This window comes from Pteronotus mesoamericanus, unplaced genomic scaffold, assembly GCF_021234165.1.
Source record: "Pteronotus mesoamericanus isolate MK-2021 breed Mesoamerican mustached bat unplaced genomic scaffold, CSHL_Meso_final scaffold_85, whole genome shotgun sequence".
In the NCBI taxonomy this organism is placed as follows: Eukaryota; Metazoa; Chordata; class Mammalia; order Chiroptera; family Mormoopidae; genus Pteronotus; species Pteronotus mesoamericanus.
Genome location: NW_026555329.1, coordinates 47,411,064 through 47,483,152, shown reverse-complemented (window position 1 = coordinate 47,483,152; position 72,089 = coordinate 47,411,064). Strand labels below are relative to the sequence as shown.

General features: G+C 40.5%; 3 protein-coding genes and 1 pseudogene across 3 annotated transcripts; 2 read left to right on the top strand and 2 right to left on the bottom strand.

Annotated features, from left to right (window-relative positions):
- Positions 1–658: 658 nt before the first annotated feature.
- LOC129063180 (syntaxin-17-like) lies at positions 659–1,370 on the bottom strand (annotated as a pseudogene).
- A 24,431-nt stretch (positions 1,371–25,801) lies between these two features.
- Positions 25,802–46,738, bottom strand: MRPL32 (mitochondrial ribosomal protein L32; the record flags this gene model as incomplete). The annotated part of the gene is made up of 3 exons (XM_054564201.1): positions 25,802–26,341; positions 42,125–42,306; positions 46,549–46,738. Coding segments are annotated over 3 exons (627 nt in total), but the record flags the coding sequence as incomplete, so codon positions are not given.
- Positions 46,739–46,898: 160 nt separating this feature from the next.
- PSMA2 (proteasome 20S subunit alpha 2) lies at positions 46,899–58,555 on the top strand. Its single transcript, XM_054563962.1, has 8 exons — positions 46,899–46,954; positions 51,249–51,325; positions 51,997–52,129; positions 53,972–54,094; positions 54,837–54,918; positions 56,462–56,535; positions 57,607–57,664; positions 57,751–58,555. The coding sequence occupies exons 1-8, from the start codon at positions 46,914–46,916 to the stop codon at positions 57,865–57,867; spliced, it is 705 nt and encodes a 234-aa protein (XP_054419937.1). The 5' UTR covers positions 46,899–46,913; the 3' UTR covers positions 57,868–58,555.
- A 4,552-nt stretch (positions 58,556–63,107) lies between these two features.
- CUNH7orf25 (chromosome unknown C7orf25 homolog) lies at positions 63,108–66,899 on the top strand. Its single transcript, XM_054564062.1, has 2 exons — positions 63,108–63,246; positions 64,144–66,899. Exon 2 carries the CDS (start codon positions 64,165–64,167, stop codon positions 65,428–65,430), a length of 1,266 nt encoding a protein of 421 aa, XP_054420037.1. The 5' UTR covers positions 63,108–63,246; positions 64,144–64,164; the 3' UTR covers positions 65,431–66,899.
- The last annotated feature ends 5,190 nt before the right edge of the window (positions 66,900–72,089 follow it).

The following is a 72,089-nucleotide window of genomic DNA, read 5'->3' as shown; positions in this document are numbered from 1 at the left end:
AACTACGTGGGCTCCTGCAAAGTAAAGTCCAAATTCTTTGGAATGGCCTTGCATGCCATCTCAGCCCCACCTGAACCCTCCCTGCTTCACTTGCTCTGATGCTTTGGTACCTTTTGCTTTGACTACACTGCAGTACCTGTCATTCCTGAAATGCACTGTGCTTCGTGGCTTTATTCAGCTGTTTTCAAATGCACCCCCTCACTCCACCTGTGGACACTTTACTCCATTTTCAAGACTCAAGCAGATGCTACTTATCTTGTGAAACTATCCTAATGCTTCTACCTCTCAACCCCTACCTCCTCCTTTGCAATTAAGTGTTGCTTCTTGGAGCTTATAATACTTCTCATCATATCTTATTTTTGCATTTAACAATCATGCTTGAAATTTAGTTTTGGGGTCCAAGCTTATCTCTACTCACTGTAAATCCTTGAAGACAGAGAACAGGCTTCATTTCTTTCTATATCCAACCTTGTCAGACCCCCAATGCCAAGGATCTAACACAGAAGTTTCTATATAACAAGTGCTTAATAAATGTTTATTGAACTGATCTGGAGCAGTCTTAAAAATTGTTGTAACTTCTATTAAAATTTTAATCAAAAGCCTAGTGATTGATATAAGCCTTTTAGCTATTAATCTAACATCTATGGGCCAAAAACAGTTATATACTTACATTCACTAGGAGTGAGAATTCTGTGACCAGTTGGCTAAATTGAATTAAGTCCACTTCTAAGATTTCCCATGATTCTGCAGCGTTTTGGTCTCGAGGAATTTCAGGCAATGCATATATCTGAGTCATACTCTGAGGATCAGCTTCAGCTTCGACTTCAGTAGTATGAAATCCTCCACCAACAGTCATAGATCTGGTAAAAGAAAGCTGTGATAAAGTTTCTTCATCATTAAATTGTTTCTTAAGTTCTTCTACAGATTCCAGGTGGAGTTGGAGAAATTCTGTTGTTGCTGCTGAGGCTTCTTCTTTAACAGGATCTATCATTCTCTTCAGGAGTCCTAGGTCATCTTTTCAGACTTTCAAACAAAGCTTCTCCATTTCTCGGTTATTGGAGTGGAGTTGCTGAACCATACGTCCTGCATTGATATGCTCTTCATGCAGCTTGTCCCAGATTCTGTATCTCTGATACTTCTCAATATTTAGCTGGTGCTTTCTTAACCTCTCCAGATCTGTTGGGATTACTACTTTAATAAATTTCTGGATAGTTGGTTCAAGATGGCGTAATTTCACTTTTTCTTCATCTTCAGACATCCTAATAAATGTTGTGTCACTTCTACTTGCAACAATGTCTTCTCTACCCATACAGGAAAGCCTCCTGCTGGGGCGCTGTGGGGGCAGTCGGTGCCTGTATGTCATATATTTTATTCACACTAAAACTAGTGTTGTTAAGTCTGATGGGGCAATGTTCAGTAACATCCCTGTCTTCTCTACCCACTAATAGCTAGTAGCACTCCCCGACGCCATGTGTAACAACCAAAAATGTCTTGAGACATTTTCCATTCCCTGGGGATGCAGCAAGAATTGACACTCTTCAAGAACCACAGATTAGAAGAATGTCAATGAGAAAATAAGTACTTGTTTTTATCCATTGAAATGTTAATATTTGAGAAACAGCTACAAAGCAGTAGCATTCTGAAATTTTATCTTGCAAAAAGCTCTCAGAAAGGATTTAATAACTACATAAGCTTCATGCACCCCAAAGGTGCAAGGTAGGGAAATACGAGGGTGATGAGAACTCGCAGAGGGAGAGCGTTTGAAGCACAGGCAGAAGAGGGAAGCCAGCTTAGCACTTTCACTCAACATTGCACAGTGTCTTTTCTCCCCTGAAGTAATTCTTTCTGCTCTCTACATACAGATAGCTTTGGTAGAAACAGATGAAATGTTCCCAGCATGGCTGGGCACTTTCTTCCCCTAAGTGAGGCAGCTCAGAATGGATGCCTAATAAAGAGTAGCACTTCTTGGGTTTGGTTTCAAGGCTGAAGCTGTCAAGCCAGTTCTGAGTTTGAATGACAGGGTCCAGAACATGTTGACCTTCTAGCTTTGCCCCTGTCCTTGCTCCACTAACTGGTAACTTTACAAATATGGTAAAGGGGAGAACACAAGAGGTCACTAGAACAGGGATGTGGTGACATAGACACAGGACTATTGCAGGAAGTTTCCAGTGAGGTAAAAAGGCCAATGAAGAGTAGGCTGAGACAGCTCTCTGTTGTACAAACAAGTGAAGTTCACAGCTGGACTTCTGCCACTGATACATGAATTAAAATATTATGTACCAGTGTAGTCGGTTAGAGTGTCATCCTGAAAGTTATACACAAATATAGGCTATGGGATAGCACTGCTCTTCATGAATTTCCACTAAAGGCAGAGCATCTATTTTTATGTGTATGCCAGAAAAAGAAATGCTAAACAAAACCAGAATTCTTTAGTACAGATTTAGAAGTATTGGGGGATTAATTCTGCTCCTGAAATATAATAACTGCATATGGGAGGATGGCAATTGGGATCAGAACTAGTTCTCTGAGGTGAGGGTTAAAGTGATCCCCATATAAAGAATGTTTGAAATGTTCCTCTACCCTGTGTACTTTTTTAAAGACTAAATCTTGAATTTAGAAGTCACATCACACAAGTTATTTTAAAAATGTTCTTATTCATAAAAGATTTCATCACAATTTCTTTTTTTTCTTTTTCTTTTTTTTTGGGGGGGTAGGGAAAGAATGGGTGAAGAGGTGAGGGGATTAATAAGTACAAGTAGGTAGTTACATAATAGCCATGGGGATGTAAAGTGCAGTATAGGAAATGGAGTAGCCAAAGAATTATACACATTACCCAAAGACATGAACAATGGTTGGGGAATTGACTGAGGGAGTAGGGGGCACTGGGTGGATAGGGCAAAGGGGGACATGTCAGGATGACTATAATAGCATAATTAATAAAATGTAACTGAAAAAATAAAGTTATAGTAATTAAAAGACAAGAAATAAACTGGTTATTGATAGGTACACATTTATTGTCATTTCATTTCTTATAATTCAGTTCTTTTTATTTTCCATATTCTAAAAGAAGTCCCTTTAACATTTCTTGTAATAATGGTTTGGCGGTAATGAAATTGTTTAGCTTTTTCTAGTCTGGGAATCTCTTTATTTCTCCTTTAATTTTAAATGCTAGCTTTGCTGGGTAAAGTAGTCTTGGTTGTATGTTCTTGCTTTTTTTTTTTTTTTCCTTGAATGATCACCTGAGGATATGTTTATTGATTTTATAGAGAGAGGAAGGGAGGGAGGGAGAGAGAGAGACAGAAACACCAATGTGGGGAGGAGGGGGTGGGTTGGAATGTCAGTCAATTACCTCCCATATGTGCCCTGATCAGGGATTGAACCCACAACCTACATATATGCCCTGAACTGGAATCAAACCCTTACCTTACTGTGCACGGAACAAAGCTCCAACCACCTGAGCCACCTAACCAGGGCTGTAGGCCCTTGATTTTTATCACTTTAAATATTTCATGCCAATCTCATCTGACCTGAACAGTTTATATTGAGAAATCAGTTGACAGTCTTAGGAAAGCTCCCTTGTAGGTACTAGAAGGGACACAAACATAACCAGAATTTATTTATAAAACATTGTGTATTTATTCTTACATATTTAAACTTCAATCACCTTCAAAGTACTCTCCATTTGATGTAATACACCTATTGAGACTTTTTTCCACTGTGCAAAACAGTTTTTGAACTTGCTGATTTTGATGTCATTTAGTGCTTCTGCTGTTTTTTGTTTTGCCTCTTCCACTTAGGCAAAATATTCCCTTTCAGGAATTTTTTCATCCAGGGGGAAAAAAAAAGTCTCTCAGGATGAGATCAGGTAAATAGGGAGGGTGGGGCACAGGAGTCATATATTTTTGGTCAAAAACTGCTGAACACTAAACTCAGTGTGGGCAGGTGAGCTCATAAATAACCCATCGCAAAATTAGAAAACATGTGTGTTGAAGGAGTCTTCAAAAAAATTCACTGAAGCCAAGTGCAGCCTCTCACAACAGCTCCAGCTAGTCCACTGATACAGATGGGTTCCTAGAACACACGTAGCAAGTGAAACCTGTGCTACAAGGGGCCCGCCCTCCAGAAGATAATTCCATTTTTGAGGGGGTGGTCCCCTCTCATAACTCACTCTCTCTTGCTACTTCTAAAAAAAGATTGTATTCATCACAATTTCTTTAAGTGGTCGTCACCCATAGTATACCTAAAATATATTCGGTTTACCAAAACTTGGGCAAAAGGAATATATATTGTACAAAGCGAAATCCTCACATATGTACCTACATGTTTCATCTTAGGGCTTTAAATAAAGGAATTTGGACTTTCGGTAAAGATGGAAGCATAGGTAAACACACCTCACCTCCATGCAGAACTACAGCAAAAAATACAAGTAGACTAAAAAATAGATATCACCCACAATTGTCAGAAAATTGAGCTGTGTGGAAGTCTACCAATCAATGATTTAAAGAAGATACATTCATCCAAATGGTTAGGAGGGGTGGAGATGCAGAGAGGTACAGAGGTGCAGAGAGGCATAGAGACATGGAGTGGTGTGGAGAGGTACAGAGATGGGAATGGGCAGTCACATATCCATGTGTGGTAGATAAAAAAAGAGAGGTGTACTTTGGGAGCAAGAGACCCAGCTCCAGTCCAGACCACCCAGCCCAGGGTCCCAGCACCAGGGAGACAAGCCCGCATAACTTCTGGCTGTAAGCAGCAATGAAGGTTGGCACAGTGGAAGAAACTGTGGGATTCTCTAGAGACTCCTCTTAAAGGGTCTGTAACTGAGACTTAGGACTCATGCAAACCCATCCCCTCTGGGATTCAGCAACAGAACAATAGCCAGAAGGACATCAGTGATGTGGGAAGAAAGTAAAGTGCAAGTGCTAGGAAGCAGCTTCCTCCTGGGAAAAACTCCACAGACCAGGCAGTGGCATTCTCCCCTCTGCAAGCTGTCCCCTACATAGAGCAACAGAGCAGTGACACGTGTTGCCCTACCCTGGAGGTTACCTAAGGCTCCACCCCATACAATTTAACAGGTGGGTTTTTCTACAATAGGTCATGCTACTAAGGGGGTCAAAGCAGCTCTACATAATATGTAGAAACAAATGAGGCAAGGAAATATGCCCCAAATGAAAGAACAGAACAAAACTCCAGAAAAAAAAACAAAGCACTAAATGAAATGGAGATATGTAACCTATCAGATACACAGTTCAAAACACTGGTTATCAGGATGCTCCAGGAACTCACTGGGCACTTCACACAGAAATGAAAGCTGCATTAAGTGAAATAAAGAAAAATATACAGGGAACCAACAGTGGAAGGAATATAGCAGAGAACCAAATAAAAAATTTGAAGCTCAAGAAAGGAAAAAGCATTCAATCAGAACAGTAGGAAGAAAAAAGAGGATAGGCTTAGGACCCCCTGGGACATGTTTAAATGCAGCAACAACCAAATCATAGGGGTGCCAGAAAGAGAAGAGGAAAAGCAGGAAATTGAAAAGTAATTTGACAAAAATAATGAAAGGAAACTTTCCTAATTTGGTGAAGGAAATGGACATACAAGTGCAGGAAGTGCAGAGAGTCCCAAAAAAGTTGGACCCAAAGAGGACCACACCAAGATACATCAAAGGTTAAATATAAAGAAAGAATAATAAAAGCAACAAAAATAAAGCAGAGGGTTAACTACAAAGGAGGTCTCATACGACTATCAGCTGACTTCTTAAGAGAAACTTTGCAGGCTAGAAGGGACTGGGAAGGAGTATTCAAAGTGATGAAAAACAAGGACCTACAGGGGGAGAAGATGGAGGCAAAGTAGGGGAGAACTGAACCCACTTGCTTGTGCACCCAACTGAGGCACCTAGACAATCTTCTAAAGAACTGAGTGAACAGCCAATGAAATCCCAGCTTATTTGAAGTTTGGGTGACAAAGATTGCAGAGCACATTTGAAAATGGATGATAAAGAGGTTTTGTAGGCTGACAGGAAGGTCCCCAGGTCCTGTGCCTCAGACTGTGGCTGCAGTGGTCCCTGGGCCCTACTCCAGGGACTGCCACTACCACAGGAGCTTTGGAAGAAAGCTGCTCAATGATTGTAACTTATCAGCTCCTTCCCCTCCCAGAGCAGGGAAGCCACAAATCTGCCCTAGTACAGACCTGGTTGTTGGAAATCACTGGAGGGGATAAAGATGCAGTGGGAGACACACAGTAGGTGGCATTCCATGGCTGGGACTATGGTTGCTGTCTGGGACAGTACCAGAGAGATTGGGGAGCCGGGTGACAGCAGAAGATGGGAGAAGAGAGAATGGCAGTGATTGACCATAACCCAGATAGTCCCAGGACTGGTTAGAGAGTTGTGCTGAGTGAAAATCCAGTGACTTTTAGGAAAGGTCATGAGGGAGACTCTGTCCCACAGATAGTCGCACAGAGTGTCCCCTGTGGCTGCGGATGAAGAAATAAACTACCAGACACAATGTGCCTGCCAGGAGAGGGGGTGTCAATTCCCTCTAGTGGAGAATGCCCCAAGCCCTTCTCTTGAAGTGGCTTTAGTTGAGAACAATATGCGCAGGGGTATACAGCATGCATGCAAAGTCTATCAATCTACATCAAAAAGGCTATAGATAATAAACTGAAGAAATACAGAGGTTTGTCTTAAATCAAAGTCTGTCAGACAAGTTGGCGCCGGATGCTCATTATAGCACAGTTTTCGGGGCTCAGGAATTATCTCCTCGCATTGAAGACAGCTGGTTTTTCCTTATCACGGCAGTGTGAAGCAGAGCAAGCTTCAGTAATTTTGTTGTATTTTTTAGGCCATATTTCCAGGGGACCTTTGGTGTTAGTATTGGTCCATGCACCTCCCAGCATTCCAGGTTTTCCAGGCGAGGCTTACAGACAGGGGCCTAGCTAGTGCGGGGCAACAAGTCCTGATACCACACAGAGTGGTCAAAACAGACCGCCCACAACCAAGGGGAATTCACTCACAAAAAAAGAAAACCCTTTCAGCCACCGTGCACGGACCTCTCACACGCAGCAGCCAGGCCAGAGAAGAAGGAGGAGGGGTGAGATTTGCTCCAGATCAGGGCGCTCCATAGATTGATCAAAGTGGAGCAGCACGAACCAGGGAGGGGTAGCATTCTCCAGAGAGACTTAATTTAATAGGGGAACTAAACAGCCCTGACGAGACTTTGCAAGTGCACAGCATCCAGGCCAGCAAAGAGTGAGGACGAGGGGTGCAAAGTTGCTCCCATTTGGTGCAAGTCATGAACCAATCAAAGGGCTGCACACCAAGGTGCTGGCCTGGTGCATACAGACAGCATGGGCTGCAGTGCTGTGAGGGCTCAGCTGGAGGCTGGGCTCCTATGCATACCGCAGCCCAGACTCAGCTCCTATCCTTGCAGATCCCAAGGAAAGGAAAAAAAAAAAAAAGGAGAGCAGCTCCCCTCTTCCAGCAGCATGCAGGAAGACCAGTTTAGCCAGCAGGAGGCTTTTCTTTCCCTTTTTTGTTTCTTGCAAGTGTAAGACAGACAATATGACCTGGAGCTGTACAAGGACCAAAGACAGATCCTGAGAGAGATCAGAAGGCTAATGCCAACAAGTGGGAAAATTTTCACTTTTTTATCCTTTGGAATTTGCAATTTTTTAGTTACTTTTATTTTTTATATCTTATTTTTTAAAATTTACCTTCCATTTAGTTTTCTTTGTTCTGTTTGTTTGGTTTTCTTGTTCTCCCTTTCATATCGCATTTTCATTTTTCTTCTGTCGCTGCACTGGTATTCCAATAATACACTACTGCTGGTCTTTTAGTTCTTAATTCTTTTTATTGAGATTACATATTGCTTGTCATGTGACTGTTGTTCCAAATCCCACACAGCACCCTTCCCCGGTCTTGGTCTATTTCGCTATCTTCCTGAGCTTTGTTACTGTCGTGATTAACTTTATTCTCTCCCACGCTACCCCTCCCACACTACCCCAGAGAGTAGTATCTATCCCCTACTCTCACTATATCTCACCATCTAACCTCACACAGGCGCTCTGCTTTAAGGAGTCAGATCACATTCTTTGCCCCTCAACCAGTAAGAATCTTACCTCTTTATCACCTTTTATAAAAAGTGGTCAACCTGCTGGAGGAGAGAACCCACCAATGAAAGAGAGACCAAAAGATAAAGCCCAAGTACAATGAAACACCTCCACAAATGGAAGAAAGGCAACCCTAGAACATCCAGACAAGGAGATCAGAGACCACGCACTGATCCCACAGCACTCCTACCACAGAAGTGCACCCTACAAAGATAGGTGGCAAAGCAGAGCATTGGGAATCACAGCAACAAACAAAAACTCTCACCTAAAATGGGGATATGAAGAAAGAACCTGCAATCAAAAGGAATAGAAGACTTCCCAAGAAAAGAGCTAAATGAAATGGAGGCAAGCAAACTATCAGATCTTGGATTCAAAAGAATGGTTACAAGGATGCTCTAGGAACTCACAGACAAGTACAAGGAACTGAATGAGAACTACAACAGCATGAAAAAGGAAACAGCAACTTTAAACAAGAACCAGGAAGAAATGGAAGAACACAATTTCTTTAATAAAAAAGTATACTAGAAGGAATTACAAGCAGGACGAAGGATGAAGCAGAGTGCCGAATTAATGAGCTGGGAGACAAGGTAGTAAGAAATAACCAGGTAGAGCCAGCTGCACAAATAAAGACTCAGAAGATATGAAGATGCCTTTTAGGGAAATGCATGACAACGTGAAATGCAACAACACCTGAATCATAGGAATACCAGTAGGAGAAGAAAAGGAGCAAGGGATAGAAACCTTGTTTCAAAAAATAATGAAAGAAAAATTCCTGAACATGGAGAGGGAAAATACCACCCAAACTGAGGAAGCACAAAGGGTCCCAATCAAGATGGACCCAAAGAGACCTACTCTAAGACACATCATAATTAAAATGCCAAGTTTTAAAGACAAAGAAAGAATCTTAAAAGCAGCAAGGAAGAAACAAGAACTAACATACAAGGGAGCTCTGATAAGGCTATCAGCTGGTTTCTCAACAGAAACACTATTAGCCAGAAGAGAATGCAAGAAATATTTCAAGTGATGAAAAAGCAAAGACCAGCAACCAAGGCTAATCTACCCAACCAGGCCCTCAATAGAAATGGAAGGCAAAATTAGGAGTGTCCCAGACAAAAGAAGCCTGAAAGAATACACCTCTGCCAAACCAGCACTGCAAAATATGACAAAGGGACTGCTATAAGAAGAGGAACAAAAAGAGTGCGAGAGAGAGGAACACAGGTATAAAAGGGGAGGGGGGGGAGAATAAGTACTTATCAATAATAATCTTAAATGTCAATGGATTAAATTCTCCAATCAAAAGACACAGGGTAGCTGAATGGGTAAGAAAACATGGCCCACACATATGCTGCCTACAAGAGACTCACCTCAGAAGAAAGACCTACACAGGCTGAAAGTGAATTGCTGGAAAAAAAATATTCCAAGCAAATGGACAGGAAAAAAGAGCCAGCATAGCAATACTTGTATCAGACAAAACAGACCTCAAAACAAAAGCTATAAAAAGAAATACTGAAGGACACTACATAATACTCAAGGGAAGAATCCATCAAGAAGACATGAACATGGTAAATATACATGCACTCAACATAGGAGTACCCAAATATATAAGGAAAATCTTGGAGGACTTCAAGAAAGATATAGACAGCACCACATGTACACCATGGGATTTTAACATCCCACTGTCAAAAATGGATAGATCTTCTCAACAAAATATCAACAAGGATATTGCAGCACTGAGCAATGTCCTAGACCAAATGGACTTAACTGATATATATCTATATCTATATCTATATCTATATCTAATCTATATCTACCTATATCTAGATATATCTAGAACCTTTTATCCCAAAGAAGCAAAATACACAATCTTTTCAAATGCACATGGAACATTTTCAAAGATAGGTCACACGACAGGACACAAAACAAGCCTCAACAAATTCACAAATATTGAAATCATATCAAGCATTTTCTCGGACCACAAGGGCTTGAAACTAGAAACCAGCCTCAAGGAAAAAACTCAAAAACATGGACACTCAGAGACTAAACAGCATGCTATTAACCAATGAACGGGTTAATAATGAGATCAAGGAAGAAATCAAAAGTTTCTGGAAACAAATGAAAATGAACACACAACTCTCCAAAACTTATGGGACACAGCAAAGGCAATTCTCAGAGAGAAATTCATAACAACACAGGCCTACCTAAAACACATAGAAACATTTCAGATAAACAACCTAACAGTACATCTACAAGAACTGGAGGAACAACAACAAACAAAGCCCAGAGAGAGTAGAAAGAAGGAAATAACCAAGAACAGAGCAGAATTAAATGACACAGAGACTAAAAGAACAATTCAAAAGGATGAATAAATCCAGGGGCTGTCTCTTTGAAAAGATAAACAAAAATAGACAAGCATTTAATCAGATTCATCAAGAAAAAAAAGAGAAGACCAAAGTAAATAAAATGAGAAATGAAGGAGGAGAGATTACAACTGATACCGCAGAAGTACAAAGGATTGTAAGAAATAACTACGAACAACTACATGCCAAGAGATTTGAAAGCAAGGGTGAAATGGACAAATTCCTAGGAAAATGTAATCTCCCAAGACTGAAAGAAAAAGCAGCAGAAAGCCTAAACAGAGCAGTAACAGCTGGTGATATCAAAGAAGTAATCAAAAACATACTGGCACACAAAAGCCCCAGACTGGATGGTTTCACAGGAGAATTCTTCAAAATATTTAAGGAAGCGCTAACCCTTTTTCTTCTCAGGCTATTCCAGAAAATCCAAAAAAGAGGGGAGACCTCCAAACTCTTTTTATGAAGCCAGCATCATCCTGATCCCAAAAATAGAAAAAGACAAAACAAAGAAAGAAAACTAGAGGCCAGTATCGCTGATGAACAGAGACGCGAAAGCCCTGAACAAAATACTGGGAAACCACATCCAACAACACATTAAAAAGATCATCCACCATGATCAAGTGAGATTCATCCCAGGGATGCAAGGATGGTTCAATATTCACAACTTAATAAATGTAGCACATCACATAAACAAAAGAAAAGACAAAATTCACATTATGATATTAATGGATGCGGAAAAAGCATTTGATAAGGTACTACATCCATTTATGATAAAACCGATCAGCATTGTGAGAACAGAGGGAGCATACCACATCATAATAAAGGCCATATATGAGAAACCTGAGGCCAACATCATCCTCAACAGGCAAAACTAAAAGCTTCCTACTAAGATCAGGAACAAGACAAGATGAGAGGGGAGAGAGAACAGGGGGGAAAAGGAGAAGGTTAATCCAGGAACATGTTTAAAGGACACAGAGACAAAGCCAAAAGCAGGTAAGATCAAGGGCGGGAGGTGGGGAAGGGAGGCGTTGAGGGGAGTGGTGGGGGTAAAATGGACAAAGCTGTACTTGAACAAAAATACAAAATAAGTAAAAAAAATAATAATAATTTAAAAACACAAACAAACAAGGGTCTGCAATCTAGATTATTTTGTCCATTCAGAATGGAAGGGCAGAGAAAGTGCTTCCCAGAAAAGGTAAAACTAAAAGAATTCATCATCACCAAATCATTATTATATGAAATGCTAAAGGGAATTTTATAAGAAAAAGACGATCAAATTGATGAACATTAAAATAGTAATATATTCACAACTATTATTAATAGAAACCAAATAACATACTAAGCAAACAAGCAGAACAGAAACAGAATCATAGATATGAAGATCACTTGGAGAGTTGAGTTGGGAGGGGGAAGAGGAAAAATGGGAGAAAAGGTGCAGGAATTAAGGAGCACAAATTATTATGTACAAAATAGACAAGATTGTTAAGAACTGTATAGGAAATTGAGTAGCCAAAGAAGATATGCAGGACCCATGGGCATGAACTAAGGAAGGGACAGGTAAAGGGAATAGGGGTACCGGGTGGAGGGGGAGAAATGGGAAAAATCAGGACAACTGTAATAGCATAATCATTAAAATATATTTAAAAGGAAAAAATAGTATTTGAAGAGAGATACGATGACCTCCTTGAAAAGAATTATGGCTACTGTGCTGGAAATAGGATATAGGAGACTAAGCTATCCTCAGGGAGACCAGTTAGTGAAGTATTTTGGTATTCTAGACAAGACTATGGGGTCTCTGTTGGTGTGGATTTGTTCAAGGTAGGTTTGTTGCTACCCTTCTAGGCCAGACAGGTTCATGGGATTTGTGCAGATGGAAGGAAAATCATAGAGCCATGGGGATGCTTGACATGCCTTTATTGAAAGGTGGGTCATCCACATGTACTGCAAGCTGCATGTGTCTGCATGTCATACTGCATGTCACCTATCATCTCTCTCATGTGTCCCACTGGGGAGCCCCTATCCCCTTAATATTGAAGACAGATAAAACCAGCAGGGAGACAAAACAGGTTGAGATTCTGCATATGTGAGCTCACTCAAAGCTATGGGAGTACTTATCAGGCTAGTCTCAAGGCTATGGGAATACTTATCAGGCCCACTTTCAAGGCTATGAGAACACTACTCATCTTAGTTCCCCAGATATCTGGGTGAAGAAGCCAGATTGCCTCCATTTACCCTATAATCCACCCCTTCTGGATTCCTCACCGTACAATCTATGCAAGGATATCTTCCACAAAAGTCCCTTGGCGAGGAGGGCAGAGCCCTGCACTCATAAACCACAACAGTAGTATAGACTACAGCAACAAGCAACCAATAAGGGCACCCCTAGGTACAACAGCCAGTCCAATTCTCATGCAAGTAAGGACACCCATGTGATCTACACACCCAGAGGGCTCCAGTGGGAACAGCAGTCTATGCACCCTTCCATGCCTCCCAGCAATGTCCAAGAGCCTGTCTTTGACACAGACCCACAGGAATTCAGTTGACTTGGGCTTGTCCTTGAGGCTTTCAATACAGATGGGGTGCTGGCCCAGCCAACCCCATGGTCTCAGCCATAAGCCAAGCCCGAGCCACCCCACACAGAGCACTCTACCAAGAACTGGGGCGGTCACACCACTGCTCAGCCCCAGTGCAGATGTTTGTCCATGTCACATTCCACAAGGAATGTGCACTGTTCTATCTGTAGACAGAAGCTTGAGAGCTGTACCATGGGAGGCCAGCAGACATGCTCAGGGGGATACAGTGTAGACCCAACACATTGATCAGTTAGCCACTGAGGCATAAGCATGTATGCAATCCACTACACTAGGGGCTAACGGACAGTTATAGGCTCCAGTAAGGGCAAGTCACTACCCTGAGGCAATATACAGGCCCATTTCAGGTCCATTGACAAGATGGTAGCTGGAAGGAGGGGCCTTCCTGGGTGTGAATACCATACTTTTTGTGCCTCAACTGGAGGTTCAGCATCTACTTGTAACAATAGTGGAAAACTTATAATGGGCCATAGGGGAATCACAAAGGTGCCATGAAGAAGCATTTCATGGTCTGCTGGCCCTGGATATGTCACCTTTAAGATTGAGGGCCATCTCCCAATCACTCAGGGCACTATTTGCAAGTTTCTCTCTACTTCTTGTCCCCAAGTAGCAACAAGAGTAACCCAGCACATGTAGGGGGCTTTTATTTCCCAAGGCCACGTCCAGCTGGCTGTTTGCCCTCACTCCAAACCCTCAGGAGCAGGCTAGAGAATATTTCCCTGTTTTCCCATGCCTGGTTTCAGCAAAGCATCCTTTCTTTGTACATGCAGCTGAGTTGGAGCTACAGTCCAGTGGAGCTTGGACCAAGGCTTCCACTGGGGCTGGGCACCCCTTTCAACTCCTTTCATTTAGAGTCCAGAAGATGGTCCATAAGGTTTTATCCACCCACCCTCCCAGTGTAGGGGTGGCAGCCGCAGCTCGCAGGGTCTTGCCACAAGTCCTGTCATGGAGGGCACCATGTGGGGCTCTCCTGGATCTGAGGGTTACTGTCTAGAGCCAGTTGAGGAGGGAGCAGGGCTCTGAATCCCGTAGACCCTGTCCTGGGGTTGTCATGGATGCGGGGAATAAACACGAGTCATTGCAACTACTTTTCTGTTTGCCAGAAGACGAGACATGGCTCTTCCCTCTAGTGGAGAAGGCCTCGAGCCCCCATGTCCAAAGGATTTTATTGAAAACCAAATGCACAGAGGTATGGTTGCAAAGCTCATCAATCAATGTCAAAAGGCTATATTTACAGAAAACAGAGATCATAGGTAACAGTTGGAGGAACACAAGAGATTTGTCTCAGGTCAGGGTCTGTAAATCTCCTTCTGGTATGAGCCGGTTATCATAGCTTTTGAGGGAAGAACAAAGCATGCCTCCAGAGACTTACTTCTAGGCCTGACTTCCCCCTGGGAACCGCCCGATCCAGTTTAGGGCTGTACCTGCCTTTAGTATTGTTTCAAGCCAGGCAGGCGGGGCAGAGACACCAAGAGATAAGGAGACTTCTTTCAGATAGAATGAGGATCTCGGCCATGTCCAAGCCAAGCCAAGGAGTATGGGCCTTTTAGCCCTTTCTCCATGTCCCCCAAGTCCGTCTGCTGCCCATACTGTCTGTGTCTGTCTTAGGTCTTCCCTCCTCATGAGAGATCTTGCCCATCTTTGACTAACTGACCATCGCAGGGCCAAGCAAGGTGATGCGAGGGAGGCAGGGGCTTTGTCCTTGCCAGGGGGACGGGTTTTGTTTCCTCAATGGCCTGTTTTCCCAAGGCCTCCTTAATTATTTCCAGCCTTGGGGCCCTCTTGCCTGTCGAAGAGGCTACAGTCCCTGAAACTAGGTGGAACGGTTCCCAAAATCTCTCTCTTTTTTGTTTGTTAGAGCGGACATTGAAGTGAGTTGGACAAAACCAGCTACTTGTTTTTCCCTCACTTTATCCCTATGGAATAGCTTGCAAATGCATCACAAAGCACAGAAGACAATAAGGATCAATAAACATCCTGTAGTGCCCATGACTCATACATGGAGGTTTAGACCCTGAAACCAAATCTTAAGATTGAACCATTGCAAATTATTATGAAGAGTTTGTAAAACTTCCTGATCAGTAAGTCTCTTAATGTTCTGGAGTTTGGCTTTTCAAATTGGATGAGAAGGCCCCTCTAAAGCGGTGTTGCACTTCCGCCCAAGAGTGTTGCCTGGAATTCCATTGCAGTGAGGTGATGCACAGCTTGGAGAAGGTGGGATCACAGGTGAGCTGCTGCCAGGTGACAATGGTGTCCCAGCATTCTCCCTGCCATATCACAGCTGATTAGATGTGGTGTTTCCATCTGGTTCACTCAGACTGGTGGCACACAATGGTCCTGTTGGGGTTTAAATACAAACATACTCTCTTCTCCCAGTTCAGCAATTGTACTGGTTCCTTCCAGTTTCCATTTCCTAGGAGGTCCTGATACAATATGACAGGATGAGGTCCTTCATTGGGCTTCCTCTGGTGGAAATGTTTCTCTATTGGAATATTAAGTGAATTGTCACAATTAAAAAAATTATAGGTATACATGGCTATCATTATCAAATTTTTAGTAAGTTTTTAGTAAATTTTTAGTGGAGGACTTCTGACTCTCCCTTTTTTGTTTGTTAGGGAGAGATTTAAAGGTATGATGAATGTGCTCCACAATGGCTTGACTGGTAAGATTATAAAGAATATCTCTTTCCTGCAGAATTTCCATCTGTTTAAAAACTCTTGAGTTGACCTTGCTGTGCAATCAGGGCCATTATCAGTCTTGGAAGTAGGCTGAAGTTACTAGCCCAGGCCCAGGCCTCCGGGACAAAGGAAAAACTGCCTGAGTTTAAAAGTGCCACATTTTTTCCTACAGTTTAGGAGAAGCAGGCACCCTGTTGTTAGGATTAGCAAGTTAATTACCCTGTTGTTCTCATTACCTAATAGCTTCCTAGGTCTAAAATTTTAGGATGTTTCAAAGATTTCTACACTTATTTTTCATTCATTTTTTACTTCTAATGTCCTTCCTTCCCATGCCACACATGGATATGGCATATATATATTTTTTCTTTTATTCCTTTACACAGTTCTTCACAATCCTTCACCTTTACAATCCTTCATTTCCTTAATTCCTTCCTTAGTGGCCAGAGCAAGTAAGTGGTTTTCAGTGCCTACATTCTGGCAGGCCTTAATCTGTTGATTTGATGTTAAATGGTCATTAGCTTGACAGAATTGAGAACAGCTTTAAAATTATTATTTGCATTCTCATAGGCTAACTGTAATATAAGTTTCAGTTGCTTTATTTATAGGGTTATTTAGATATTTAGATTCACAAAATCTAAATAATTAAATTCTATTTATTATTATAAAGTTTATTATTATTTACTTATTTAGATTTACAAAATCCAAATAATTAAATTGTATTTATTTATTATAAATTGTATTATTTATATTGTTGCCTATATATTATTTATTATTTTTACATTTATATATTTATATATTTCAGACATATCATGTATAAAATATATGCACATATAAATACACATATACATATGTAAATATATATTCATATATATTTATATATGTATTATTATTTATTATTACTACTTTATTATTATCATTATTTAACCTTTGACTAAGGAGTATATTATGAAATAAAGAATGGGAAACTTTAAAATGAAATTTATAAATCTGAGTAAAGAAATGGCATAGTTAGGAGAAAAAACCTGGAAAATCCAATACTTCCCGCTCAGGGCTAGAAGCAGTTTATTTCTGGCGAGTTCCCTGCTGTGGTTGCTTTAATATGCAAAGGAGCGAATGCAGTTCTTATTAAGCTCCAAGTAAGAAGATTCTGATGGCCAAAATTAATCCTATTTTTTCTGAAAGCACTTTAATTTCTGTCTGATTTTTTTTCCTTTCCTTAATATCTAGTGATTCCTTGACAGCGTACCATGAACAGTATTTTTTTTTTTTTTTTTTTTTTTTTACTGTCTGAAAACAACCCACAGCTTTAAGAGGGTGTTGGAGCTGTCTGAGATAGATTTGCTGCTCTTTAGAGAGACCCGAGCCCATTTTTGCAGCTTTGAAGTCCTTTGTTCTAGTTTTCCAGCTCAAGCCTTTTCTCAACTCCACTCTGCTTTAATTCTATAAACCTGATCTGACTAATTGCTGGGATTGAGAAAATGTGCTGCTTGTGCAAAAAGGTATCCAAGGGTGTCACTCGTTGGGTACCACCAACTTTATCGTGACTGGAAATACCTGTGAGGCCCCTGCACATTTTGGGAAATAATCCCAGACACTCTCATGAAAGCTTCCACTCACGGCGAGACACCCAAGCCAGGAGGCGGACACGCCCCTTTTCTTCGGAGTTCAGCCGAGACTGAAGCTCTCATCCACTTTCCTGACTTTTTAACTACTTAATTGCTGGAGATTTCATTTACATTTGAAAAGCAGAGGGAGAGGAAAAAACTGCACTTTTTACTCCAAGCTAGATTCTTGCTTTCTCGTCTTGAGAACTTAAACCTAGATGGAAATGTGCCACAAGGATGGTACTGTGAATGCTTTTACACTGTTCCTCTCGTTGCGTGGACTTTTGCTTCCGGGTGGTGGGAGACCTAGTGTTCTGTCCTGGTCCATGAGCAGCTTATCCTTTCACTGGAGACTTAGCAGCGAGTTCCTTATTGGCGTTTATGTGCTTGACCCGTGCCCGCAAACGGCAGAGACTCTCAAGGGAGAGAAAGCACGACTGCAAGGAGTTTTTGGATTTAAATTGAACTGTCAGATGTTATCTGAGGCAGGGAAAAAATAGGACAGAAAATCAAATTGGACCCCAATGACCCTAATGAATGGGTGTGAGAGATGGCCCTAACAGAAACACCGCCCCCCCTTGAAACTACACACACCTGCAGCCTGTTCACCAAGCGATCCTGCTGCTGAGTCCCTTACTGGGGATGAATGGCACGCCCAAACTCCCGTCCAGTAGGTGTGTGGTTCATGACAGTGGCTTGTAGCTGCTAGCTGATCCAGGTATCTGAGGATCCCTGTTTGGGTGCCAAGTCCTGTCCCTATAATGGCCTATGCATAACTACCTTATTTATTTACATGCCATGTAGAGATCTACAATGTTAGCTATTGGTACATCACCCAACTATCTGCAAATAGTGAGGGGCAGTGCTTCATTGGCAGCCATGAGCCACACAACTTGTAGTTTGGCCCACTGGCTATTCTGACCTAGTATTAAACCAGATAGTGTCTGCTTAACTGCCATCACCCTTCATGGGGACAGCAACTGGAATGGGGGGGATGACCAGCATATCCCCACAGAGCCTTAACAGGCGCCCAAATTGGGCCCAGGACATGCTCAGAAATGGGCGACACCTAAACAGTATACTCATGGGGGGACAGTCGCCCAATACCCAGGGAAAGCCACACGTCCTTTACCTTTTCTGGTCCCTGCCTGTCCGCTGTAGATGGGTTTGTCGGGTCACACTCCCCAGGGTTTTTGACAGATGATTCAGGTCTGCACCAGATACCAGTGTGCAGGCACCAGTAGCTCACTCTTGCAAGCACTGGTGCGTGGAGACCCATGCTTGCCGCAGGCTCTGGTTCCATCTCTTGGCTGCTTCATCCCTTTGGGTTGCCCTGTCTCCCATTGCTGCCTTTTTCGTCTGGAGCCATACTGACAGGCACTGTGCTTCCCTGTGACTGTGGTGGCCCCAAGGTGGCCTCGGTTGCTCCATGGGCCGGAAGCCTGAAGCTGCCACAGCTGCTGTCTGGCCCCCTCCTCTCCAGACCAGGAGTCTACCTGCAGAGGGATGTAGAATGAACCAGGCACAGGCTCCACTCCAGGAAGCAGCAAGGGAATAATGCACATAATACCATCCACCTCTAAATGCCAAAGGCAGAGGAGCCACATAGCCAAAGGCTTCCCAGCCTGCTGCCACTGCCTTTGGGGCTCCAGCTGCTTCCACCTCTGTAGCTGCCTCTGCTTCGCCATCACCATTTGCTTCACCACTGCTGTTTGGTTTGCCATCACTGACCCTCCCTATCAATGTGCTTTAAGGAAGCAGGCACTTGCTTCCATGTCTAGTGCCAGCTCCAGCATGCTTTCTCACAGTTGCCTGGCACCACACTGCCAGCTCCAACATGGGCAAAATGAGCAGCATGGCCAGGCAGCTGGGCACCAGAGCACGCAGGGTCAGAGCCAGTGCCGTGTCCCCCGGTCACCAGGAACACGAGCCCCGTGCTGCCTAATAGGGCAGAGGCAGCAGCACAGCCAGTTACTGCCTGCCCAGCTGCGCCACAGCTCCTAGGCCAAGAACTCCTAGGGAGCACCACCTTTTAGAATGCTGTTGTCATGCTGGGCTCCAAGTGCACAGTCTATACCAGTACACTACTCAGGGCACTAGCTTCTCATCAGCACTCTTGAGCAGAGCTTTTCAGGTCTGGGCTGCAGTCCTCTGACCCACTCTACTTTGGGCAACTGTGTTCCACATCTGTGTGAGGCAGGGGAGGGGAAGGGGGGAACAGAAGCGGCAATTCCCCTCCTCTTCTTCCAAATCGTTCGCTATGATTGGGGAGGGGTATTGTCGCTGCTTGGAGAGTTTCCTCTAGGGCACTGATTCTTGCTTTCTGGGCTTATTCTCATCGTTGGAGTTCGGGTAGTTTTGTTGCCTCGGGAAGTGCTATCTTCTCTTCTTTAGATTTCAGGTCTTCCGCTCCGTCTCCGGGCTCTCGGAACTTTGCTGTGTCACAAAGTGCAGTCTTCATCTCAGCTCGCAAAGCTGAAACACCCAGCCCATGACCTCTGTGGCGGCACAGGTGCTGGGCTTCTCTACGGTCTTCCTCACCACCTACAGGTCTTCTCTATTGTGTCAGGTGCACCGCTAATACTGTGCCAATCCTGGGCAAGAAGGCAAAGCTGCCAGGAGCCTGGCCACCAGTCCAGGCCCCGATCCGGGGGCACCAGCTGCATATCATTCTGCGATGAATCCTGATGACTTCGCCAATTGTGTTGCCGCCTGTCAAGGCAGGTCAGGTCCACAGGATTTGGGCAGAGGGAAGAAAAGTTGCAGAGCTGTGGGGATGCTTGACATGCCTTTAGTCAAGGCTGGGTGATCCACACATGCTACAAGCTGCATGTGTCTGCATGTCACCTGTCCCCTCTCTTGTGTCCCAGTGGGGCGCCCCTACCCCCTTATATAATGAAGACAGACAATGCCAACAGGGAGCCAAAACAGTTTGAGATTCTGAGCATGCAAGCCCACTGAAAGCTATGAGAGTACTTATCTGGCCCAGTCTCAAGGATATGAGAACATTACTTATTTTAGTTCATCACACATCTTGGTGAGGAACCTGGATTGCCTCTGTTTATCCTACAGTAGGTTTTAGGACTGAGAAATGAGAATGGAATTGCAATCAACTGAAATGGAGAAGACCGGGGGTTGGGGAAATAGTAGGACTTGGAGAGATGAGATTCAGACTTGAAGATACTGAGATATTTAATGAGTTATCTGTCAGATATTTGACTGGAGATTCCAAGCAGGCAGTTGAATATGACTTTGGAGTTCAGGGGATAGGTCCATATCAGAAATACTAAAATGGAAGGCCTCAACGCTAGTTGCTATCTTAAAGCTCTAAGACTGGATGAGATCACCAGGGATGAAGACTTGGGCATTCTGAAGTTAAGAGGTTGGGAGAAGAGAAGGAATTAATAAGGGAGTCTGAAAGGAAGACACACTGAGGTAGAACAGAGTGAAGTGTAACCAGGCAGCATAGTGTCCAGCCACTTGTTGCCAAGTATACATATAACATGAAGGTTTGTGGAGAAGGGGATAGGTTTTTACTAACAGGGTTCCCAATTTGAGGGGTCTGGGAGCATTTCTGTTCTGAGCCGACTGGGCCAAACTCTCCTGCGAAACACAGAAAACTAGGCACCCCCAGAAAGATTAAAGTCTATCCATTTCCAGGAGTTCCTCATAATTGCTTGTTTGTAGCCCAAGATTGTTACTCGAATGGGTCTGCCTCTCTCCAGCTCCAGGCCCTCTCTCTGGGGCCAGAGTCATTGCCTCTCAGTCTCTCAGCAGCTCTCTCTTCTGTGTGCTGTTCTTAGTCTCTGTCTGCTGCTCTCAAGGTGAGAGTGGAAGCAGTCCAGAACCTATGTGCCATGCTGCACAGTGCTGTAGTGGCGTCCCAAGGGTTGGCACCCAGTGAGGCACACATGTGAAACCCTGCCTCCAGAGCTGGCTTCCAACCATGTGAGGCCTAAAACCCGAGTGGTCCCAGCATCTGCCACTCCCACCTGTGAGGGTCTGAAGCAGAGCAGCTTCTGCCTGCCTTTGGTTTAAAAGTCCTCTCTCATAATCCCACGTACGCTAGAAGCCAGTGTGAGTATCCACCTTTTCAACCAATGAGGGCCAGCATCAGCGATGTTTACCTTTGCTCTTTTTCCGAGGCCATGTTGTATAAGAGGACAAAGCCTTAAACCATGCATGCTCTGTACAAGCTCCCTTCTGCTGAGTCAAGAGCTGCTTGTCTGTCTCTGGCACTAGCTCTTCTCTGGTGGCCCCTCCTTTCAGAGCTGAGGGGTAGGGTGGGAGGGCAAGCCACTTTTTAATCTTCAGTTCTTTCTTGAGGTTTTTCTCCCTGTCCCCTGCCTTCTGAGGGAAGATTTGGCCTAACCCCTGTGACAAAGCCAAGTGAAGACAGTGGGAGAGGAGTGGTGCATTCTGAGGTGATCAACAATCTCTGCTATATTTGGTTATGATTTCAACAGCCTGAGGGTGGTGTACATACTACACTGTGGAAGAAGGTGGGCATACAGACTTGAACAGATTATGAAAACACAAGAGGGGGTTTAATTAAGAGTCTAGTTTGAATCAGGGGAGTGACATAATCACAAACAACTGTGGAGTAGTGCAGCATTTAGAAGCATATACACCATGGAGCATGGTAGGTGTGGTGGTAAAGAAATGATTAACTTTTTGCTGATACTCTGTATTATTGCTTCAGTAACTTTATTATAAAAGTAATAATGTATTACTACAAAATAAACTTTTATAATAAACTATTAAATAAATTAGAAATATGAGACTGGAAAATAATTGAAAAATACACTTTAACATCTCAGGAAAGAGATAATTAGGGTTAGGATGAGGGAGGTGGACTAAAGTCAGACACTTCAGATTTTCAGAAACTGGTGATCTACCAAGAAATGGTTAAGAGACAGACAGGAGTACTGCCTTCAAAAGTGCCTAGTAAGTCTCAACATCTTGATTTTGTAGGGGCTAAGAAAGGATGGAGTTCATTTCTAACATTCAGAAGTATACAAATCAGTTGCATAAATGACTTAATTCTTGATGCTTTTTTATCTGACAGTAAAACCTGGAGGTATCAAATGATTAAATGTATCATAAAAATAACTGAGGGGACAGCCTCTTTAAAGAAAATGTCTGGAGGTTGCTAAATACTCCTTTATGGCAGTTTTCTGACATGAACTAGACACTGGTTTTGCTATTTGGGGACACTTTATAACATTTATGTCCATGAATAGCAAACTAAAGTATCCTGCCCGCATATTCTCATTAGGTTTACCTGCATATAGAGCCTACGACTATTCAAAGTACAAAGGTGACAAATATAGGTGTACACTTTGCAACCAGGTACTGTCAACTGTTGCTAAATAGGCAGTGAAATAGACTGAGGTATGCTAGAATTAGCTTTCTTGAATGTTTTAACTTCAAGTATACTATCTCCCTTACATGCAACACATACCATTTTTTAAGGCTCGTCAGACTAAGAAATAATTATCTGCAGAGAAGTGACTTAGTAAGACTATTCAAATACTGATTCCTACAGAAACTCAATTTTAATGTTCAGATCAAGCCAAGCCTTAAAAAAGTTATTTACTAGGATTCCAATACTATGTTAGTTTTAACAGCTTGCTTTTACTGAGTTGCATTTCAACATATTATTGGGCGTACTGTACTTGATGAAACTGGCCATTTAACTTCTAGGAGTAATATGGATTATCCCTTCACAAAATCCTCATTATTTAAGTACCTTGGGGGCCCTGACTGGTGTGGCTCAATGGATTGAGTGTCAGCCTGTGAACTAAAGGGTCACCACTTCCATTCCCAGTCAGGGCACGTGCCAGGGTTGTAGTACAGGTTCCCTGTAGCAGGCACACTAGAGGCAATCACACATTGCTGTTTCTCTCCCTTTCTCTCTCCCCCCTTTCTCTCTCAAAATAAACAAACTTAAAAAAAAAAGTACCTTTGGAGAAATGTCTGGCAGGACCAAGTACCGAAACAGCGGTAAATTTTTGGATTATCTTACCTGGTAGAAAACTTATTCATGTAAATACTTTCCAAAGAAAAGGAAGTTCAGTGTTGACCTTGCTGCCTAATTACAATAGTTATTCAGGCTATAGTAGTACGCATTGTTTTAAATAAATCTCTGGATTTTATCTTCTCTCCTGATTTTCCATTCAACCATAATACCTTTCATATCACTGCATGTTTTAATAAACTGTTATTTATTTCTGAATGAGACATAAAACAAAATATCAAACCTTGGGCTCATGGGAGAAATATCAAATGATTTGCTTTAAGTTAAAAAGGCCATTGCTGTTCCGGCCAAGATGGAGGCGTAGGTGGATACACTTTGCCTCCTAGCACAAAAGGACAGTAATTTAAAAACCAAAAATGACCAGAACTGCCAGAAAATCAAACTGTATGGAAGTTCAACAACTGAGGAGTTAAAGAAACATTCACTCACATCAGCAGAGAAGGGCAGTGAGGGCACAGAGGACACAGCTGCGGTAAGGTGGTAGGCTAGTGCATTGGGAGGTTAACTTGTGTGTGGATAAACTGGGAAGAATAGCTGGGGAGTGAGACAGACCATGCAATCTGGGGTTCCAGTGTGGGAGAGGAGTCTCAAAACCTCTGGCTGTAAAAACCTATGGGGGTTGAATCAGTGGGAAAAACTCCCAGCCTCACAGAAGACGTCACTGGAGGGGCCTATCACGTACACAAGCCTATCCACCTGGGAATAAGCACCAGAAGGGCCTGATTTGAGTGTGGGTAGCTGGGGAAGTAACTGAAAGCGGCCCAGAGCCAAGAAAGCGTCATTGTTTCCTCTAAGACCCCTCCCCTCTATACAGGATTGCAACCCAGCAACCTGGATTGCCATGCCCTGGAGAATACCTAAGGCTCTGCCCCTTCCAATGTAACAGGCACACTGAGACAAATAAATGTGGCCCAAATGAAAGAATAAATCAAAGCTCCAAAATAGAACTAAGCGATGAAAAGATAGCCAACCTATTAGATGCAGTCCAAAAAACTGGTAACCAGAAATGGTTGAGTATGGTTGCAAAATGGAGGAAAAAGGGAAGGCTACGCAAAGTGAAATAAAAAAAAAAAAAAAATGCACAGGGAACCAACAGTAAAGGAAACAGGAACTCAAATCAACGGAGCAGAAGGAAGAGAAAAACATTCAACCAGAACAGAATGAAGAAACAAGAATTCAAAAAAAAAAAAAAAAAAAAATGAGGGGAGACTGAGGAACCTCCAGGACTTTAAATGTTTTAACATCCGAATCATAGGGGTGCCAGAAGGACAATAGGAATAACAAGAAATTTAAAACTTGGCACATCATAATTTCATTACCCAAGATTAAAGATAAGGAGAGAATCTTAAAAGCAGCAAGAGAAAGGGAGACAGTTACAAAAGAGTTCCCATTAAGACTATCAGCTGAATTCTCAAAGAAATCTTGCAGGCAAGAGGTATTCAAAGTCATTAAAGACAAGAACCTACACTCAAAGCTATCATTTAGAATGGAAGTGCAGATAGAGTACTTCCCAGATAAGGTCAGGTTAAAAGAGTTCATCATCACTAAGACCTTATTATATGAAATGTTAAAGGGACTTACCTAAGAAAAGATAAAAAACTATGAACAGTAAAGTAACAACAAACTCATAACTATCAACAATTGAATCTAAAAAACAAACTCAGCAAACAATAGAACAGGAAGAGATTCACAGAAATGGAGATCAGAGGGGATGGGGAGAATGGGGGAAAAGGTACAAGGAATAAGCAGCATAATTGGTAGGTATAAAATAGATGGGGAGGTTAAGAATAGTATAGGGAATGAAGAAGCTGAAGAACTTAATACGTATGGGGAGGTTAAGAATAGTATAGGGAATGAAGAAGCTGAAGAACTTAATACGTATGGCCCATGGACATGAACTAAGGGGGGGGCATGCTGGTGGGAAGGGGGGGTGCAGGGCGGAGGGGAATAAAGGGGAGAAAAAAATGGGAAAACTGTAATAGTATAATCAATTATTTATATATATGCCATTGCTATAAAGAGACAAAAATGATAAAACTAAAAGGAGAATGCAAAGGCAATGTACTTAGCACATTTTCTGTATACTACTGAATTCACTCATATCTCCTTTTAAAAGTCTTTCCTAAAGCAATAAATTACAAACCTCATGAACTATTTAATGAATTCTAAATGTCATCTTGATTTAATGAAAAATGTCAAGAACTATTTTTATCTAAGTAAATTAATATATCTCATATAAATTCCAAAGAAAATTTTAGTTTAAAAACAAATAAAACCCAAACCTTTTCTTACTGCTAGAATTACCATCTTAAAATATCCAGAATTAAAATAATAACCTATTTCTAGAGGTTATGTAAAAGTATTTGTGTAAGTATTCTTGTGTAAGAAAAACCACTGGCAAACAAAACTAGGGCCAAACACATAATTTTTGGTATGAATTTGAAATTATTTTATTGCTTTGTCCTGAAAATTTAATGTATACTTAAAACCTTATAATACAAAGACATGTAAATCCACTGAGCCTCTGCATAAACATTTTCCGATTTTATTCTTGATATATCTTCAAATTATCCACATAAAACTGCTTATGAATAATGTTAAGCCATGCTGATAATTTTAAAATAGGCACAAAACATTAAAAACAAAGAATCTTCCTCTTTTCCAGGAGAAATGTTTTATGACAAGTTATAGTGTTTAAACATCTCTGATGTCAATTCTGGGTGAACCAGGATGGTCGCTTCTTTTCTTGTTCAATGATCCTCTTGCCCCGATCTTGTTCAGATGGTGTCTCTCCCATGTACAGCACAATGGTCTCTACAGTAGAAGCCTTAAAAGGGCCCCCTTCTTCTTTCCCCATCTGTCTCCTGATTTCTGCAGTTTCCTTGCATACCTTCTCATAGCAATAGCCACAAAGGACATGTTTCTGTTTCAGGTGACCACATTCAGGACAAACATCTATGTTGTTCTATGAAAAAACAGACACGTTGTAAGAGGCAAAATAATGAACAAATAATTATAAACAGGAGTGATGTTTGTACTTCAGTATTCTTAAGAGTATTCATGATGCACAAGAGGTCATATACCATCTAGTCCAACATCACTTTGTTTATTGTTGTTTATGTACAGTTGCCTCCCCGCCGCCCCCATGTACCCCCACCTTGCACCCTCGGTCCTATCCCCCTTTCACTTTGTCCATGGATCCTTTATGCATGTTCCTTGATACCCCCCCCCTTCTTTCTCACATTATCCCTCTCTGCCTTCCCTTCTCGTTACTGTCAGTTTGTCTTTTATTTCAATGTCTCTGGTTCTATTTTCCTAGCTTGTTTGTTTTGTTGATTATGTTTCACTTTTGGTGAGATCATATGGTATTTGTCTTTCATACCTAGCTTATTTCACTTAGCATAATGCTTTCCAGGTCCATTCATGCTGTAGCAAAGGGTAGGAACTCCTTCATTCTTTCTGCTGCATAGTATTCTGTTGTGTAAATGTACCATAGTGTTTTCATCTACTCATTTACTAACTGGCACTTTGGTTGCTTCTAACACTTGGCTATTGTAAATTGTGCTGCTATAAACATTGGGGTGCATAGGTTTTTTTGAACTGGTGTTTCAGGATTCTGATGGTATAACCCTGGCAGTGGAACTGCTGGGTCAGAAGGCAGTTCCATATTTAGATTTCTGAGGAAATTCCATACTGTTTTCCACAGTGTCTGGACCAGTCTGCCTTCCCACCAAGAATGTACTAGGGTTCCCTTTTCTCTACAACCTCGCCAGCACTTGCTGTTAGTTGATTTGTTGATGGCCATTCTGACCGGTATGAAGTGCCAACCTCATTTTAATAGGAAAACGGGATAAACAATACTGAGTTTGAGTTAGTAGAAAAACTGGGACTGGAACACAGGTCCATTGACATGAACTACATTGCAGTCATATTATGTAAAATGGTAGTCTATTTCCCCATCTTCCAATACTAAGTATATAATTAAAAAAAGAATTTTCCTTTCAATCTATCTTGAGAAAAACAAGATAAACACATTACAAGCTGGCTTCCCCTGATTCATCAGTGAAACTCAAATTCTTGTATGAAATATAGTTGGTAGATGGTGTATTTTTAAAAATAAATTAATTCTGATTATTTCTTAATGTAAAACTTACCTGCTATAACTTAAATGTATCTTAGTTTTTATACTGTCTATTCAACTTGAATGAGACAATTACAACTTTAAAGAAGACTTTTTGATGTGCTTAAAAGTAAGTTTTAAATGTAAAATAGGAGGGACATGAGCAGAATGGCAGCATGAGAACTACTAGGTCTCTCCCCTTGAAGTTTCAACAAACTAGACAGCAATAATGCAATAGAGGATGAGCACATCTGAGAGATCTACACATTGAAATATCTGAAGGTAGGTGTGTATCAGGGAACAAGGGGCAGAGGGAAGAAGGCAGGTCAGACACAGGTACCAAAGATTCAGCCCAGAGTTCACTGTGGCTCCAGTTACTCAGTGGCAGAGGTAAGTGTTGTGTTACAGCACAGATACTCTGAGCTCTACGGAACAGAGGGGTAAAATAACACTCCTCCCGAGTAACCAGCATACACTATCGCTACACCTTGTAAAAGGAACAGAGACAAAACACAAAAGTGTTTAAGCTGTGGTCCACCAGTGGCTATTACCAGGCAGAAAGCAAAACCAGACACTTAGCTGCCTCCCCTCATCCTCCCAGAGCTTATAGTGGCAGCAGCAGATGCTGTAGCAGTGGAGGTGTCAGGTTACAGTGAACACTCTCTGCAACCCCGAGGACTAGAGGGACAGAAAGATCTCTCCAAAGGGCAGGAGCATAATGTGGCTTAACCCAGTGATGGGGCAGAGATATAGCAGCTAAGGTCTGGGAGCCACCATTACTAGGAGGACATCATGGCCATGATGCAAGAACTGATTACTCCCCACCCACCCAACCACCACCCATTGTAGTGGAGCCTGGTGGGAGTCCTGGGAAACCTCAGACAGTACAACACTGCTAGAAGCATCTGGTTGCAAGAGGCAAGCACTGAGATGTCACAGGCCCAGAGAACTGCTGCTCATCATAATTCCCCATGGGGATAGTGCCTAGACTAAGGAATGCCCACCTCCCCAAATATAGGTCATATTCCACAGGGAAGGCAACACTGCCCCCAAGGGGATCCCAGAAGCCCCAGCAGCCTCTGTCACTGGGTTGAATTGCAGTGTGTGCTTGCTGCTTAGGGAGAGCAACTTCTACCCTTCCAGTCCTCAGGGCTGTGAGGAGTGTGCTGGCATCAACATCTCCACTGCTACAGAAGTCGGCTGGGGGCCAATGTGAAGTCTGGGAGGATGAGGGGAGGCAGCTATGCCACTGTTGCTTATGTTTCAGCAACACCTACTTAAAAAAAAAAAAAAGACCTCTACTTATCAATAGTGAGTACTAAATAGTGAGCAGTCAAACATTTTTTTAAAAAGCAGACTTAATTCTCACAATCACCTAGGCATAGAAATAATCAAATACAATGAATAACCAAGGTTAAAAGGTGGCTTAAAAAGAAAGTTAAAAACTCCAGAACCCCCCCCCCCAAAAAAAACCCTCCTGAAATGACAGAGAATGAAAGATGGAAGTTCAAAACAAACAAAAAACCCCAACCCAACAATACATGAAAACTCAGAAAGAGAGTTTAATGAACTCAGAAATATAATCAATGAACAAAAGGAGTAACGTCTCAAAGAGATTCAAAGTATAAAAACATAGCCAAACAGAAATTCTGGAGATGAAAAATAAACCAGAAAGCCAAGGAATATAGGTGACCAGGTACAGGAAACAATTAGTGATGTTAAAGATAAAAATCTAGAAATCAGGTGGAAAAGAGAGATTTGAGAGTAAAAATGAAAGTGAGCCCTGGTCAGTGTGGCTCAGCTGGTTGGAGTGTTGTTCTGTAACCTAAAATGCCATGGTTCAATTCCTAGTCAGGACACATGCCTAGATTGCAGTTCTGTTCCAGGTTGGGGCCAATGTGAGAGAAAATGGATGGATGTTTACCTCACCTCAGTGTTTCTGTCTCCACCTTCCTTCCCTTCTCTCTGAAACCAGTGGGCATCTCTTTGGATGCAGCTAAAATAAACTAATTAAAACAACAACAACAACAACAAAAAACTCTATGAGCACTGGAAATCCAAGATGGTGGCAGGATAAAAGTTACCTCACCTCCTCCCAATACCAAACTGCAATTACAACTAAATAAGAGAACAATCATCCTGAATAAACAAATGAGTAGCTAGAGAGGTCTTATAACCAAGGATTTACAGAAGAAGCCACATCAAGACTGGCAGGAAGAGCGGAGACACAAAAAGGGCTGGTGTGCACCCACAGGTGGTGGGGGAGGCTGAAGCTCAGGAGACATATCTCAGCTGCGAGGGGTTTACCCTTGAGGAGTGGGGGGATCTAGCAAGGCTCCCCAGCCCAGAGCACCAGATCTAGGAAGATGTGCTCACACAATATCTGGCTGACAAAAGCAGCAGAATTTCTGTCTGCCAAGGAGAAGCAGGAGTCTGTCAGAGACACAGGCACCCTCTTAAAAGGCAAATGGACAAAATTTTATTTGCAGTCACTCACCCTGTGCTCTGGTGGAGGGAGGGCAGAGCGAACTAGTGTTGCATGAGGCAAGTCTGGGGTCTGTGGCTCTGTGGCTCTGGGGAGGGAACTCAAGGGACAGCTGCCAGGGTCCCTGTGCTGAGCTATCCTCCCAAACTGCAGACACAATCTTTCTTGGGTAGACCACCCCACACCAACAGAATCAGCCTCAAGGAAAACAATGACCCCACCCTCTGGACTGTCTGCTGCACACCGTGGACCTTACATGCTACTGAGGGATACAACCAGAGACTCTTATATAACTGAGCTTAACAGGAAGCCAGCAGGTGAAGGTAGGCAGAAACGGACCTTGTTGGGGTACCTTGACACTTTTGCTGACCAGCACCCAGGCCTGGTGTGGATAAAAGCCAGCCTTGGTGCATGGCTTGGTCCTTCCTGTGCGCACCCAGGCCCAGTATAGGCACAAACTGTAGCTTGCTTGTAGCTCCAAACAGGTTGCTGAGGGTCAGTCTCAGGCAGCACCTAACACTGTACTGCGCCATAGTCTCTCCAGAGGCCCAGAGCAAACACACAACACACCCAATGGCAAGCTTCAGAAAACAGCAGAGCAAGATCCAAGAAGCTTCACGAGCACATATCCAGAGATCTTAGCAGGCAAAAAACCGTGCTGAGGCAAATTCTGATTCGTGTGGTAAGCATAGGCACCACAACTCACATACCATGGTCAGGAGTGAGCAACATAGTTGGCCAGACTAAGATTGGATCATCTAAATGAATGTGCCAATAGCAATCAAGACACAGGTACGGCAGGAGAGACCACATAACTCACACAAGGGACATTCCTAGAGCACCTAGCACAGGTAATTAAGGATCCCTAGGTCTCACAGGACATCTATTATATAAGGCCACCCCAACAAAAATGGGAGTCATAGCAGATCTAATACATAGAAACAAACACAAAGAGGCAACAAAAATGGGAAGAAAATGAAGTATGTCCTAAATGATAGAAGGGAAAAAACAAACAAAAAAAACAACGAACAGCTAAATGCAATGGAGGGAAGCTAATTATCATCTACAGGCTTCAAAGTCATGGTTACAGTATGCTCAACAACATAAAAAAGAACATGAAAACCATAAAAAAAGAACATGAAAACCATAAAAAAGGAACAATCCGAAATAAAGAATACAATATCTGAATAAAAATACAGTGGAAATAAACAGTAGGTTTAACAAAGAAAACAGTGGAATCAGCAATTTGGAAGACAAGGTAGAAAAAAACACCCAGTCAGAGCAGCAAAAAGAAAAAAAAAATTTAAAAAGTGGATGATTTAAGGGAACTATGAAACAACATGAAACATAACAGTGTCTGCATCATAGGGGCAACAGAAGGAGGAAAGGGTGAGCTAGGGATTAAGAACCAATTTGAAGAAAGAATGACTGAAAACTTCCCAAAGCTGGTGAAGGAAAAAGACATACAACACCAGGAGTTCAGAGAGTCCCAAATAAGATGGACCCAAAGATGCCCATAATAAGACACATCACAATTAAACTAGCTTACCTTAAAGACAAATAGAATCATAAAAGCCACAGGAGAAATACAGTTACCTACCATAATAGAGCTCCCATTAGACTGTCAGCTGATGTCTCAACAAAAACATTTCAGGCCAGAGGGATTGACATGAAATATTCAAAGTAACGAAAAGGGATGGCTTACAACCAAAACTACTTTACACAACAAGCACTATCATTTAAAGTTGAAGGAGAAATAAAGAGCTTCCCAGGCTAGAACAGGCTAAAAGAGTTTGTTACCAGCAAACCAATATTATAGAAACACTGTAAGACCTGCTAGAAGAAGAAACAACACAAAGCAACACAGTTAAAAGAATAAAATGGCAATAAATCCATAACTATCAATAATCACTTTAAATTTAAGTGCCTTAAATGCGCCAATTAAAAGACATACGGTGACAAGGGAAGGGGAAGATGGCCGCGAAGTAGTTGGCAGCTGAACTCTCTTGCTTGTGCATCTAACTGGGACACCTAGATGTTTTTCTGAAGAACTGAGTGACCAGCCAACAAAATCACAGTTTATTTGAAATTTGGATGCCAAAAATTGCAGAGCACATTTGAAAATGGACAGAAAGGAGGGTCTGGAGAGTTTGGACACTGATGGAAAAATCCCCAGTTCTGCTGCTGCACTCTGCACCTGTGGTGATCCCTGGGCCTTGCGCCAGGGACCTCTGCTATCACAGAAGCTTTGGAGGAGAGCTGGCTCAGCCATTTTAACTTGTCAGCTCCCTCCCATCCCAGAGCAGGGAAGCCACAGACCTGCGCAGTACAGTTCTTGTCGCTGGAGGTCACTGGGGGGAATAAAGAGGCAGTGGAAGACACACAGCAGCCAGCTTTCTGCAGCTGCAACAGGGGTCCCCAGACGAAACACTATCAGAGATATAGGTGGGCCTGGTGACAGCAGGAGATGGGAAAAGAGAAGGGTTGCAACCGACCATGACCTGAATAGTTTCAGGACTGGTCAGAGAGCTGGGCTGAGTGAAAAGCCCAGTGATTTTTGGGAAAGGTCACTGGGGAGACTCCGTAGGACAGAGTGGCCGCGGATGAAGAAATAAACTACCAGACACAATGTGCCTGCCAGGAGAGGGGGTGTCAATTCCCTCTAGTGGAGAATGCCCCAAGCCCTTCTCTTGAAGTGGCTTTAGTTGAGAACAATATGCGCAGGGGTATACAGCATGCATGCAAAGTCTATCAATCTACATCAAAAAGGCTATAGATAATAAACTGAAGAAATACAGAGGTTTGTCTTAAATCAAAGTCTGTCAGACAAGTTGGCGCCGGATGCTCATTATAGCACAGTTTTCGGGGCTCAGGAATTATCTCCTCGCATTGAAGACAGCTGGTTTTTCCTTATCACGGCAGTGTGAAGCAGAGCAAGCTTCAGTAATTTTGTTGTATTTTTTAGGCCATATTTCCAGGGGACCTTTGGTGTTAGTATTGGTCCATGCACCTCCCAGCATTCCAGGTTTTCCAGGCGAGGCTTACAGACAGGGGCCTAGCTAGTGCGGGGCAACAAGTCCTGATACCACACAGAGTGGTCAAAACAGACCGCCCACAACCAAGGGGAATTCACTCACAAAAAAAGAAAACCCTTTCAGCCACCGTGCACGGACCTCTCACACGCAGCAGCCAGGCCAGAGAAGAAGGAGGAGGGGGTGAGATTTGCTCCAGATCAGGGCGCTCCATAGATTGATCAAAGTGGAGCAGCACGAACCAGGGAGGGGTAGCATTCTCCAGAGAGACTTAATTTAATAGGGGAACTAAACAGCCCTGACGAGACTTTGCAAGTGCACAGCATCCAGGCCAGCAAAGAGTGAGGACGAGGGGTGCAAAGTTGCTCCCATTTGGTGCAAGTCATGAACCAATCAAAGGGCTGCACACCAAGGTGCTGGCCTGGTGCATACAGACAGCATGGGCTGCAGTGCTGTGAGGGCTCAGCTGGAGGCTGGGCTCCTATGCATACCGCAGCCCAGACTCAGCTCCTATCCTTGCAGATCCCAAGGAAAGGAAAAAAAAAAAAAGGAGAGCAGCTCCCCTCTTCCAGCAGCATGCAGGAAGACCAGTTTAGCCAGCAGGAGGCTTTTCTTTCCCTTTTTTGTTTCTTGCAAGTGTAAGACAGACAATATGACCTGGAGCTGTACAAGGACCAAAGACAGATCCTGAGAGAGATCAGAAGGCTAATGCCAACAAGTGGGAAAATTTTCACTTTTTTATCCTTTGGAATTTGCAATTTTTTAGTTACTTTTATTTTTTATATCTTATTTTTTAAAATTTACCTTCCATTTAGTTTTCTTTGTTCTGTTTGTTTGGTTTTCTTGTTCTCCCTTTCATATCGCATTTTCATTTTTCTTCTGTCGCTGCACTGGTATTCCAATAATACACTACTGCTGGTCTTTTAGTTCTTAATTCTTTTTATTGAGATTACATATTGCTTGTCATGTGACTGTTGTTCCAAATCCCACACAGCACCCTTCCCCGGTCTTGGTCTATTTCGCTATCTTCCTGAGCTTTGTTACTGTCGTGATTAACTTTATTCTCTCCCACGCTACCCCTCCCACACTACCCCAGAGAGTAGTATCTATCCCCTACTCTCACTATATCTCACCATCTAACCTCACACAGGCGCTCTGCTTTAAGGAGTCAGATCACATTCTTTGCCCCTCAACCAGTAAGAATCTTACCTCTTTATCACCTTTTATAAAAAGTGGTCAACCTGCTGGAGGAGAGAACCCACCAATGAAAGAGAGACCAAAAGATAAAGCCCAAGTACAATGAAACACCTCCACAAATGGAAGAAAGGCAACCCTAGAACATCCAGACAAGGAGATCAGAGACCACGCACTGATCCCACAGCACTCCTACCACAGAAGTGCACCCTACAAAGATAGGTGGCAAAGCAGAGCATTGGGAATCACAGCAACAAACAAAAACTCTCACCTAAAATGGGGATATGAAGAAAGAACCTGCAATCAAAAGGAATAGAAGACTTCCCAAGAAAAGAGCTAAATGAAATGGAGGCAAGCAAACTATCAGATCTTGGATTCAAAAGAATGGTTACAAGGATGCTCTAGGAACTCACAGACAAGTACAAGGAACTGAATGAGAACTACAACAGCATGAAAAAGGAAACAGCAACTTTAAACAAGAACCAGGAAGAAATGGAAGAACACAATTTCTTTAATAAAAAAGTATACTAGAAGGAATTACAAGCAGGACGAAGGATGAAGCAGAGTGCCGAATTAATGAGCTGGGAGACAAGGTAGTAAGAAATAACCAGGTAGAGCCAGCTGCACAAATAAAGACTCAGAAGATATGAAGATGCCTTTTAGGGAAATGCATGACAACGTGAAATGCAACAACACCTGAATCATAGGAATACCAGTAGGAGAAGAAAAGGAGCAAGGGATAGAAACCTTGTTTCAAAAAATAATGAAAGAAAAATTCCTGAACATGGAGAGGGAAAATACCACCCAAACTGAGGAAGCACAAAGGGTCCCAATCAAGATGGACCCAAAGAGACCTACTCTAAGACACATCATAATTAAAATGCCAAGTTTTAAAGACAAAGAAAGAATCTTAAAAGCAGCAAGGAAGAAACAAGAACTAACATACAAGGGAGCTCTGATAAGGCTATCAGCTGGTTTCTCAACAGAAACACTATTAGCCAGAAGAGAATGCAAGAAATATTTCAAGTGATGAAAAAGCAAAGACCAGCAACCAAGGCTAATCTACCCAACCAGGCCCTCAATAGAAATGGAAGGCAAAATTAGGAGTGTCCCAGACAAAAGAAGCCTGAAAGAATACACCTCTGCCAAACCAGCACTGCAAAATATGACAAAGGGACTGCTATAAGAAGAGGAACAAAAAGAGTGCGAGAGAGAGGAACACAGGTATAAAAGGGGAGGGGGGGAGAATAAGTACTTATCAATAATAATCTTAAATGTCAATGGATTAAATTCTCCAATCAAAAGACACAGGGTAGCTGAATGGGTAAGAAAACACGGCCCACACATATGCTGCCTACAAGAGACTCACCTCAGAAGAAAGACCTACACAGGCTGAAAGTGAATTGCTGGAAAAAAAATATTCCAAGCAAATGGACAGGAAAAAAGAGCCAGCATAGCAATACTTGTATCAGACAAAACAGACCTCAAAACAAAAGCTATAAAAAGAAATACTGAAGGACACTACATAATACTCAAGGGAAGAATCCATCAAGAAGACATGAACATGGTAAATATACATGCACTCAACATAGGAGTACCCAAATATATAAGGAAAATCTTGGAGGACTTCAAGAAAGATATAGACAGCACCACATGTACACCATGGGATTTTAACATCCCACTGTCAAAAATGGATAGATCTTCTCAACAAAATATCAACAAGGATATTGCAGCACTGAGCAATGTCCTAGACCAAATGGACTTAACTGATATATATCTATATCTATATCTATATCTAATCTATATCTACCTATATCTAGATATATCTAGAACCTTTTATCCCAAAGAAGCAAAATACACAATCTTTTCAAATGCACATGGAACATTTTCAAAGATAGGTCACACGACAGGACACAAAACAAGCCTCAACAAATTCACAAATATTGAAATCATATCAAGCATTTTCTCGGACCACAAGGGCTTGAAACTAGAAACCAGCCTCAAGGAAAAAACTCAAAAACATGGACACTCAGAGACTAAACAGCATGCTATTAACCAATGAACGGGTTAATAATGAGATCAAGGAAGAAATCAAAAGTTTCTGGAAACAAATGAAAATGAACACACAACTCTCCAAAACTTATGGGACACAGCAAAGGCAATTCTCAGAGAGAAATTCATAACAACACAGGCCTACCTAAAACACATAGAAACATTTCAGATAAACAACCTAACAGTACATCTACAAGAACTGGAGGAACAACAACAAACAAAGCCCAGAGAGAGTAGAAAGAAGGAAATAACCAAGAACAGAGCAGAATTAAATGACACAGAGACTAAAAGAACAATTCAAAAGGATGAATAAATCCAGGGGCTGTCTCTTTGAAAAGATAAACAAAAATAGACAAGCATTTAATCAGATTCATCAAGAAAAAAAAGAGAAGACCAAAGTAAATAAAATGAGAAATGAAGGAGGAGAGATTACAACTGATACCGCAGAAGTACAAAGGATTGTAAGAAATAACTACGAACAACTACATGCCAAGAGATTTGAAAGCAAGGGTGAAATGGACAAATTCCTAGGAAAATGTAATCTCCCAAGACTGAAAGAAAAAGCAGCAGAAAGCCTAAACAGAGCAGTAACAGCTGGTGATATCAAAGAAGTAATCAAAAACATACTGGCACACAAAAGCCCCAGACTGGATGGTTTCACAGGAGAATTCTTCAAAATATTTAAGGAAGCGCTAACCCTTTTTCTTCTCAGGCTATTCCAGAAAATCCAAAAAAGAGGGGAGACCTCCAAACTCTTTTTATGAAGCCAGCATCATCCTGATCCCAAAAATAGAAAAAGACAAAACAAAGAAAGAAAACTAGAGGCCAGTATCGCTGATGAACAGAGACGCGAAAGCCCTGAACAAAATACTGGGAAACCACATCCAACAACACATTAAAAAGATCATCCACCATGATCAAGTGAGATTCATCCCAGGGATGCAAGGATGGTTCAATATTCACAACTTAATAAATGTAGCACATCACATAAACAAAAGAAAAGACAAAATTCACATTATGATATTAATGGATGCGGAAAAAGCATTTGATAAGGTACTACATCCATTTATGATAAAACCGATCAGCATTGTGAGAACAGAGGGAGCATACCACATCATAATAAAGGCCATATATGAGAAACCTGAGGCCAACATCATCCTCAACAGGCAAAACTAAAAGCTTCCTACTAAGATCAGGAACAAGACAATGGTGTCCACTTTTACCTCTTCTAGTCAACACAGTATTAGAAGTCCTAGCCACAGTGATTAGACTGAAAAAGAAATAAAAGGCATCCAAATTGGAAAGGAGGAAGTAAAACTGTCACTGTTTGCAGATGCGATGTTGTAGAACTGTGAATTTGAAACGTGTATAATTTTGTTTGAATCAGTGTCACCCCAATAAATTCAATAATATTTTTTTAAAAAGAACTCTATGTGAGCTACCTTCATCAGAAGGAACAATAAAAGAATAATGTGTATACCAAAAGGAGAAGAGAGGGAGAAGGGAAAGAGAACCTAGTCAAACAAATAATAGACAAAAACTTCCCAAACCTACAGAAATAACTGGATCCTCAATTCAACAAGATAACAAAACACCTAATTATCAAAATTCAAAAAAATCTTCTCATTGTATTAAAACTGTCAAAAGTTAATGATAAAGAAGGAATTCTGAAGGTAGGCAAGGAAAAGAAGACTATGACCTACTAAAGGAATCCCATTAGACTATGATTGGAATTTCACCAGAAATCCTATAAGGCTAGGTGAGAGTATAATCAAGTATCCAAATAACAGAGAAATCACCACCTAAGAACATGAGGCCTTTCCAGATAGTATCCATACATGTAATAGAAAAAGTATAGACATTTAATGAAGGTACAATATACAAGAAACATTGTACATAGGACAATGGCGCCTCTGTACCCTTTCAAGTAGGTACCTTGGGACCTCACACGGTTCTCCCAATCACCATGAGCTGCCCCATCTTAGTTTCCTGAATCTCATCCATGGTCTGAAATCTCTTGCCTTTCAAAGGTGATTTTAGTTTTGGGAAAAGCCAGAAATTGCAGGGCGCCAAATCTGGACTGTTGGGGAACCAAAAAACTGAATGAGCCATGATGCAAGAGCGGGCACATTGTTGTGATAAAACTGCCAATCACCCCAGCTGCCCATAGGTGAGGCCATTTTCACTGTATTGTATTTCTCAACCAACAAAGAACACTAAGGGAGTACTCCTTCTGTTTGGCCTGGAGGGGCATACTCATGATGGACAACACCTTCCTAATCAGAAAACACAATAAATATAGTCTTGATCTTGCTGCATACTTGCCGTACCTTCTTTGGGCATGGAGAACCAGGTGACTGCCTTTGGGATGACTGGGCCTTTGTTTCCAGATCATAGCCGAAGACCCACAATTCATCTCTGGTTATGACCTTCTTGAGGAAATCCGGTTCATTGATAGTGGTTTGTTGGGGACCACTTTGTGTGGTGTATCAGGAATTGGAGCCCTATGAAAGAATGCACTGTATCCACTGAAGCTTGCTCTGCTTTGCACTGCGGTGATAAGGAAAAACCAGGTGTTTTATTTCACCACAAGGAAGTAATCCGAGCCCCGAAAACTGAATGAGCATCTGGCACCAACTTGTCTGACATACCTTGATTTCAGACAAACCTCTGTATTTCTTCAATTTATTATTTATAGCCTTTTGATGTAGATTGATGAGCTTTGCCCACATGCTGTATAGCCCTTCATGCATTTTGTTCTCAATAAAAGCCACTTCAGGAGGTCTCGGGGCATTCTCCACTAGAGAGAATCACCACCCCCTTTTCCTGGCATACTAAGAGTGTCTGGAACGATTTATTTTCCTCCATCCGTGGTGGCTTGGGGAGACTCTGCTGGGCGGAGCACCCCCCTCCTACAGAGGTTTGGATCAAGTCATTATCAACTGCAGCTTGATGTTCCTTCTGCTCTGGTAGCACAAGACACGGAATGATTTTTGCCGTAACATGTTTCACGCCAAGATCCTGCGTCAAAATATCAGACACAGTAGTTTTTGGAATTCCCAGATTAGCTCCTAGTTCTCACCCTGTCAACTACTGATCTCTGTTGAATGCAGCCTGTACATGTTCATGGATTGGAATATCAACAGTTAAAATGGCCACATCACCTAAAGCAATATACAGATTTAATGCAATTCTTGTCAAAATCCCAATGGCATTTTTAAAAGAAGTAGAATTTTAAAAAATCATCAAAGATGTAGAGAACTATAAAAGATCCCAAATAGCCAAAGTGATTCAGAAAGAAAAAGAACAAAGCCAGAGGTATTACACTCCTTGATTTCAAATTATACTACAAAGATGTAATAATCAAAACACTTGGGGAAAAAAACACTCAGGTCAATGGAATAGAATTGAGAGTCCATAAATAAACCCATACACATACATGAAACTAATTTTTGGCAAAGGAGTCAAATACGTAAAATGGAGAAAAGAAAGCCTCTTCAATAAGTGGTGCTGGAAAACTGGATAGTCACATGCAAAGGAACAGACTGCTATTTGATACCATATACAAAAATTCACTCAAAATGGATCAAAGAACTACATATAAGACCTAACAGTAAAATACATAGAAGCATAGGTACTAAACTTATGGCTCTTGGTCTCAGAGGATTTTATAAATTTGACCCCAGAGGCAAGAAAAGTAAAAGCCAAAATAAATTGAGTAGGACTATATCAAACTAAAATCTGTGCACACCAAAAGAAAATGCCAACAAAACAAAAAAGTCAACCAAATGAATGGGAGAAAACATTTGCAAACAGTATCTCCAATAACAGGCTAATATACAAAATATAAAAATAATTCATACACCTGACCAAAAAACATAATCAATTAATAAATGGGCAGAGGACCTGAATAGATACATCTCCCAATAAGACATACTAATGGCCAACAGATTTTTAAAAAGATGCTCAACTTTTCTAGTGATGAGAGAAAAGCAAATCAAGGAGAGAGCACCCCACACATATTAGGATGGCTATTATCAACAAGACAGGAAATAACAAATGTTGAAGAGGATGGGGAGAAAAAAGAGCTCTTATACACTGCTAAGTGGAAATGTAAATTGGTATAATCACTATGAAAAACAGCACAGAGATTCCTCAAAAAATTAAGAATCGAGCTACCATAGGACCCAGACAATCCCTCTTTTGGATTATCAACCCAAAAATTCTGAAAACATTTATTTGTAAAGATGTATATATAACCCTATGTTTATTGCAGCATTTTCATGGTGGCCAAAATGTGAAAATAAATGCCCTTTGATGGATTACTGGAAAAGAAGATATGGTAAACATATACAATAGACTACTACTCAGCCATAGGAAAAAAAGAAACATTGTCATTTGACTCCTGAGAACATCATGCTAAGAGAAACACGTCAGCAGGAAAAATAATCATGACTTCATTCATATGTGGGATATAAAACAGAAAGCAACAAACAATTCACTGACACAGACAACAGTATGATGGTTAGCAGAGGGGAAGGGAGGTGGGGAAAGTAAGAGGAGGGTAAAGGAAGCCAAAATCATGGTGATGGAAGGAGACTTGATTTGGGGTGGTGAAAACACAATGCAATATACAGATAATGGGTATAGAATTATACAGTTCAAACTAATTAGCTAATGCCACTCCAATAAATTTAAAAATTAAACCATGCACCCAGGATAATGTACTATATATATTAGAAAACAGTTCAATGAAGACAATGAATGCACAGGATAAGAGACATTCTTTTCCTTCAGAATAAACACGCAGTCAGGTCCTAAAACCTTAAATTTTCTCACCCAATTGGACGAATTATTGTTGTTTTGATTAATGAAATATTTTTCAGATCCAGATTTTAAATCTAGTCCCAACTTTAACTCAGTAATACTTCTTGGCTTAATTAAGTTCTAAGGATTTGGTTTAATAGTGAACATAGAAGCTTAACAGTAAGTTCTCTGTTCCGGAGTTTCATATGAACTGTGCTGCTTCTGTGGAATTCCAGTAATTTAAACATGGCTATTAAAGCCATAAATTAGCAGATCAAAGGTAATAAACAACAATACTTTTTGCTTATTAGATCAATGAAGAGTGTATCCATGTATTCAATGAAGTGAGTAGAGATCTGGAACTGCCTGAAGATAGAACAAAGGAAACTTTGCAAGAGAAGAATTTGAGCTCAAATTAGACTGCCAGGGCTCAAATCCTGACTCCACCACTAACAGTTTGTAACCACAGGTACATTATTTTGCATCAGTTTCTTCATCCTAAAAATGATCAAAGCATTATTTACTTTGGAGGGCTGTTGTTAGAATTTGATGAAATAATTCACATCTTGGATATATCACAGGTACTTAATAGATGTTAGCTATTTTTATTACTAATCTAAGGATTTTTCCTTTGAAGCATTTTACTGGGTACAGTGAAGAATACAACAAAAATGTAAAGGCCAGTAAAACCCAAGATCCAATATAACTACTGTTTCTAACTTTAATTTGAGGTTCTGCCACAGTAAAGATGTTTACTCACATATGGTTCAAAATTACATAGCTTAGGACTGGTACAGCTCACAGTTAAAAAGTCATTTAGGTTCTTCATACCCCAGTCCTCTGTGCAGACTCTAAACTCCCTCCTTAACTGTGTTCCTACCAATTAGGCTACAGGATAGTAGACATACATACTCAGAATACTGTATTTTATATTTAGGCCAGAAGAGAGTAGGCATATAAAATCTGAGAATTATGTACCCATAAATTATATGAATATACCAGGAGGATATGCAGTTGTAGTCATGAGAAAAAGGACACCCACATAAATCAACATATTACCTTAACTTTAATAAGCTTCCGAGGATTTCTTCTCCTACACCGGTTAACTTCAATGCTGCGTCTGTTTTTGGGTGCTGCCATCCAAAAGATACTATCCAAAAGGATGGGAATATCCTTACTTCCATTAGTATCATTTGCTGGTTCTGTAAATATAGTTGAACCTTGGACAGCTAATGCTGGTTCTACAAAATAAAATATGGAGATTCAGAGTCAGTTTTAGCTTCTAAATGACTATCCACAGATATAATTCTCCTTAATCAACAGTGGTATGAAAACATACATATTTATACTTTAGACTATTACAATCAATAGAGTTCCGGCCAAGATGGAGGCATAGGTAGATACACTCTGCCTCATCATACAACCAAAAGGACAACAAATTTAAAAACAAAAAACAACCAGACTGCCAGAAATCCGAACTGTATGAAAGTCTGACAACCAAGGAGTTAAAGAAGAAACATTCATCCAGACTGGTAGGAGGGGCGCCGACAGGCAGCCCAGGCAGAAACAAGGAGTGGCTAGGCAGAGGCTGGAGGACTGGGCAGGGAGGCAACGTAGCAGCTGGAAGACAGAGTAGTCCCACACTTGCGTGTGGATAAACCAGGAGCTGGAAAGCGAGACAGACCTCTCAACTCAGGGATCCACTGCGGGAAAAGTAGGCCTCAAAACCTTTGGATGTAAAAATCTATGGGGGATGCAGCAGCAGGAGAAACTCCCAGTCTCACAGGAGAGAGTTCACTGGAGAGACCCACAGGGTCTAGAAGTACACAAACCCAACCACCCAAGAATCAGCACCAGAAGGGCCCGATTTGCTTGTGGGTAGTGGGGGAAGTGACTGAAAGCTGGTGACAGCTGAGCAGGTGGCATTGTTCCCTCTTGGACCCCTCCCCAACACACAGCATCACAATCCAGCAACCTGGATTGCCCCATCCTGGATAATACCTAAGGTTCCGCCCCTTCCAATATAACGGGCACACTGAGACAAATAAATGCGGTCCAGATGAAAGAACAGATAAAAGCTCCAAAAATAGAACTAGGCGATGAACAGAGAGCCAACTTATCAGATGCACAGTTCATAAGACTGGTAATCAGGATGCTCACAAAAAATAGTTGAGTATGGTCGCAAAATGGAGGAAAAAATGAAGGCTATGCAAAATGGAATAAAGAAAAATACACAGGGAACCAACAGTAAAGGGAAGGAAATCGGAACTCAAATCAACGATTGGAGCAGAAGGAAGAGATAAACATTCAACCAAAACAGAATGAAGAAACAAGAATGCAAAAAAAAGGAGGAGAGGCTTAGGAACATCTGGGACAACTTTAAAGGTTCTAACATCTGAATCACAGGGGTGCCAGAAGAAGAAGGGGAAGAGTAAGAAATTGAAAACTTACTTGAAAAAAACAAGGGAGGAGAATTTCCCCAATCTGGCGAAGGATATAAGACTTCCAGGAGATCCAGGAGGCTCAGAGAGTCCCAAAGAAGTTAGTCCCAAGGAAGCACACACTAAGGCACATCATAATTACTTACCCAAAATTAAAGATAAGGAGACAACCTTAAAAGCAGTAAGAGAAAAGGAGACAGCTACCTACAAAGGAGTTCCCATAAGACTATCAGCTAATTTCTCAAAGAAATCTTGCAGGCAAGAAGGGGCTGGCAAGAAGTATCCAAAGTCATGAAAGACAAGGACCTATACCCAAGGTTACTTTATCCAGCAAAGCTATCATTTAGAATGGAAGGGCAGATAAAGTACTTCCCAGATAAGGTCAAGTTAAAGGAGTTCATCATCACCAAGCCCTAATTACATGAAATGTTAAAGGGACTTATCTAAGAAAAGGATGAAGACCAGAAACTATGAACAGTAAAATGAGAACAAAGTCCCAACTATCAACAACTGAGGCTTAAAAAGGAAAAAAAAAAAAAAAAAAAAAAAAAAAAAGGACAAGGAACTAAGCAAACTAGAACAGGAACAGAATCACAGAAATGGAGATAGAGGGGAAGGGGGAAGAGGAGGGGGAAGAATGGGTGAAAAGCTACAGGGAATAAACATAAGTAATACCTACAAAATAGGGAGAGGTTAAGGATAGTATAGGAAATGTAGAAGCCAAAGAAGTTATATATATGGCCCATGGACATGGACTAACAGTGGGGGAGGGAATGAATACTGGTGGAAGGGGGTGTGCAGGGCAGAGGGGAATAAAGGGGACAAAAAAAACGGGAAAACTTGAATAGCCTAAGCAATAAAATATATATTAAAAAAAGTACATTCAATAGACATTTAACAGAAAATCTTAGCTATTAAATTATATTAAAGTTCATATATAAAGCAAATTTAAAGAACACAAATATGTTTTTCTTAGAGGCACCTGCTGAAATGAATCCGTGAAATTCTACCAAGAGTTTCTCACCTTATGAAAAACACCTCTGGTATTTAGTGGTAAACATTAAGTCTGAGGCACATAATTTGAATAAAACAAAGCAAAAAAAAAAAAAAAAAAGAAAAGAAAAAGAAAACCATCATTCAACTGTCCATATCCAGCTGGTGTCCATATACAACTCTAACCAACACTGAGATAACTGCTTACTGACCCCTTTTTATAATATTCAAACTGAGTTAGTTTCTTTGTCATTCACTTGTAAGTTGGCAGGCCCTATTTACAGGTCAATTAGTTCATAATATTTAACCTTGATTCCTGTCCATTCTATAAGAAGAAAAAAAAAAAAACAACAAAAGTATTTCACCACTCTTTGTATGATAGTAATTTGTGACCACCAACATTTCACTTTTGTTTCTCTAAATTGTTTATAAACTCAAATAGATTCCTTAACCCTCTTCTTGCTATTCCTCATACTTGCAATACTTCTTTCGATTTTAGGAAATCATAAGGATATAGAAAGCTTTTTAACACTTAACAACTGGTATTCCCTTTCAATATATCTAAAAGTATTTCTAAGCATAGCCCGGTACTTAACAGAACAGACTTCGGAAGGCGTGTTTAACCTTGGGAGCTTTTCAGCCTACTTCATCAGTTAAAAGGTGGGGATGTCTAATGGGATTGTTCTGGAAATCCTCCCAGGAAGCACAGGTAGGCTTCTGGCATATAGTGAGTGGGCTGTCAGTTCAGGCTGCCTGGGTTAATTACCATGTTTGGGGCACCTTCGAAAAGGAGTAGAATGTAAATACCAAAGCAATGACAATTTTAGTATCTAAGAAGCTTCCAATTAAAATGTTTCCAGGGGAAACAAGGGTGAGACAGGATAGTGAGAAGCTATGAAAATTCCTTGGCAAGTGGCATAGGGAAACTGAGACAGACTGCTGTACACAATGGCGGGGTAATTTACAGCCAGTTGCAGACAATCACCAGGGCAGAAGACCTGGCATGCGCAAAACTGGGGGGGGGGGGGGGGGGGGGAAGAACCTCACCCCCAGGGCAACCCTTGGCCTTTCCTCTATGGAGATAACCTCTAAGCCTCAGTTGTACTTCAGCTCAAGGCCCAGAAAAGCAGCAAAATCAGGTGGGCCACACGAGGACCAGCTGCAAAGACTGAAGACCCCCGCCACTGGCCAATCAGTGGACACCAAGACCCTAGAAGGACACGTCTAGAGAACTAATAAATATTCTACTGAAATCCTCCCTTTAGACATCCCCTAAGATTCCCACCCACAAGAAAGAGAGAAAAGCTTTAAGACTAAGGACACAGCTCCCCCATGCTCTCCCTGTGGAGAGCCATTTCCTTTCCTTTCTGCCCGCCCCACGCCCGCTTCTTTCTTCACAGGCACACATCTCTTAAACTCTAAGGCAATGGGCATGTGCTGGCTTGTCCCAGACTAATTCCCTGAACCCGTCCCTAAAGCCCCCTTTCTTCTGACATCCCAGGGAGTTAAGGCAGGCAAGCCAAAGCTCTCCTGTTGCTTCCTCTATGCTAAGGCCTTCCTTGTGTCATTGTCCCCAGCTTTAATAAATGTATCCTCATAATCCCCTAGACTCGTGCTGCGAAATCCTCTCTACACAAGTCAAGAACCCATAAACAGGCAGACCCACTCAGGGATAGGTCCCTGGCCAGTAAATACGGGGATCTGGATTCAACTGCACAGAGCTCAAATACCACAAAAGATGAAGAATTACTTTACGGTGTGGGAGGACTAGAGAGGAAACATAAAAAGAATCCAGATAGTGATGGCTCTAGATGCTAAACTAGTGAGCTTGGCTACCATTCTGTGTAGGAATGTGACAAAGGACTTTTTTCTTTACTGCGAAGAGGAAGCAGAAAAAAACAGCTGTCGTTTGTTCCTAAGTAAATGTCCTTCACAAGGTTTCCTAACGTAGATCGAACGCGGGGAAAAAGCAAGAGTTTGAATTGAGCCCACCACGCTGCCTGGGGTTACTTCATCCACCCCTTCTGTAGCCGGTCTTTTTTTACGTACCCCACGGAGGGCTGGGAACACCTGGCCTGTTCTCCAGAAATTTCCGTTGCAGTAGCTCCCAACAGTTCCGGAAGAGTCGGGCTAGGGGCCGTGGAGATACCACCAACATCAACATGGCCGCCAACCTCTTCCCTGTCCTCCCAGGATCACTCCTCCTTGGCTGGTGAGTCCCGCCCTTGCCCCAGTACGCTCACAGACGCGAAGTCCGACAAATTCGGCTAGAACTACAAAGTCCAGCTTGCCGCTGGAGCGGCTCTGACTCTCCTCCAATCAAGGAGAGAGAAAGGAAAGCGCGGGGCGGGAAGTGAAAAGAAGCCGGCTGCAGTGCGCAGGTGTGTGGACGTGCTTTGACTCTTCGGGTGAAGATGGCGGAGCGCGGTTACAGCTTTTCGTTGACTACGTTCAGGTATGGGAATCTTCCGTGTAGCTGAAGTTGTAGGATATTCGCCGACTGGATTTTTTTACGTCTTGGTCTCTGGCTCGGTACTTTCAGAGGGCCCAGTATAGAAAAAGGGTGGAAATGCGACTTTGCAAAGTCATTTGTCGGCCCGCCTGTGGCGTGGGCAGCTGCGGTCGTGGGAGGCCGCGGGACGGCTGATCGGCGAATTACGGACGACCCTGGGCCTGTGGGAGGGTCCGGCCCTCAGCTAGGGATTTTCTTTTGGTTTGGAGAGTACAGAAAAACGGTAGCTTTAGCTGAGCCGTGTCCGGGTGTCCCGTTCGGAACTCATATTTCCTTTCTGGCCCATGTAGGCCTGATTCCGGAGCTTCTGGAACTCGGAATGTTGGTCAAATCTCAGAAAGACTCAACTTTACAATTTGGTCTGAGTCTCCTTTTGGTACTAGTGTCTTTCGAAATCTCCTGCTTTCGGTTTCTTCGATGTCCCTGTTAGAAGCCTGGAAGCTAAAAATGAAAGTCCTAAGCTTTCTATCACCTAGTATTTGTGGATCCCCAGCTAGTAGGCTATATTTGCGTTTTGGCCTTTTTCTTTTGGAGGTTGGTATGTTTCCTTTAAAAAAGATTGTAGGCTTTTCTACTTTAGAACAAGGGGTTAAAATATACTCAGAACAATTGACATTTATATCGTTTCCAGTGTTAGAAAAGAATTATCGAAGATTTAGTAAACCGACGGGGAGGGTTCAGTTTGACCATTTCGTTACCTGTCAGTGAGTCCCCATTTAATTAAAATGTATTATTATCTGACGGCTGAAGGCAGGCGGGATAGCTTGTGGATTACTTTCAGTGTGGGTGCAACTGAACCATCATCATCTGTTTCCATGACGATGTGTGACATACGGTATTTCAACCTTACAGATGAGCTAAGCAGAGGTGGGGCAAATAAAATAATTTGTCCAGGCTCATAAATGAATATCTGTGTTAACATTCACGCTGGGCTCTGATGACAACATTTATATACTTCATTATTAGATGATGTTTTATTAAAATCCTAAAATACCTTCCTTGCTCTTGACATTTTTCAATAATTGAGGGTATGTGTTTTTTTAAACCTTTGAATGAAATTAATTTAATTCTGTAGTAAAGGTTTTAATCGTATACAATGATAAAGAATATTTGCCAAGTAGTCACTTTGTATTTGTGAACAAAGCAAACCTGTTCCTTTATTTTTGAGAAATTTTGCTAGTGGAGCTGAAATGTAAAACAATCATATATCATCAGGGACTGAATCTTTTTAAAATAAATTTCTTTAGTAAAATAAACTAATTTTTTAAACATGATGGTTCAACTCTTAGATTTTCAAAAACACTTGTTTCTAGCCTGTTGTAATGAGAATTAAATTATTAGTGGTGTGACAAGAGACTATACTATAGGATGAAAAAATATTCTTTCTTAACTTTTATTTATTGATTTAAGAGAGAGTGAGAGAGAGAAATGTTGATTTGTTGTCCCACTTACTTAGCATTCATTGGTTGATTCTTGCATGTGCCCTGATGGGAATTGAACCCACAACCTTGGCTTATCAGGACAACTCTCTAACCAGCCGAGCTACAGCAAGGGCCAAAAAGGTATTCCTGTGTATTATATGCAATTGGGGCTATTGACAGTAAACGAGTAAACATATTGGTGCCTGTAATTGCATTCAGAAAAATGTTTTTCCCTTGTGAATTTTTTCAGAAAGGGCATTAGATTCGGTAGTCATAGTTAGGAAAGGCCAGTGCTTGGGGATGATTTTTGAGATTGTAAGATGAAAAAGAGACAACTGTTTGATGATTTAGGTGTAGAGAGAGTTGCAGACAAAGGGAAGGGCATGCATGAAAGTCCTAAAGTTGGGAAAGAGCTTTAACTCTTTTTTTTTTTTTTAAGATTTTATTTTTTATTTATTTTTAGAGAGGGGGAAGGGAGGGAGAGAGGAAGAGAAACATCGATGTGGAGAGATGGCCTCCTGCACGCCCCCAACTGGGGATCTGGCCCACAACCCAGGCATGTGCCCTGATTGGGAATTAAACCAGTGTCCCTTTGGTTTGCAGGCAGGCGCTCAGTCCACTGAGCAACACCAGCTGGGGCAGCTTGAACTCTTGAAGGAATTGATATAAGGCCAGTGTGCTAGAAGAGTATAGTGAGGAAGGAGTTAGCGTGGGTCATGTCCACTCTTGTAGCGCTAGAATAAGGAGTTTTTATTTTAAGTGAACCAAGAAATTATTCTGGAATTTAAGCAGGGAGTGACATGGTACAAAGGTAATTCTGGCTGGGAGGATGGGAATATGGATGGAAGAGAGAAAAAGTAGTTAGAAGGATAAATCAGTTATCCCAAGTAGAGATGTTGGTGCTTTGGAATAGGGTAGAGGCATGATTAAATATAGACATTGGTCAGTGAGCTCAGAGATTAGTGAGTTTTTATACAGAAAGATGAAGGATAAATGTGTATACAGGTGACAAGAGGTAACTTTTAAGTTTACCTGAGCTTTTAATATGTTCCCCAGAGGTACTGCATTTTGCTATGTATAATGTGCACTTTTTGCCCAAATTTTTGAGGAAAAATAAGGATGCACATTATACATGGGTATAATAATGGGTATAATAATCCCGTGTATAATGTGTACTAAAAGCGTGGTTGCATGTAATACATGGGAGTGCATTATACATGGCAAAATACAGTTGAACTAGGTATTGAACAATAATTGAAAGCTGTATGGGAAGGACCCAGAATACCATTTTATAATAATTGAAATAGTGACCATTAAAGGAAAACAACCACAGCCTAATTTTTTAATTTAAATGCCTATTGATGTCATTCTGCTTAAGTCAGCTAATTTTGTCATGTAAGAGTCTTTAAACTACCACCCCTACACTTATTTCTTAGATGGGACTGGATGTGTCTCTGTCAGGCGAATGATTATGGACTCCTGGTAATAGGTTATGTGTTGGAATATTGTCTTCCACAACCAAGTGTGGAATATTATAAAAAATAATTCAGGTATGATGATTCTTAGCCAAAGAGGAAGTACAGGACACCATAGGCATGAGGGTATGTGGTTTAACCTAGTTTGGGGTGGTCAGGGCAGCTTCCCCAGGACATGATATTTCTACTAAGGATTAAGGTGACCAGGAAAGAGTTCACCAGGTAGTCCTGAAATGCATTCCAAACAGGGATTTGCTTGTCAAAGGTTTTTTGAAACCTAAGAGTAGTCTGTGTGTCTGAAATAGGTTGGGATGGTATGAATTGAGATTTGAGTGACAGAGTATTCATAATTTTATGAAGGTGAAAGATGATTTTTTGAAACTCAAGATTATCTTTTCATAGTAGCCTGGAGCTATGTATCTAGCTTTATCACTTTGGACACGTTACTTTCACTCACAGACTTCATAAAGTAAGGTAGGTCCGTGACATTTATGATGATTCTAATTCAACAACTAGATAGAAATAAAGTATAACCTAAAAAAGCCATTTGGGGACAAGTATTTGGTTACTATACCCAGGGAACCAGGTGTGTTACATATAACCAGTTAATGACTTCTAAAAATAATTTTAAACTATGTAAGAAGTGATTTTGTTGTGACTGATACCTAGGTCTTACATCTTAGGCCATTCTACTTTCTAAACTGTATATATGATTTTACCCACATGAAATATATGCTGTTGTTGTTTGGTATTTACAAGGCACATTCACGTTCTTAATAACATTACCATTTTGTGTTTACTTACTGCTAATTTTGTGCTGGGAACAAAAGGCATCACTCCATTTAAGCTCCACAACCTTTGATATAGGTAAAACCACTATAGTGCTATTATCCCCCTTTTGCAGATGAGAAAACTGATATACAGAAAGGTTTAATAATTGCTCAAAGTTACAAGGTTGAGGTAAGTGGTGAAAGGCAACAGTGATGATATTTCTTTAAGTGGCAGACAAGAAAAAAACACCAAAGAGTTTAGTACTTCACTATAAATATGTTCAGATTGCCTGGTAAACTTTATTTTCTGTACAACTTCATGATAAAGTTCAAAGTCCAACTATATATGTTTTTAATGGATTTTAGAGAGAGAAGAAGGAAGAGAGAAACATCAGTTTGTTCTATTTATTTATGCATTAATTTATTGAGACGATGCTCTAACCAGCTAAGCTACTTGGCTAAGGCCTCTCGATATTTGATTAATGGACCTATATATCTGCCCTTTTTAAGAGCTGTTTCTTTAATATTTGAGAATGTGTGAATTTAACAGATACTTTTGTTTCTTTTCAAGCCCTTCTGGTAAACTTGTCCAGATTGAATATGCTTTGGCTGCTGTAGCTGGTGGAGCCCCTTCAGTGGGAATTAAAGGTAATTAAATTTCAGATGCCTGTTAATAGTTATCCAAATGTCCTTATGAAATGAGTTAATTTATAAATAAATAGCTGTGGCAGCATAATTCTTAACAGTTTTTGTTAATTTATACTATTGTGAGGTTTAAAGGAAGTAATAAACCTGAAAAGGTAATTAAATTTTTTTCAAAATAAATATAGCACCTTTATCTACTAGTTTTGGTAATCTAGTCTTTCTCAGTCAGATAACTGAGTATTCTTTCATTTTTCCATTGATTATATATCATTATTCTCTGGCAGTTTTTATCATTCCTGTAATTTAGAAAAGGTTATTTATAAAACAGTCTAAAGATACCCTTTAAAAAAAAGCCTTTGTAATTTATTTTAAATTTTCTGTTATAGGAACAATAGGCCAAGTAGGCAAAATTCCATTATTTTAAAATATGTGGACTCTTAGGTGTCCTGTAATACTTCAAGAAAAGTTGTATAATACTATTAGCTATAGGGATTTCTTAGTGTTAGGAAGAAATTGATTTACTCTTATTTCTTAGGACATTTTAATATAGAAATTCAGAAGAAAAAGTTTTGTAAGTAAGAGGAAATGGGTGAAATGTAGCTATAATTCTAAAACTGTTGAAACAGTCTTTAAAATGATTAAACATTTAGGTGTTGTTTTGTTGTATTTTTAAGCTGCAAATGGTGTGGTATTAGCAACGGAGAAGAAACAGAAATCTATTCTGTATGATGAGCGAAGCGTACACAAAGTGGAACCAATTACCAAACATATAGGCTTGGTATATAGTGGCATGGGCCCAGATTATAGGTATGTTATACTTACATATTAATATTCTCACCATCTCATAATCTGTGAGATGAGACTTGCTCATAATCTATGTTCAAGGAGAAAAAAATTAAGGAGTGTTTATATCCGTTTAATCTCCCAACTCTTTTTTTTTACTTGTTTTGTGTACCAACAGCAGCATCACTGGTGGCTGAATTTAGATTGCTTGTATGTGACAGACTGAGGATTATTTTAAGGAGGACACTCAATGCAAGTTTGTTGTAAAAGAGGGCATAGATACAGCACTTACTCCTCTTAACTTTTATTTAGTAGTTTCTCCCTTCTGATTACAATCCCTCTTCTGCCATCCTAGGGCTGTACTTCAGGGGCTTTGCTGTTTTCTAATGCATTTTATAAACAATAAAAACAATAATAGTTATAATAGGTGTGATAAACTATATTTTAAAAAGTCACCAGGCAGCCCTGGCCTAGTGGCTCAGGTGATTGGCATGTTGTCCCATACACTAAAAGGCTGGGGGTTGATTTCCTAGTCAGGGCACATACCTAGGTTGTGGGTTCAGTTCCCAATTGGGGTGTGTATGGGAGGCAACTGATTGGTGTCTCACATCGATGTGCCTCTCCCTCCCTCCCTCTCTCTCTCCCTCCCTCCCTCTCTCTCTCTCTTTCTGCCCCCCCCTTTTCCACCTCCCTTCCTCCCTCGTCCCCTCCCTCCTCCTTTCCCTCCCTCCTTCCCTTTTCCCCACCTCCCTTCCTCTCTCTCTCAAATCAATAAACACAATTTTTAAAATGTTTGGGGGCAAAAAAGGGATCAAGCAGAAGAAAACATCACCATCCAGAGTTAACTCCATTATATTTCTGGTTTTAGTAAAGAAAGAAAATTCTCAAAGGCCACTGGAAGTTGCAGAATATGGCAGTCATTCAGGGTCCAGATGCATATTTGTTTACTCCTTTTAAATTTCACAGGAGTTAGAGTTACATCAGGGCGCCAGTAAATTGAAAGGAGATTGACAACTTCCAATCTGACATTTAACAGTAAAAAGGAGTATGACTTCATTCTTGATTTATGTGGAACAAGATAGGTAGAGCCAGAATTTCTCTTTAACAAAGTTGAAAGTGGCTGGAATGTGATCAGGCTTCACTACAATGGATCCTGTTACTCTTGTATAGAAGGAATGCCTCAGTGTACTACCATTGACAGAATAAACAGAGAGATCTGGACCTTAGTATTGTATAGGGAGGAAATATACATCAGATCAGTAGTACATGAGCAGATAAAGGTATATCCTATTTGTCTTCCTGTATGTTTGATGGCTATATAGTATATTGATAAATTTTTCATTTTTTTAAGTTATAAGAGTTTTGGCTGTCTGTCAATCTCTGAAAGATACTCTTTGAAAAGTATGTGGAAAAGATTGAAGCAGAATGAGAAAAAAAAATACCTGAAATTTTGTGTGTGTGTATTCACATGTGCAAGTGTATATGTGTGCTGGATTGAGATATAAAACAAGATGACTACCCTTGGGATAAGGAGCACAATCTTGAAACCATGGAGGGAGATGAACTCATTATGTACACTAAATCTGTTATTATTAAGCTAACTTGTACCCTGTCCCTATTTTTTTTTTTAATTTTTTTGCCTCGTCCTTACTCTCCTATGGCACATCTCCTTTGTGACACTGTGATATTTCCTATAAATTAACTGGAATCATGTAAGAGAAAGACTGGCTTCAAGTAGACAGCTACTATTAAAAGAGATATATGTAAAACTTGTGCTGTAGGTATATGCCTTTAGAAGGAGAATGAGTCTTTAGGTAGTAGAGTATCTTAATTTTAATTAAACCTTATTTTTTCCTTATTTGCTAGAGTGCTTGTGCACAGAGCTCGAAAACTAGCTCAGCAATATTATCTTGTTTACCAAGAACCCATTCCTACAGCTCAGCTGGTACAGAGAATAGCTTCTGTGATGCAGGAATATACCCAGTCAGGGTAAGTTGATTTCATTACTTGAAATGTGTTCTGAATTAGAAAAAAATCATTTTAAAAGCATAGATGTATTTAAGAAAAAGAGGACTTACATTTCTGTATTTGTTTAACAAATAGATAAAATCATGAATATGATTAATTTCTCACCTGGAGCTGGAATATTTTCTTAAGGAAAAAATGAATGTGTTCTTGCTATTCATGTTATAGGAGAAAGCAGCAGAAAATAGGTTCTATATACAGTTCTTTTGCCAGTTACTAAAACACACCTTTATACCCAAACAACACTGATGCTTCCAAGTTTATATTCTCAATCAAATTATCATAAGCCCACCATTGAAGCAATAGCTCTTTGACACCTCTGTATTCATTTTAGTTCTATTGAATTTGGGTGTGAATATGGATGAGGTGGTGTAAAGGTACTTGCTAATATATAATGCCAGTGGGAAAGCTGCATTTGTTGAAAGTTGTCATTTTGTTAGGACACTAAATGATACGCCAAACTTATTAAATCTAGTATTTGTGTTACTCCATTTACAAACATGATTTAACTGTGGTTCTGTGGTACCACAAAGAGAATTAATTTTGAATTGATTTATTCAGAAAAGTATTAAACACTTTGTAAGGAACTTACAAGTCTAATATGGTTTACCTGATAATTTGCTTTACTGGAGAGTTTTAATAAATTCCTCCTTAGGTTGACTTTAACAACATGAAGATGCCAAATAATTTTCATTTCTTTCTTCAGTGGTGTCCGTCCATTTGGAGTTTCTTTACTAATTTGCGGTTGGAATGAGGGACGACCATATTTATTTCAGTCAGATCCATCAGTAAGTATTGTCATATGTATTTCAGGGATTTGTTAAATTGGTTCTTTAATATCTAATAAAAACAATAACCATAAAAATTTGTAAATTAGCCCTGGCTGGTGAGGCTCAGTGGGCTGAGCACCCGCCTGGAACCAAAGGGTTGCTGGTTTGATTCCCAGTCAGGGCACATGCCTGGGTTGCAGACCAGGACCCCAGTAGGGGGTATGCTAGCGGCAACCCCACACTGATGTTTCTCTCCCTCTCTGTCTCCCTCCCTTCCTCTCTCTCTAAAATAAATAAATAGAATCTTTAAAAAAAATTAACAGTATTTTCTCTTTCTTTTGGGCTTTAGAAAGCATACAGTAGTGCATATTTATTTGCACATTTGAAGTATTGGTAGTCCAGTCTTCTGTTAAGGAAGCTGCATTAATTCTGCCCTCTCTGTCTTTGTCTTGTTCACTCACTTCATGTAATTGAGTGATCTGTTGAAATAGTTATCTAATCTTTTAAAATATGGAATTCTGTTACTTTGAGAGAGATTGTAGTGAAATACACAGGTTTAGAGGACGCTTTTTACTTTTTTACCATCTGTTTACTCTTGGGGCTGACTGGAGTGTGACCAATCCTGTGCAAACATTGATGTATCTGTCTTGTTTTGCAAAATGTGTGACTTGTCTACTCTAAAGTAGAGAATTGGTCTCTTGAGTTAAAAGGTATATGAATGCTGCTACTCCACATCCATCTCATTTGCTGTAAGGAAAATTGGAAGAAAAAAATCATACTTAGGAACTGATCTTTCATATTTATGGATCATTAGATATTTATAGTTCACCTAATTCACATGTTGTCTGAAAAGGTAAAGAAAAATATTTTGGTTGTTTTGTAAATCAGAAAATGTAAGTATTTTGAGAACTTTGTTGCCACATCTCTGAGTTTCTAATGTAACATAACAAGCCCTCTTACCTTTCCAGTGAGTAGCAGAAGCCACTATGACTGGAATCCAGATTTCATCTTTTGCCCCTTTTTCTCTGTTTTATCTAAAAGGCAGTTGTTTCTCTTAAAATGTTTTGTATTTGTGTGTGTGTGTTCATATATATTTTTTCATTTTTCAACAGATGAAGTCATGACATATTGCTGCTGCTTTCATTGAATTTAATTTATTCACTAGTGATGATGAAGAATTGAGCACCTTTTTTCAGATACATATCAGTTTTGTAGAGTAATCCTAGCAAGCTAAAATATTACTCTTAATTTGCTTTTAGTTAACCTCAGTTTCCTTTAACTGGCTTTTTTACATAAGTTGCGTACAATAAATGGCACATTTTTAAAGGGTGCAATTTGATGAGTTTAACTGTCACCACAATCAAGATACTGAACTTCTCCATTACTTCCAAAAGTTTCTAAATGCCTTTCTGTTACTTATCCCTGGACCTTTTGAAAAAAAAAAATAGCCTACTTTGTGACCTTAGAAGTTTGAGACAAATTATAAATACAAAGCTAGGAAATAAATGGCAGGGTTATAATTAGATTAATGACTTAAATATGGGTTTTCCTTTCTGGTTAGGGAGCTTACTTTGCCTGGAAAGCCACAGCAATGGGAAAGAATTATGTGAATGGGAAAACTTTCCTTGAGAAAAGGTAAGCTAACCATAACTGAATTTATTAGCAAACTTACTTTATGGTTTTCAGCTTTATTTTATTTATTTACTTATTTATTTACTTATCTTTAGGTAATTAATGGCTCGAGTCCAAACAGATTTGTTACATTACTCTGTATTTGAGCCTAGGCACAGATGAAACAAACAAAAAATTCTCCACCCTAGCTCCCTATTCTTAAGTATATTAAGTGGTAATAATAATTTCTTAAGAACTTATTCCATCAAAAAAAAATTAAAGACAGTCAAATTTGAAGAAAACTTTTGGGAAGAAAAATTTTAAGTGATTTAAGTGGTAACATTTTACATTATGACAATTACAAATATAAATTGTGAAGCCAAATACCTGATGTTGATGGTAAATATATGATACACATGCTTGATCAAAAGTGGAGCAGTGTAAAAATCTGCTGTCACTGCCATAGCACAATACATTGCTTTCAGTTATTTCCATTTGTATTCTAGACTCAGTGTTACTGTAGTCCAACAAAAAATGCCCTACATTTTGAATGGGAAAAGTTGTAATTGACTTTAACAGATGACCCTTCTTGGTACATTTCTGCATAGTGTTCAAGTTGCTAGCAGCTTTAGATGTGGGATTAAGTGGTAAACTTAAATAATTTTAGAACTTAAAGCACTTTCATTTTTACTTTTACATATTAATAATGAGTCTTTAAAACATTTCACAGAGGTACAACGTACAAGAACAAACAAGGAATTTTAGCAATGTTTTCTCTGCTTTGTTTTTGAAAATTATTATATTGCCACCACATTCTGATTATATTGAACTATTTATACTTAAGAAGTTTGCTAAAATAAACTCATGTTGGGAATTATCTTAATGAGAATGCATCCTAAATTATTGTCAGTTTCTTACTTGGCAGCTGCCTCAATGAGGTGACTAAAATAATAATCCATAACTTAGTATTTTAAGAGTGCTTTAGATTTTTTAAAAGTCTTAATAAGCTGTTGCTATCACTGTGTTTAAATGTAATTATAAATAATATAAATAGTACTGTAAATTATTGTTATTTTTTCCTTCAAAAAATTCTAGATACAATGAAGATCTAGAACTTGAAGATGCCATTCATACAGCCATATTAACCCTGAAGGTTAGTTCAATATATACTATTTGGATTTATAATGAATTTATAATTGACTTTTGGAAAATTGATCTTTTTTCCTTCTTCCTCAATAGGAAAGCTTTGAAGGGCAAATGACAGAAGATAACATAGAAGTTGGAATCTGCAATGAAACTGGATTTAGGAGACTCACTCCAACTGAAGTTAAGGATTACTTAGCTGCCATAGCATAATAATGAAGTGACTGAAAAATCCAGAATTTCAGATAATCTCTGTACTTAAACATGTTTAAAGTATGTTTTGTTTTGCAAACTTTTTGCATACCTATTTCTACATGATTTAATGGACTGATGTTTTTAAATGACACTTATAAATCATAATAAACTGTTAAATCCAACTTCCAGCTTTTTAGGAGTTAGTAAATTTTTTAAAATAGTAATTTTCCTGCTTTATATCACAGTTGATTTCTGGAAACTACATTGCAAATCAGAATGGTGAAATCACTCTTTAGTCTTTATGCAGTTTGGTTAAGTCAGATCTTACTACCCTCTTTACTACCAGATATTGTCGATGCTGTTTTTGGTAAACACTACTTTTAGAGCTGAGAGAATCTGCAGACTTTCATGAATTCATGAAATGAGGTAGGAAACACAGATGTTTCTTAGGCACCATTAGGTGTGAGTCAGTAAAACCCGAGAATGTTCTATGAGGTAAAACTGTAGCTTTGAAAAGTACTATGCCAAATAGTCTCCTATAAGAGACATACTGTGTAAATCAGTAAATTATGTTCTGGTTCCTGTTGGTTTCTTCATCACAAGTAGATAAATGTATTCTAAAAGAACTCTTTAGTTTTACTAGACTTTTAAAGTCAAGGCTGGATGGACATGAGTGCTGGAAATAAAGTACTAATAATTAAGTGCCAAAACTATGGTTTAAGACTCCCTCATTCATGTAATCTCAGAGTAATCAGAACCTTTACTGCAAGGTAAGGCCCATACAAGCAAGCAAATTATAAGAGAGTATCTGAACTCTGTTTTTATTATACATGAAGACATAATGTAGTTTTCATTGTCTTTTTTTAAGGCATCTTAGGATAAGGGAAATCACATCAGTAGTCTGGCTCACAGAACATAGGGAGAATTTATGAATGTCATTCTCACTAGCAGAATACTAGGCATTTCCATGATTTTAGTGTAGTTCAAAAGATGTTGACTAAAATGAAGCAAACTTCAGGGAAAAAGTGTTTTAGAGCGTTTTTGTCAGGATTCCCAGTTCTGCCCACCATGACTATGTGGCAGAAGCATTATTATGGTACATGCCTACTTATTATTTCAAATTGTCTTGAAAACCTCATCTAATAATCTTTCCTATGGGCTCTTAGTGTATTGTGAATCCAGCACACTAGAAAGAGAAGGTAGTGATAAGCAGGGATGATTTTCAGAGTCGGGTCTCACCTCTCCTACTTACTGGCTAAGTGATTGCAAGGTAATTATCTCAGAGGATTTTCTAAAACTAAATTTGATAATGCAAGTGGCAAGGTTAGTGTTTTGGTTAAGTACTCTTAAGTTTTTAAGCCTTTGAATTTGCTCTCTAATGTCCCACATTAGAAAACTAGAGGAATACCAAAATTCTACAAATTGAAGGGAAAACAAAGGCATTTACATTTAGGACAAATAGGAAACCACGTGGATATTCTTTCAGAATAAAAGGAAAATTTAGCTGAAGCAGATTTTGTCTAGAGTTGACTCTCTTCCTCTTGCTTAATTAAATGTGAAGCACAGTTAATTGAAGCTGTTTATTCTTTTCAGTGATTGTAATAAACCCTAGGTTCTGGCTGGGTAGGTCAGTTGGTTAGAGCATCATCCCAATATGCCAAGATTTTAGGTTCAATCCCTGGTAACAGCACACAGGAGAATCAACCAATGAATGCATAATTAAGTGGAACAACAAATGCTCCCTAGCTCGCTATCTCCACCCCCTCCTTCTCCCTCTCTCTCCTCTAAAATCAGTATGTAAAAAAATAAGCCCTCCTTTTATCCAAGTTACTTGGTTTAACAACCGATTCTCCTGCATCCCTAAATGTTCCAAAATTCTGGTCATTTCTAGCCTGTAGATTCTAGCTTCATAAGTATCAAAACACTCCTAATTGTCATAGTCCCTCTATTTTTGGTTCAATTTGCATCTTAAAAATTTTGTCTCTGCTTGCTCCTTTTTTCTAGTTCCTCACTAATCCATGAATTTAAATGGGCAAAACAATTATTAGCAGTGAGACATGGAAATATTTAAAATTCACAACGAAAGGTGGAATAAAGAAGGCTAATACTGATCTTTACAATTATTGAGTGCTGTTTAGGCACTGATCAGGTGATAGGGGTGTTCAGGAGTTTTCATCTATTCAATTCTGTTCATGGACCAAAAGAGCCAGTCTCAGTCCTTAACCTTACCACTTTGGTCTCTCCTTGCTGTTGAAGGCAAGTGCTCTATCATAAAGGAACACAAACTTGGATGAAATAAGGTGAAGGGATTAGCCAAAGAACATATAAGCATATTTCACAGATACAGACAACAGTGTAGTTGGAGTGGGGAGAGCAATGAATGGAGGTGGGCAAGTTGGGAAAAATGGGGACATCTGTAGCTGTCAACAATTAAAAAAAACCCTAAAACTTTGAATATTTAATGAATTGTCCAAGAACTTAAGAGTTTGGAGCTCCTTTGATTTAGAATTCCAATTTCTTGAAACCCAGTCCATTGGGCTTGTATTAATGTTAAATTGCCTCACATGGTTTCTTCAATTATAACTCTATTGACTCTCAAGGACCTTACTAAAGAACAAGCCGTACCTATTGCCATGAACAGTTAGATAACTGTTTAAATAATTTAAAAGATAATTTTAACACTTCATCAAAAGCCGTTTCCCTGAGTTTCATCACTTGTAACTCTTTGGGGTATTTCATTATGTATTCCAAAATAGTAGGCTTACATGATTGTTTCTGGGTTCCTGAAGTTTAGCCACCAAATAAAGTATTCTGCAAGATGGGAATTTAAAACACTTATATCATCCTCACTTTCCCTCTCTGGCTCGATTTTTGTTAGATCATGATGTTTTAAAGTATGGCTGTGTAAGTATATTTTAATTACATTTTCTAAATTTTCCTGGAGGTGATATAACCTCACTCTTTCGTTGGCTTTGTTTTCTGTGTAGCTATTACTAACTGCCAGTTTTCTTCAACAAGATTGTATAAACCTCTGCATACTGTTTCTTATGGTCAGATATCAGGTACTCTAACAACTCTTAGCCCAAACCTTCAAACCCACACCTCCAACATGGTTCCAAGAAGTTTCTTGGAACTGTCTGTCCTTGGTTAGCAGGGTTTAAAAATTCTAGGTTAGAAATAATTATGTCTGCCTTTTGAAAACATTAATTTACTCCCATCTGGATTCCAGTGTTGCTGATGAGAAGTCTAATGCTACTGTTATGTGTGATGCCAAATCCAGGGGTTGTCCAACCTTTTGGTGTCTCTTAGCTATACTGGAAGAATTGTCTTGGGCCACATATTAAATACACAAACACGAAAACTGATAAGCGCAAAAAAAAAAGTTTTAGCTAAATTTACAATTTTCTCTTGGGCTGCCTTCATAGTCATCCTGGGCTATATGTGGCCCAGGAGTAGTGGGTTAAACACCGCTGCACTTATTTGTCCCCTTTGCCACTCGTAAGATTGATTCATTTATCAACAATGTTCTGAAATCTCACAGTGAGATGCCTCTGTGTGGGTTTCTTAAGAGTTTGTATCTTTCAGATTAGCTGCGACCTTTGCAGGGTTAACATTGTGCTGAGTTCTCAGCAGGGCATTGCACTGTAGAAACTGGTACCTTTCCAGTTTGGATAAATTTTCTAGTATTGAGAAATTACCTCTTCATTTTCTTTGTTTCTGAAACTTCTATTGGCCCTTTTTGTTGGGGGCCACCTTTTTATTCTACTTTTTGGGAAGATTTTCACCCACTTATCCTATTTTTCTATGGATGTTTAAGATTTGGGGTAATTTTTATTTTGAAGAATTCATTCCTATACTTTATCACCTCTCCTTAAAGACAAATTATCTTGATTCGTGACTAATATCTTTTATCTGAAAATGCAAAAGAATATTTTTGAAGCTTTTGTTCTGCATTCTGTTTCCTTCAAATTCTAAACAGGAAATGGAAGTGCTGTTTGTGAGTGAGTCGCAAATCTACTTATTGGGAGATGATGAATATCAGTATAAACCATTTTCTCTATGGTCTTTCATTTGCTCAGTTTCTCCGGAATAAAGGGGTTTTTAGGTGATGGTAGCACATGGCAGGTAGAATGGGAGAGGAGTGCCAGCATTCTGGAAGGGACAGAGAAGGGACCCATAGCATTTCACCATTCAACAGGAAAACTTTCACTCTTCATGACATGTCTAGAACCCTCTGCTTCCCTATCTTCATCGTAATAAATTAGTTTTCTGCCATGCTGCACAGAATGGGAGAGAGAACTTAGGTGTTTTTTTTTCTTATACAGACTTCAGCAATGCCCATTTTCAATCCTGCCTCACTGCTCCCTTCTGCCTTCCAGGCATGCGTCTGCAGCTTCAAAGCCATTCTGCCGTTCAGCTTTGCAAATCACTTAATGGGGATGGGATGGTGTTCTCCACTCCTAACTCCCTGTCTTCAGAGAGGCTGCTTGTGTTCAAATAACCTCTCCGTGGCATACTTAACTGTAAAATATAGACATAACCCTTTAGGTTGTTGGAAAATTGAATAAATTTATACGTGAAGAGCACTTGGAATAATGGCTGCCATATAGAACATCAAATAATTACTACTGCTCTTTGTTTTCCAAAAGTGTCAGGTGCAGTCTTCTCGTTCTTTTTGTTTTTTGGGGGTTTATCCTGTTTTCATTTCTTTAGTGCCATTGAAGTAAGGTTTGAGGAAGGCATACATAGTATTAATTTTAACTTGAAGTCTTAATTTTTAAAGTTAGCTTTAATGAAGGCCTAACCTTTCTGGGTGACTTTGGGCACTCTACTAGGCTAATATAAATTTCCCAGCCCCGAAGAAGTCACCTGATCATTTGTTCTCTTTTGAAGAGGGGCAGCTTATCTCTTTATCCCACTTTCTTTGGAGATGCTGTATGGTGTAATGGAAAGTGCTTTGGCCACCCAAGAAAGGTTGAACCGTGATTAGGTGCTAAGGCGCGGGGTCAGCCTCCTGCGACCCTGGAGATGGAGTTTTCGGCGCTGCAGTTACTGTAGGTAGAGCCCTGTGAACTGCGCCTTTCCACCTTTCCTCCTTTCCTAGGGTCTGGTGGCGGCGCGTCTACAAGCGGAAGTGGTAGAAGCCAAGTGCCATCAACAAACATGGCAGTCATGTGAGCCTCAGCCCCGCTCGGGAGGCCGCACTGCTGCCTGGGAATCGCGGTTCTGCGTCACCCGGCGCAGGACTACGTGACGCTGAAGGCGACAGAGGCGGTGGGGCGCGGGCTGGAGAGCGGCAGCGGCCTGAGTGGGGCGTCGGCTGCCGCGTGAAGTTTCCCAGTGGGCCGCAGTCTGGCGAGCGCATGTGCCCGCTGCTCGCGGTCCTAGGCTCAGCCGGTGAGGAGCTGGGGGAGGGAAGAAGGGAGGGAAGACGGGCGCCCCTTTGAAGCCTGGAGGGGGCTGAGCCGAGCCAGTCTCGGTGGAGGGTGGCCAGCGCTGGGCCTACGCGCCCTCTGCGCGCCCTCGCTCCACGCCCCGACCACAGAGTTGTTTGAGCCCAAGCCTGGCAGGTCTCGGCGGTACTGGTGGATTGCTCAGGGCCGATACCCACCCGGAAGGCCTTGCCGACTTCGGGGCTGCCCCGGACTGTACCATAAAGTTTAGTTGATCTTAGTAGTAGGAGAGGGAACCAACCTAGTGGGCTCCTTCTATCTTTAAAATATGCTGGTTGGCGTTAAATGCAGGAATGAGGAGCGTGTACAGTGTGCTCCTGTGTAATCGCCGTTAAAGGAGACCCACTCATGAAGGAGAAGATTAGAAAGCCTCAGTGTGGTCATATTAGGGGAGAGAGTCTTGCTTTGGACAATTTGCTAATATCTGTATATAGTTTAATTTTAATCATTTGGAAAGTCTTTACTTTCCAAGCTTTTAGAAAATTTCTGTACAACCAAAGACTAAGACTGCTGATACGGAATCCCTTACAAAGCACATTGTGAACTCTTGCATTTAATCCCGAGCCGGGACATTCTGTAGAGCCTATGATCTTCAAGCTGAAGAAATAAAGATCTAAAGTTTCAAGAATTCTAGCACAGCTAAGGAAGCGTTCAGAAGTAAAAGCTGTTTTGTTTTGTTTTTTTTCAGTTGTCAGAGGAGGGAGCACTCCAAAACCAGATATGCAGAAACTCAGTTTCCTATACTCAGCCTTCATAAGCTTTGTTGCAAGATTGAAGTTTTGTAATCTTCACCATAATTTTTGAGAACTTTAAATTTGCCTTGTTTTTTTTCTTTTGATAGGAAAGGAATAATGCTGTCAGCATGTCTGCACACTCCATGCTCTGTGAACGGATCTCCATAGCCAAGGAACTGATCAAGAGAGCAGAATCACTTTCCAGATCAAGAAAAGGTGGCATTGAAGGTGCTGCAAAGCTGTGCAGCAAATTGAAGGCTGAATTAAAGTTTTTACAGAAAGTAGAAGCTGGGAAAGTAGCCATTAAGGAATCCCATTTACAGAGCACTAATTTAACACATCTAAGAGCCGTAGTGGAATCAGCAGAAAACCTGGAGGAAGTTGTTAGTGTTCTCCATGTTTTTGGTTACACAGATACCTTGGGAGAAAAGCAGACCCTTGTGGTTGATGTTGTTGCAAATGGTGGTCATACTTGGGTGAAAGCCATTGGCCGAAAGGCTGAAGCTCTGCATAATATTTGGCTGGGCAGGGGCCAGTATGGTGACAAAAGCATTATTGAGCAAGCTGAAGATTTCCTGCAGGCCAGTCACCAGCAGCCAGTGCAGTATAGCAATCCTCACATCATCTTTGCGTTTTACAACAGTGTCTCCAGCCCCATGGCAGAGAAGCTGAAAGAAATGGGCATATCTGTGAGAGGAGACATAGTAGCAGTTAATTCTCTGTTAGATCACCCTGAAGAACTCCAACCCAGTGAGAGAGAATCAGATGACGAGGGCCCTGAACTTCTCCAGGTGACCAGAGTAGACCGAGAAAATATACTAGCAAGTGTTGCATTTCCTACAGAGATTAAGGTTGATGTGTGCAAAAGAGTAAATCTGGACATTACAACTTTAATCACATATGTATCTGCCCTCAGCTATGGAGGTTGCCACTTTATCTTTAAAGAAAAAGTGCTCACAGAACAAGCAGAACAAGAGAGGAAAGAGCAGATTCTACCACAGCTTGAGACATTTATGGAGGACAAGGAGCTGTTTGCTTGTGAATGTGCTGTCAAGGATTTTCAGTCTATTCTAGAGACTTTAGGAGGACCTGGGGAGAGAGAGAGGGCCACTATGCTAATTAAGCGAATCACTGTGGTGCCAGACCAGCCTTCTGAGCGTGCCTTGGGACTAGTAGCCAGTTCAAAAATCAATAGTCGTTCATTAACGATTTTTGGGACAGGGGACACCCTAAAAGCCATCACAATGACTGCCAATAGTGGTTTTGTCAGAGCTGCCAACAACCAGGGTGTTAAATTTAGTGTGTTTATCCATCAACCCAGAGCACTTACTGAGAGCAAAGAGGCTCTAGCCACCCCCTTACTAAAAGACTACACAGGTGACACTGAATATTGATGATATCCTTTAAATATTATTGTGGAAATAAGTTTTTATACCAGAGGCTGGGTCTTCCTATCTTAATTGGAAAAAAAAGTTTGTAATAAAAATAACAACTTAGAATTCAAATAAGTAGTGTTGATTTGCTTCTCATCTATAAAGTATATAACTTCCTAAAATAGAAAAAACACAAGAGACAACATTATTTATCAAACTGTTTACATTATAGTAATTAGGAACAGAAGTGTATATGTAAGGCTTTTAGCTGTGTCACAATGCTTTTATTTGATTCAGTAGGGCTACAACCCCACCTACTGGTAATCACATTTCATGGACTATGGCTACAACTGCATCTTGCATTAAATACCTGGTGAAAACTGAACCTTGTTTTTTATTATATGGTTTTATCCATTGATAATGGGTTGAGGCTGAGAGATGATAGTGTGTAATTAATTTTAGATTCTAAATTTATGGACATTATAAATGACAAACTGCTATGTGTCAGGTGTAGTCTGGGTATGTTTACAAAAATTAATATAGAATAAAGTAAATTCTTTTTTGTTTTTCTTTTTAAAAGTAAATTCTGATCTTGCAAGTCCTATGGACCTTTTGATACACCTTTGTGAAAAGAAGGACAACAATTGCACTACTATAAACCTAGGACGTATAAGATAAAATATTAATTTGAACAAATTGAAAAAGTTATATAAAACGTAAAAAGAATTCAGATCTTTTAAGTACAAATAGTTCCCATGTTGCAGATACATGACTTAAGAATCCTACTTTCCCTTTTTCTTTTGTAAGTGGCAAGTGACAACTGTATTGTTTCACTGTTGTGAAATAGTGGCAGGGAGATTTCCATACATGGTAAATGATACCAGGTATGGTGTCATTTGTAATTGAGAAGAAATTTTTATATCCAGGATGTACTAAGTACTTAATTAATTTGTAACAAAGCTAGCAAATTAGCAAAGTAGGTATGTGTTCACATTTTAAAAATGGGAAAATTGAGCCTAAGGGCTTAAACTAAGTGTGGGACCCAGTATTATATGATTTTATGTCATCACAGCCTAACCTTCTACTATGCCAACTCCTATTTTATGAGAAGAGAAACCCAATTTCCAGCCACAATGTTTGATGGGGAGGTGTAATTTGATTATTGGGGCCCATGAACATTCTGAAATGAAGTGTAAAATTAAATGTATGGAGTGTTTTTCTTAGGAGAGATTCTGTTACTCAGAACATATTTTCTAGGGGAGAAGGCTGTGATTGGTCTTCCAATTTAGTGTAGAGAGGTATACAGGGTACAGCAGAATGGCCACTTGAATGTGGTTGGTAGGGTAATAATAGAGGTATAAAAATGTATAGTTTTAATTGAACATTTCACCTAAAATGATATATCGTGTGCTTGAGTGTGATATTGTTATGTTACAGAATTACATGCTTATGATTTTGTAATAAAAGATTTTGTAATAAAGTGTTATTTGTGCCGGACCCTGTATTTAACTTGCATTGCAACTAAAATCTAATGTTGGAAATTGGACTTGGGCTTTTTGGAGCACCCATTAAAGTCCTATTAAGTACTTATTACTGTAAGCATTGAACATTGTACTAGTTTGGTAAGAAAGAATTAATCTTTTGTGTAAGGAATTCTTAGTCTAAAGTGGAGGTAGACAACTGAAGTATAATTGTGTTAAAATCTCTAAATGAGTTATGTTTAAAACTATGGTAACAGTAAGATAGTAATTTTTGCTATGGAATCAGGAAGTCTGAGAGGAAGTGACATTTGAGGGTTCTTAGTGTGAGATTTCCTAAGACGTGTACAGGGAATGAGTAGGACTAGAAAGGTACAGAAGTGATAGGAGGGCCTATTTAAAAGTCTAAGCTCATGTCGACAGTTTATAAAAAATGAAACTAGGAAAGTACAAGTTCTCTCCAGAGTGGCATTAGAGAGCCATTGGCAATTTTTAAGAAGCTCCTTTGTACGCAACTGTCTTTCTCTTGCTGCTCTTAAGATTTTATATTTAATCTTTGCTATTTTAATTATGATGTGTCTTGGTGTGGGTAATTTATAGTCCATCATTTTTTAAAAGGTTATTTATTTTTAGGGAGATGGAAAGCAAGGGAGACAGAGAAGGAGAGAAACGTTGATGTGAGTGAGAAACACAGATTGATTGCCTTTTGTACATATTCCACCCGAGGACTGAACTTGCACCCCCGGCTTGTGTCCTGACCAGAATCAAATTACTGAATTTTCACTTCTTGGGACTCTGCCCAACCAACTGAGGCACACAAGTCAGGGCCTTTTTGGGTTTATGTTGATTGGGACTCTGCCTGTATTTTCTGGATGGGTGTGCCTTTCTCTTTCACCAGGTTATGGAATTTTTCAGCCATTATTTCTTTGAATAGGTTCTTGATTCCTTGTTCTCACTCTTCTTTTGGTACCCCTACAATACATACTGTTACACTTGATGTTGTCCCAGAGGTTTCTCAGATTTTCCTCATATTTGTTAATATTCTTTTATTCTTTTTGTAGCTCTGCTTGGGTGTTTTCTGTTTTCTCATCCACTAAATCACTAATTCAGTCCTTTGCTTCATCTAAACTGCTGTTGATTTCTTCCAGTCTGTTTTTTAAAATTTCAGATGCTATATTCTTTATTTAGTTTCTATGTCCTTCTTAATGCTTACTATCTCCCTTTGGTTTTAAGGTCTTACTGATATCCATTTTTCCTCTCATGTCCTTGGGCATTCTTAAAACCATTGTTTGAACTCTGCATCTGGTATCTTGGTTGCTTCCATTTCATTTAATTTTTTTCTTAAGATTTTTAAAGTTTTAAAAAAAATGTTGGGCCTGCTGCTTTTTCTACCTATTTTGTGTGCCTAATGGTGTTTGTCTCTGTGTATTAGGTAGATATGCTATGACTCTTGATTTTATTATAGTAGTTTTATACTGTAAATGTCTTGTGGGGGTCAGTGGCACAATCTTCCAGTTCTCCTGAGCTAGATGTTCCAGAAATATCTCTTGTGTGGTACATGTGTGCCTTACTATTTTAGTTGAGCCTTGAATGCTGTTGGCTTATTTGTAGGTGGGGTTAACCTTCAGGTTGGCTATAAGGATGACTTCATCAAAGTGTATGAAAGCAGGCACTGCCCCTCAAGGTATAATTGTTCCTAGCAGGATCTGGTGCTTGCCAGGGCCTCCCTTTGGGTATTCCATTTGTGTGGCTTGTTGGGTCTAGCTCTGGTGTTATCTGAAGCCCACCACTGGTTGTGTTGGTTCCGGTCCACTTGGGAGGGATTCTGGTGCAGGTTGGTATTAGACACAGCCTGTAACCAGCCTTGGGCTACCCTTCTGGAGCTACCACACTGTTCATTGTTTGTGGCTGCCTATATTGGGTCTAGGTGTGCCTGGGAGGGGCCAAGCTATATATAAGGCTTGGCTTCCTTTAGTCCTGAGCCAAGGGTAAATCAGTTAAAGGCCCAAAGCATCCCAAGGTTCATCTCTATCTGTCTTTTGCTCTACCACCCCCCGAGGTTGCCTGGTGTTTCTCAAGAGCATTCTGATGTAAGATTATAGAGTGGGCTCAGGCTGGCTGAAACCTGCACTCTCTTCCACATGGTGCAATTTTGATTAAGTGTGGTAACTAGGATCTTGAGGATGGAGCTAGCAGCTCTCTTGCATGGTGGGGCAGAGTAATCAGGCACCAATAGGAGGAAAGTGGCCTCTTCTCCACATCCATACCACTCAGCCTCTGCTTAAGTCTTTATCCCTTACTCTGCCAAAAGGTGTGCACCATTGGTTCAGGTAAAGTGTAACTACCCAGCCCCTTTGCAGGAGTGATCTCAGCAGGGGCAGGCCACCAGGAGTCAGAAGGACAGATTAAGTAAGTCTCATGTTTGGGAAATGGCATCAGCTGCATCTTCATGGATGAGGGGAAAAAGGGCCTCCAAATCAGAGCTTCACAATCCAGTGAATGTCTGAGTCCTTGAAGAGGGATTGGTGTGCTCCACAGAGCTTGGACTTTCAAAGCAATTCTCCCTGCGCGGCTGCCAGTCACAGAGTCTCACTCCATGTGTAAGTTGGGTAGGGCAGGGCCCCAGGGAATCTTCAGGGCAGAGCTAGTGTAGTTCACCAGGAAAATGCCATGTGGGGTCGGGGACTGCTCAAAACAGAAAAGGTGGCACATGTGGGATGTGAAAAAAGATCGCCCTTTTTGGGGACCACTTTGTGTGGTATCAGGCACTGTAGCCCCGCACAAGCCAGGCCTTGAGAAAGGGTCTGTAAGTTTCAACCAGACAGACATAGCACCGAGGTTTCCCATGGGAAATCTGGCCTAAAGAGTGCATTACATTTACTGAAGCTTGCTCTGCTTTACACTGCCCTGTAAGGAAAAACCAAGTGTTTAGTCTCAAAGCAAGGGAGAAGATCCCTGGGCCCCTGAACCTTAGTTTAATGGCCATCTGATGTCAGTGTGTCTAACAGACCCTTACTGTTCCTTTTGCTGTTATCTTTAGTTCTCTGAAGTGGATTGATAAGGTTTGCATGCATGTATGCTGTATACCCATATGCATAGCATATCATTCTCAATAAAAGCCATTTCAGAGAAGGGCTCAGGAAATTCTCCACTGGAGGGAATCGCCACCCCTTCTCCTGATAGGCAAATTGTGTCTGGTACAGTTTATTTCTTCATCTGCAGCAACTGGGGAGACTCTGCAGGACAGAACCTCTCCCAGCCCTTGCTCTCAAGCAACACAACTCTGTTTCTCTCTGTGTGTTGTCAAGGATCTGCTAGTGTAGCTCAGGCTAATGAGATGAGGCGGCATTGCTTTACCCAGGTAAGATGGCGCTTGTGAGGCATACTGTAAGAATACTTAACACAGGAGTTTTGGAGGGTTTTTCTCCATCTCCTGTCCCAAGACCATATAACTCAGTCTCTGCCTTTATGACTCCAGTACCCCTCAAACTACTGTTCATCAGACAAAGCCCAGGGTGAGTGACTACAAGTGAGAGTTTGTGTGTTATCTCTTTAAGAGGACACCTAGGTTTACAGCAGCCTTTTATCCCACCCTGGTAGATGGAATCTTGGCTGATTTGCAGTCACATATTATGTGGAGTCTTCCTTCTGGCACTGGTGCTTTGAGCTGGGGAGCTCAGTGAGACTGATACCCGTTGCTCCTCAGAAGGGACCTCAGAAGCTGAGATTTCCCTCTGTATTCTCAGCCACATCACATGGATGCAGGGCCATCTCATTTGGCATTTCCACCTCTCCAGAAGACGTTTCAATGAGGATTCTTCTGTATATCCTTAGTTGTATGACTTATACTCAGCTTGTATTTAGTTGTTATCTAGGTTGGTCTATAACTTAGTTGTAATTTTAATGTGGCCATGGGAAGAGGTGAGTGAAGCTTCCACCTACTTTGCTTTTTGGATGTTTTGCATTCATTTCTGTTAGGTATGTTCCCAAGTGTGTTGTTTTTATTTTTTAAATGTTCTTAAGCTTTTCTTATTCCATATTTTTATTTGGCCTACTCCAAGGTGAAAACCTTGTTTCTCCATTTTATGAAGGTTTTTATTCATTTGCTCTATCATATTATACATACACAATACTTCCAGAATTACAACTACAAACTTAGTAATTTGAATATTTTTTCCCTTTTTTTATTGTTGTACAATTATAGCTGTCCCCATTTCATCCTCATTACTCCCCTCCCCGACCCATGTTCCACATTCAGTCCTCCTCCCGCATTGTTTTTGTCCATGGGTTCTTTATACATGTTCCTCGATGACCCTTCCTGATCTTTGCCCTGTTATACCCCTCACCACTCCCTTCTGGTTACTGTCAGTTTATTCTTTATTTCCATGTCTCTGATTATGTTTTGCTCCCTTGTTTGTTTTGTTGATTAGATTTCACATATAGGTGAGATCATATGGTATTTGTATTTCACCATATGGCTTATTTCACTTAGCACAGTGCTCTCCAGTTCTATCCATGTTGTCACGAAGGGTAGTAGTTCTTTCTTCCTTTCTACTGCATAGTATTCCATTATGTAAATGTACCACAGTTTTCTTATCCACTCATTTACTGATGGGCACTTAGGCTGTTTCCAGCACTTGGCAATTGTAAATAGCACTGCTAATGAACATTGGGGTGCATTCGTTCTTTTGAATTGGTGTTTCAGGGTTCTTAGGATATAATCCCAGCAGTGGGATCACTGGTTTGAAAGGCAGTTCTATCTCTGTTTTACTGAGGAAATTCCATGCTGTTTTCCATAATGACTGCACCAGTCTGTATTCCCATCAACTGTGTATTAGGTTTCCCTTTTCTCCACTGCCTCCCCAACACACTTGTTTGATGATTTGTTTATGATAGCCACTCTGGCTGGTGTGAAATGGTATCTCACTGTGGTTTTAATTTTCATTGACCACGAACTTACACCATACACAAAAATAATTTCAAGATGGATAAAAGACTTAAATATGTCACGACAGCATAGAAGTCCTAGAGAAGAACATATGCAGGAAAATTTCAGATACTCCATATAGCAATATTTTCACCAATATGTGCCATAGAGCAAGGGACATAAAGGAAAGAATAAACAAATGGATTTCATCAAGTTAAAAAGCACAGCTCAAGAAAACAAAATAAAAAGGGAGCTGTCTACTGTATGAAAAAATG

Coding starts and splice junctions, on each gene's coding strand:
- PSMA2 (XM_054563962.1), top strand. CDS start 46,914: ATGGCGGAGCGCGGTTACAGCTTTTCGTTGACTACGTTCAG. Junction 56,536..57,606: donor AAAACTTTCCTTGAGAAAAG/GTAAGCTAACCA, acceptor AAAAAATTCTAG/ATACAATGAAGATCTAGAAC. Junction 57,665..57,750: donor CAGCCATATTAACCCTGAAG/GTTAGTTCAATA, acceptor CTTCCTCAATAG/GAAAGCTTTGAAGGGCAAAT.
- CUNH7orf25 (XM_054564062.1), top strand. CDS start 64,165: ATGTCTGCACACTCCATGCTCTGTGAACGGATCTCCATAGCCAAGGAA.